Source organism: Malurus melanocephalus, unplaced genomic scaffold (assembly GCF_030028575.1).
Source record: "Malurus melanocephalus ecotype Western Australia unplaced genomic scaffold, MMel_1.1 scaffold_322, whole genome shotgun sequence".
Taxonomy (NCBI): Eukaryota; Metazoa; Chordata; class Aves; order Passeriformes; family Maluridae; genus Malurus; species Malurus melanocephalus.
Genome location: NW_026623554.1, coordinates 720553 through 791929, shown reverse-complemented (window position 1 = coordinate 791929; position 71377 = coordinate 720553). Strand labels below are relative to the sequence as shown.

General features: G+C 42.4%; 2 protein-coding genes across 2 annotated transcripts in view; both read right to left on the bottom strand.

The window, feature by feature from the left end:
* LOC130580317 (ovostatin-like) overlaps positions 1-21831 on the bottom strand; it is a 27088-nt gene extending 5257 nt beyond the window's left edge. The window contains exons 1-27 of the mRNA XM_057377734.1: positions 21687-21831; positions 19953-20136; positions 19098-19254; positions 18101-18153; positions 17589-17609; positions 16682-16850; positions 15964-16048; positions 15175-15292; positions 14431-14551; positions 14093-14202; positions 13089-13247; positions 12161-12385; positions 11889-11946; positions 10663-10808; positions 10130-10273; positions 9303-9473; positions 8694-8814; positions 7266-7356; positions 6366-6594; positions 6028-6154; positions 5075-5196; positions 4379-4430; positions 3953-4036; positions 2803-2979; positions 2282-2363; positions 1244-1400; positions 714-788 (exon numbers count right to left, since the gene is read on the bottom strand). Coding sequence (XP_057233717.1) covers positions 714-788; positions 1244-1400; positions 2282-2363; positions 2803-2979; positions 3953-4036; positions 4379-4430; positions 5075-5196; positions 6028-6154; positions 6366-6594; positions 7266-7356; positions 8694-8814; positions 9303-9473; positions 10130-10273; positions 10663-10808; positions 11889-11946; positions 12161-12385; positions 13089-13247; positions 14093-14202; positions 14431-14551; positions 15175-15292; positions 15964-16048; positions 16682-16850; positions 17589-17609; positions 18101-18153; positions 19098-19254; positions 19953-20136; positions 21687-21751 — 3303 coding nt within the window. The 5' untranslated portion in view covers positions 21752-21831. The remainder of the gene's footprint in view (positions 1-713; positions 789-1243; positions 1401-2281; positions 2364-2802; positions 2980-3952; positions 4037-4378; positions 4431-5074; positions 5197-6027; positions 6155-6365; positions 6595-7265; positions 7357-8693; positions 8815-9302; positions 9474-10129; positions 10274-10662; positions 10809-11888; positions 11947-12160; positions 12386-13088; positions 13248-14092; positions 14203-14430; positions 14552-15174; positions 15293-15963; positions 16049-16681; positions 16851-17588; positions 17610-18100; positions 18154-19097; positions 19255-19952; positions 20137-21686) is intronic.
* A 29173-nt stretch (positions 21832-51004) lies between these two features.
* On the bottom strand, positions 51005-63477 carry LRRC32 (leucine rich repeat containing 32). The gene is made up of 3 exons (XM_057377731.1): positions 63043-63477; positions 59455-59545; positions 51005-54869 (listed from the first exon to the last, which is right to left on the bottom strand). Exons 2-3 carry the CDS (start codon positions 59539-59541, stop codon positions 52932-52934), a joined length of 2025 nt encoding a protein of 674 aa, XP_057233714.1. The 5' UTR covers positions 59542-59545; positions 63043-63477; the 3' UTR covers positions 51005-52931.
* Positions 63478-71377: the final 7900 nt, after the last annotated feature.

Sequence of the window (71377 nt, the reverse complement as noted above, 5' to 3'; positions counted from 1 at the left end):
TTCGGAGCTTCTTAGGAAGATATTGGAAACTAAATTAATGTTGCTGAATTTATTGTGCATTTTGTTCAGCACAATRTTTTCATCCTGTTGGTCTCATGTACTTAAATTGTGGCCCATACTCCCATGTCTGAGGGAYGTTCAAAAAATCAACACATCTAAAACATGTTTGTCAGATTTAGGACAATTCTCCTCCTCCCCATTTTACAAAGAACAAAGTCATCATAAAAACAAGATCACGGGAATGCAGGAGATACGTTACAGAGAACTGAACTTCTTTCTCATTCACCCATGCCCAGTATTACAACCAGCAGCTCATTGTTTCTGTCCATTATTAAGATTTCCATAGAGAAATGGAAATGCAACTTGGAACTAAATGCACAAAGTGAGTTTGTAGACTGAAGGTTTGGATAACTTGAACCTTGGACTGGGCGAATTCAGAAGAAATTACAAAGTGGACTCTGGATGGAGTAGGCAAATTCAGTCTGGACTTTGCACCTACTTAGACTASCAWTGTTTGAAATAGCTGGATTCCTCCRGAGTTTTTCAAGTGAATCCATARGCACTGCAGGGTTCTGAAAACTGCTGCCTACAATCACCTACTGTCCTGCAATCAGTTTTCAGGTTCCACATTGTTAAAGAGCACAGCTGTGAGCCTTGTGACTTGTGCAGTTTGACAAATGGCTGACTGGGCTGCCAGAGCACCAAATACCTACTGCAGCAGAGTGTCCAGCCTCCAGCAATGATGCCATAACGTAGGCTGTGAGAGAGTATTCAGCTTCTTCTCCACCCTGATGAAAAATAAGCAAAGAACTTAGGATGAATGTCCTAGAAAGAAATAGCATATGAATTAATTCATAGTTCATAAACCAGTAAGATTTGAGATCAGCAGTAATTTCTGTCTTCCTWTGTGCACAGGAACAAGAAAGATCATGCATTCTCAGGATGAAGCCAAAATAATTGACTTCATCTTCTTGATTTTTGCATGTGTTTAATAAAGCACATCATATCCTGTGACTGAGCACAAAGTGCAGCGGTGGAAAATAAAACCTGAGACTTAGAAAGTTCCACTTGTTTTTACCTCATCATCAAGATCACACATAAGAATCATGTCCTGCTTTCATATGAGAGACACAAAGTAACAGTACTAGGCAGAGTAAGGGTGTAGTGATAAGCTTGTGTCTGGCAGAAATTATCCAAATCAATCTGACAGCAGGACTGGAAGTTTGGGACTGGTCTCAGTTACCTTCAAAGCATTGTTGAAATGTGACCCAGCATTTTCAAAGCAGCCATCTGACTTCTGCTTGCTTGCCAGCCAGATCAAAGTTTGAGATTGGACRCTGTCATCAATGTAGATGTAGCGTTTGGCTTGCTCCAGTGACTTGTACACAAAGGCAGTGAGCCTGCAGGGGATCCACAAACAGAAAGCAGGTATGGTGTGAACAAGACCAAAGACCTTTACCAGTGCATAGGATGTGCATAGAAAATGACATCAAATGCACTTCATAAATGTTTGATGTAAAAGAAGAAAGTGTTTCCTAAGTTTTAAATAAAAAAACATACATAAAATCCTGATACTAAAAATKTACTTGATATTTCTCCACTACTGTGCTGAAACCATTATTTTAGAGCAGTGGTAAAGTATAGAAAAAGCTTGATGATGGATGTTAGCAATTTCTATTCTTGGTTAATTGAGCTATGAAACAAACTAGGCTGGAAGCGACCTTTGGGAAACTCTTCTTCAACCCGCTGCTTAAACTAGGGCCAACTTCAGAGCTGTTGGGGCTGCTCAGTCTTTTGTCCAGTCATTGAAAAGTTCTAGCAATAGAGACATCCACATCCTCTCTGGGCATTTGTCTCAGTCCTACAGCCTTCTCCTGGGAAAGATTTTTTGTTCCTTCTACCTACTTGGAGTTGTCTCTGCAGCAACTTGAGTAAGGGTAAACTCTTGTCCTCACTCTGCACCACTCCAACAAGAGTCAGACTCTATTTCCACCTAGGCAGCAGAAAGGTTTACCCWGGTTCCCTATTAGTTTTTTCTTCCACAGGCTATACAAACCCAGATCCCTCACTCTCCCCTTGAACATTATGTACTCCAGCTCCCGACCATCATACCATCCTTCTGTTGCACTCTTTCCAGGTATTAATCTCTCCTTTACTAGTGCATTCAAATTAATTGAACTATATTCATGAGTCCATTAAAAATAAGAATCACTGWGCACTTGAATCATTTTTGAAAGCCTAAACATCCTGTGCTAGGGAAACAGAAAGTGTCACATCTTACCATACGCTCCCCTCCCCATCTCGTAACCCAAAGGAGCTGTAGGATCCATCCCGGTGTTTGTATGTCAGCTGTCTCTGGTAGCCTGAAAATGTAATAAAAAAGACACATTTCATAATCACAGTAAAAGACTAGTTCTGCTGTTTGTTCAACTAAAGCAGTAAGAATTTTGGATTTAGTATCAAGTAACGTGCATCTGGTGAATAATGCCAACCACTATGAATTCCAGCTCTCATTTCCTGCTCCTATGCAATAATGGTAGTGCTGGAATTCAGAGATCAACACTCACCATGTAGAGCTGAAGAGTTCAAGGCACACAACCATGATCTTAGATCACAGAATATTCTAAGCTGGAAGGGACCCATAAAGGTCATAGAGTCATCCTCTTAACCATGTATGGAACAACCCCAAAAATCACACCATGTGCCTTACAGCATTGTCCAAACACTTCTTAAACTCTGTCAGGATTGGTGCTGTGGCCACTTCCCTAGGGAAGAAGATGGTAGAATCTGAAAACCTCTTACCTGTGGATAAGTATCCTGTACCCCTGAGTCTAATCTCTTCAGTCAGCTGTCCAGTCTTATTCAGATAATCCAGGGCGTAGATGTTGGGGGTGAACAAGGCCATGTTCTGCTCCCCACAGCCATAAGGCATATGGAGGAGGTTATCTAAGTTCCTCAGGGCTGTACCCAAAATGTCTCCTGAAGAGTGAAAGATATAAGTAGTCAGCTCAGTTCAGACATGTTTTTATCACCTAGCATTATTCATTGCTGTAGAACATCTTATTCTGAACCTGAGGACAATGACAAGTATAGAGCAATCACAGTTACCAAAGATCATAGAAGAAAAGTGCTGAAATGCCCTCATTTTTAATTTCTTACTGGGATGATGGACACCTGGGAGAAACTGGAAATTTGAGAAAAAAATGAGCACCAATACCAGCTGGCACAGCTCCTGAGAAACAGCCATGAATCCTGGAAGGGTTAGATGTCTTTTCCCTTTACARCCTGCTTCCTGTTTTTGCATGCACTTGTGAAAATGTTGTGTGGGATATGATGCTGATGGGCTTCAGGGGCTGTAATTGCAGAGCATCAGCACATCTCTGACACTGGCATGCAAATCAATTGTGCTTGGGAAACAATCTGAGTTCAGAACCTAAAAAAAAATTTCACTGAAGAGGATCCTAAGGTCTTTAKAATGACTTTCAGATTAGTAGAGTTGATTGGGGCCTGAAACCTTTACTCCATTGGAACTTATTCACTYACAAATACTTTTCATTATGCAAAATGACCAATTTGAAATTACGCAGTCAGCAAAGTTCTGAAGATTGCTTTCCAAGAAATGAATATAATTTTTTTCAAAGAAGTCTGCCCTTATGTTACTTTTCAGCTGAATTAGYTGTTTTACTAGACATAGTTGGATATGCTAATGCAGTATAATCTGAAATGCAATATAAATGGAAATTATTGGACTATTTTGTCCTCTCTTGATGTGAGAGAATTTTGAGCAACTTTTGCCTTTCACTGCCATTTTGCAAAGTAGAAAACTTACCTTCTAAAATCAAGATTAATTACTTTTTCAATTTTACATAAAATTTTTATGTGTACATATGATGGCACTTGGTGCAGCACAAGACAAACACCATTTTTCATTTAGCCCAAGTACTAAACTTACCAATGACAGAAAAATAAGCTCTGGCTGATCCCTGAACTAGGTTTTTTGGCAAGGTGAGGGACACTTGTTCAGGAATCGTGTTGCCTGATGAGAAAATGTAAAAAAAAAAAAAAAATTGTTAAAATTATGGATTTTTTTTACAGAAGTCTTTACTTTGAAAACATAACTACAGTGACTGCTACAGTCTTCAGTCTAGGTAAAGAAAATCCACAGAGACTTGCCCAGTGAGTCAAAAGTATCTGAAAATTCTGAATTTTAGCCTAGCACCCTGACCCTGAGAACATCTTTCCTCCCCTGGAAGGGTCTCTGGTTTTGCAAGACAAGRTCTACAAGAMAGTGAAGCAGTTCCACTTTACTCCCTGGATTGAYTGAATGAATGAATGAATGAATGAATGAATGAATGAATGAATGAATGAATGAACRAACCTTTTGCACAGACGAGGGAGCTCTGAGTCAACTCCTTTTTAATACCTTCAGGCTGTTTGATTGCAGTGAAATGGTCAGGAAGAGAAAGGAAAGTAGAGAACATCACCATGAAGCCATAACAATTTGTCAGCATAACACAGTAGGTGAATGTGGCTATCCACGTTGTGCACCCCTTGTACCCACTCCTACCCTATCTCCACTAGAATCTTGGTCCATGGCTCCCTYTTTTACCCAACATCCCATCCAAAGCATCTTTCTACTTAAAAAGCAGTTAAAAAGTAGATMTTTCCAGCCTTGGAGAGGGATTCTGTCCAATTAATCCTACGTAGCTGTTTCTTTAGGATGCTCAAGATAAAACCTTTTCCTTTTATGTCTTCTCCCCACCCTCTTCCCTCGTATTTGAGTCACAGGCTAAAGACACTTTTAAGTAAGGTAAGGAATCTCCTCCCTTCTGACAATGYGGGCTGTCAGGACACGTGTGCTCATGGCCCCAGGAAGAAGACAGTGGGAAGAGGACAATCATCACTGTGATCTTCTCTCTTATTTTGGTATGGAAAAGACAACTGTGCACTGGTACTGTACTCCGTCCTCACTGAGGTACAACACTCCCTCCCTCCCTCCTAACTCTTCTAAGCCACAGCTGCAGGAATTCCAGTTTCCACGAGGCAGAAAGCACCGGCAAATTTCCCACCATACCTCAACAGGCAGGGTTTGAATCAGGGTGTCGCTGTAAATGGTCTGCTCTTCTGCAGACGCACTGTCCCCAGTACCACTGGTGTCCTCTTTGGCCTCAGCAGTAATAACGAATTTCACCTCGCCTGGCAAGACACCCACCAGCCCAAGAAAAGGAAGTTATCTTCAATGTCTACAATTATCCCTAGTTYTGACTGATGAACTGCTGAGAAATGTATTTTCTCTAAAGGCAGCGCAGTAAAACCAAATTTCATGAAGACTCCAYATCTGTTCATTAGTGGAAAGGAGTGTTTGCCTGGGGCCCTGATATAAGGAATGAAAGAGGGGTGCTGCGGCCAAAAAAATGGACATTTACTACCAATTTCCACCTCTTYTTAGCCTTGTGCTGAGTTTTTTTTCTGGCCTAGGGCAGTGTTGCARTAGTTTAGTCATAACTTTTCTGCCCTTATTTATATTTCAACTTTTGGAGCATTTACACATGCAAGTAATTACAACTGCTTTTAAATAAAAGACAATGTGGACTTGAAGGCAGCGTGGATTAGCACAACTATAAAACTGGGAAGGAGCAGTGTCCCCATTGTCCATTGAGAATCCAGTCCAAAATTATTAGCAAATTTTATTCTCACTAAACACCCGTTGGTTAAATACAAAACTGTCAGCTGAAAGATCATAGGCACATGAAATCCTGTCAGTATTTCATACATCTGGCAAGTGTGGAGTTCTTCCTAAAAAAGGCAGAAATGGTCTGACTGAAAGAGGTAAAACACCGGAACAGTTCACTGCTCTTTCAGTGCATCTAAGGAAGTTTTAGCAGATTAATTTAATTTAATGCTAAATTTGGAGCAATTAATGAGTTGTACAGACATGCCTGCTTGTGGATTATTGATGCTGCACTAAAGGGCAGAAGTAGAAAGATCAAACAGGGACATACCAAGATGGTAAAAAGACAAACTTACCAAGTTTGAGGGGTCTAACAGCCCAAATGTAGGTTTTTCTTTCATTGGCACACACCCTTGCTGTGTTTCCCCCTGGTGAAAGGATCTCTGCCTCCATGTCATCTGACTGTGCCAGTATGGCACTGATCTGAGACAAAGGAAGAAGAAGCAAGATTACAAAAGCAGGAGAATGCCCTTAAAGTCAGGCTCCAGAGCAAGGGAGGCTGCTGCATAACCCAGTATTTTTTGTGCTGTGCTGCACTGTACCCATAACCTCTGCCGAGGTTCCTTCCTCAAGAACAAAAGGATCTCTGGGAAACAAGCAAACCATAGAGGAAGTAAAAGGGACCCTGACGTACCTGGACACACTTGTTGAGGTAGTTCAAGACATTGGCTATTAAATTAAATTTTTCCCCTCGAATGACAGAGTACGGCATGGTGAAATCCACGAAGAACGGTTGGAACGCTGTCACTGAAACAGGCAAGGAGATGCCAAACCCAGCATCATCCTGCACACAGAAAGCACTGGCTTTCCATTCCGTGATGCTGTCAGGAATGGTGTAAACCATATCAGCCTCTCCGCTGGAACTGAGCACAGTAAGAAACACAGAATGAGAAATGATTTTTGGAATTTTTCAAGACAAATTATAGAATAGGCTCTCTGMTTGAGTTAGAACCTCTGTTTTCATCTCAGTTTCTACAAGACACCATATTTTAAAAATTATTATAATTCTTGAAGTAAAGGTAAAGGTGCTGATGAACTACATGTTAAGAACATTTACACACTCGACTTTTTAAATTTAGAAATACCAGTTCTTGAAAAAACAGAATGCCCATAAACACAGATTAGAATCAATAAACTTGTGTTAATGTTCTAGAACAGCATCTGAGGGCATAATTAAGATGGAGATATTCTCCATGCAGATGCTGTGATAGCCTGAAAGAAAATCAAAATAAACTGAGCTTATTGCTGTTGAATTCAAAAATTGTATGAGAAAYAATAACATCTGCTCCTTCTCTCTCCTTAAAAAATACTTTAATTTCCCTCTTTGCCCTTATTTATTTCTCCTCATCAGAAAGACAGGGTACAGAGCACAGAACATTTTTCTGCAACGGTCATTGATCAAGATGGGAAGAATAAATCCATATCCACAAAGCAAACATATGTTCCATGGTTTCCTGTTGGAATCCATTTTAGTTAAATGTGTCAACTCAAAAATCTGCACAGGAAGAAAGTGAAGATAAACAAACATACTTACTCAGTGCTAACCAGTTCCCAAATCCAGGTCTCAGGGAAGTATTTCCGAACTGTGCTGGCAACACCCCCCATACCAAGAATCCTCGACTCATCTAGAAGTGGAGATACAGTTAAAGAACAATATTAGAGACATCATGTGAGAAGAATCTGAATTTTGGTCAGACATGCTTCACACCACAAACGGACATTAAGTATCCTGTTTGAGCATTTTTTAAAAATATTTTTCTTCTCAAAGAAAATTTCCTAGAAATTTTCCTTTCCTAGATAATAGGAAAAATTCCAACAGATAGAGGGAAGAAATAATTTCTTATTTATTTTCTTTTCCCACGGGAAAATATTGGGAATATTAGCTATTTTATGAGACATTTCACTTCATTTCATACTGAAAAGTCTCATCATTCAGTTAGAAATGCGTGATCCCCATCCTCTACAATCAGCTCGCTTTGATTTGCAAATGAGCAACAGTAGCCAATATTGCCATCAAAGCTTATAATGATTTACAAGCCTTCCTGAGGACTTAATCATTTTTCTCCAGTTAAGCAACATAAAGTGGAACTGAATATCCAGTCCTTTGGAAAACTGCATTTGTTCTTATAATCATACTACAGGTCTTATTTCAGGAAAGAAGTTTTTCATTGGATCACTTGTGGTGTCTGACAACTCATTCAGCATGGAGGTACCTTGGATTTCATATTTGTATCATGGAAATAACAATACTTTCTTGTTTTGTTTGAGTTAGAATCACAGAATCACAGAACATTAAAAAAAAAAAAAAAATCTAAGTTGGGAGCAACCCCTGTAGTTCTCTAGTACAATCTTCTTGAAGTAGGCCTAACTTCAAAGTCAGATSAGGCTGTTTAAGGGTCTTGTGCAGTTCAGCTTAGGAAACCGGCAGTGTTGGAGATTCCAAAACCTCCTGGAGATCCTCTTCTGGTGTACTGCAACCCTCCTGAATAAGAACYTTTTCCTAGTGTTGAGAAACACTTTCCCTTGTGGCAACTTATGACCGTGACTTTTGCTCTTCCACTGAGCAATCTGACTTGATAGAGAGATAATCGTAACTCTTACTGATCTATAAAGGCTTTGGATACTGTGCCAGGTGTGCTAAGTGCTGTGTGAAGCCTTGACTTTTAAATATTTAACTGAATTATGATTTGATGAAAGGTTCTGAGCTGAAAACCCCTTAAAAGCCTATATCAGGTTATGAAAGAAGCAGCAGCACAGTATTCTCTGTTCTATATGCACCTGCACCTAAGCCAGAGAATATTGATTCTCCTGCAATGACTGCCAGTAAGAGATTACAGGATGCCAGCTAGGACACAGGCCTATTTCCCAAAAAAACCCCAATGCTGGCTGTTATTTTATACAGACAATAGTTTTGAAGACCAGGTAGACTGAKACTGGAGACATAGAATGAACCTTCTTTTACCTGAGGCCTTGAAATCGGCAGCAAAATGGTGAGAGGGGTAAACTTCCTCATCTGATCTGTCTTCATTGCACAGAACCGGCTTCCKCAGCGCAGAGTTGGTGAACACTTTCAGACCCATATCCTAAATGTCAAAGAATCTGTCAGATCACTCAGGGCATTCACTAGCTGCCAGTGCATATCATTGATTATCAGCTCCTCATTTCTGCCCTCCCTCATGCCATTTCATCCCATTCTTTCAGCCCTGAACGCCTCAACTCTACCCCGCCACCCYCTGTGTGTTTCTTGTGGAGCAGTGACACCTTGTGTTCTGTAAAGGACAGATCTTTGCCGGGAATGCCTCAAGCCGGGATCCGAGGTGCTGCTTAGGAAATGYCTGCTGAAGCGTGGGCAGGACCCAGCAAAGGCATCCAGCAGTGATTTTCAATTTCCCTGCGTACGTGATGAGGTTCAGAAGGCAGAAAGTGGGTGATGGGAGGCTTTAGGCAGTTTCAGGCGTCAGCGGCCTTCTCTCAGCAGTAAGAGCCACCGCCTGAGGAAGCTGAATGCTGATGTGGGTGAATCTCTCTGGAACCCCTGCCACTCAAACAGCCTTCCACACAGACCACACACCTTGAAAATCCTGTAGACATCTCCATCACGACTGAYATTCACAGGTTCAAAGTACAAGCCATCCGAAAAGATGGTTTTGGATGGGGTACACTCCAGCCGCCTGTCATCTTCTAGGCTGATCCCGTTGTAGTAATAACCATATAAATCACCTCCACCAAGCTGGTAGTACACCTGGAGGTGAGAATGACTAGTGTGAGATCAAGGAGGAGCTCAGACAGGTGCAAAATCACATATATTCAAGGTTTATGGTTGTCTATGAGCAATCCTGCAAATTGGTGGGCTTGCCTAGTGATGCCCACCTAGAGRTGGACACGCAATGTGTGATGGACACTGGCAATTTGGCTGTCGATGCACAAGAAGGACCAGACGGTACCTTCCTTTTTCTGAGCTGGGAAGGGCTTTGTGGAGTAAACTTGAGCAGAAAGCATGGAGATAAACTCTTGAGTTAAGCARAGAGGAGGCTGGAGTTTTACAAGGYACTAGATGACATTTAGAGCTTTTTTCCTGGGCCCAAGGCCTATCTGAGCAATAAAAACACAATTTTGACATTATCACTCCACAGGGAGGAAATATCCTGTCAAGGATTTACATTAGGCATATCCTTTGSATATGTGTTACAGTGCCACGTATAAGCAATGTTGTCCTATCTGACAAAGTTTCTGTCTTTGAAAAATCCAATTGCCTTAGACCTTCTTTTAATCACAGTTGTCTGTTTCCAAAGGAAAAATAAAAATACACTCAGCAGCAGAGACATCACAGGTGGGAACTGGAATGTTATTCTGGGTGTTCCTAGCTCRAAAGAACACAGGACTGTGGCTGTGACTCACATTCTCAGCAGATAAGTCTTGCCCAGGCCGAAGAAGGACACTCTGAATTGCTTTCAGGGCACAGWAGGAATTTGCAGCAGCTTCCAGGTGGAGTCCAACTTTAGAGCCCGGGAGACCCTGCTTCTCGGAGAACTTGAGCTGAACCTGGTAATTAACAAATCCAAGAGAAGCCCTCGGAAATTAGGTGAATCAGGTTGGCACAGAGGTCTAAATCTCACGTCTCACAAAGGTCTAACCTTCCACTCGCTCTATTCCCTGTGGGACAAAGCTGTGACCGCTAGATGGCTCTTCTGGATCCCTGTTTGTGTAAATTCACAAATCCCTTAGCCACCCCCATCTCCTCACTGTGTGGAGAATATTGAGTTTGACCATATATGCCAGTTCTAGGGACAGCTTTTCACGATCCCAGACACCTCTGCACCTTTGCCATTCCTAAATGCCATCCCTAGTGCAAGGCTCTTGATGAGGATATTTCCTGGCTGTTTTTCAGCAAACCCCAATATATCCCTYAGCAAGAAAGCAAAGGTTTTCACCTTGTTTTTGAAACATATCTCACTGTGTATCCTGATGCTGTCAGCCACTATCTCCCCATGAGGATGCACCGTGTAGAGCAGCAGCCTGGCACTGGGGGCAAGCTTCTCAGTGACAGTCAGAGTGATGGAGAATATACTGCTGGAAGCTGTGGGAGGAACATGGATCAGGGAAGGACAAGCCAGCAGAAGAGATTAGGCAGCTCTGGTGAAGGACCGCATATTTATTYATAACCTATTAGCAACATAAAACCCAGGGAACCGGATATTGGAAGATTTTGTGGGTGAGGAACTGTTCCTGTCAGCCAAGAGAATAGATACAAACGGAGGGATGCTGAGATCAGGGTGCTTTGCAGAGAGAGGTCTAAGCTGAAAAGAAGTTGAACATTGAAATCTGTGCCTGATTATTRAGAGAAGAGCACAACATTGCCTTTGGCTCCCAAAACTAGAACCTCCTACACCAGAGGAAATGGAGCAACATCCTGAGTTAAAGGAGACTTCTCTTAACAGTAAGAAATATGAAATTCTTCTTTGCATGGATGAAAACTATGAGTACATGAATGGAGAATTAAGCTTAAGACCAAAGATAGTAAATACAAAACAAGATCTATATGTGGAGTGAGCCTAATTTAAGCCACCTCCCAAAGGCTGAAAATAGGCCAGGTTCTGCAAGAAAAGTTATTTCTAACAACAAAAGAATGAAGGTCAGAATCACTGTGATTTGCAGTCACTGGGGCCACAAACCACTGAGATTTGGTGACTTCAGAAAGAGCAATGAATTTTAAGATCTGACTGCTAAATATCCCTGCCAAAGGGGACAGCTCTCATTCCAAACTTTAGAAAGTTTTTGCCAAAGGGGACAGCTCTCATTCCAAACTTTAGAAAGTTTTATCATTCTAATTGGTGAGGACTAGGATGTCACACAATAACTGTGAGACCGTAAATACTCCTTGGCAAGAAATAAAACAGATAAAGATTGCATTCAATATGTTTTATCACAACAAAATGTCTTTCTATCAACAAGATAAATTTGATTATGATATGGGGGATTGGCTAGATGCTGTGGCAAAAGAAAATTATTCTGTGAGAAGTAACGGTCATGGGATTTAGGGACTAGTACCTGACTTAGCCACAGTGCTCTGCTTTCACTAKTTCTTACAAAACTTACTGTGCTCTGGTGCTCAGAGTGATGCTCTGAAGTATGAGTAGTGGTATGAACTAGAACTTACCATCAGAAATGCTGACTTGCTTCTGGCCACTGAGGGTGATTTTTCCTTTTGTCACCACCTGGGCATAGAAAAATCTCATTAAAGTGTATTAAAAGCACCTTCTCTCTTCCACCATAAAATCATTGATTTTGAGGATTGTTCTGAGAAGCCTCAAAGGCCATCAGGTTGAGCCATGATCTGTGACCACTGTTTGGTCATGAGATTTCTGCCTAATAGGGTGTTGGAGAGAAGGTGAAAGAAAAGAGACATTTTAGGAGTAACATTCAACTTACTAAGTAGTAGAAGTTTGTGTGTGTGGCTTTGCCATAGCCCTCTCTGTTCAGGACATAGTGAACATTGATTTTTCGCTGCTGGCCACAGCTGAGCTCCTCTGTCACTGGCTCAATTTTCAGAAAGCTGTTGGTCCGTGAGTAGAAGCGCCGGACAAGGAATGAGGCTTTGGGCTCGTTATCAATCCCCCAGACAAAGTCTGCACATTCATCTGGTGCCTGTCTGACCTAGGAAACAGAAATTCATACATGGGGAATCAACAGTGTGGAAAAAAGAAAATGTGAGGCAGGTGAGAGATAAAGGAATCTTTCCTGTAAAATGCTCTGCTGGGGAGCTGATTTCATGAGACTGTTTAAGCCACGAGTGAGACCTGGGGTAAAAAAATTGTGCTTCACCAATGGAGAGTGAGGGCCCTTCTGGACTCTTTAAAGCATCCAGRTTTAATGGATGGCAAATTGCAATAGGGGGTGATTTCAGTTCCTTTCATGCTTGGGAGCAATTGCACAAACCGCTGACACTTACTGTGAATTTAGAATGGCATTGTTCTCAAACAATACACTTTTACTCAGCTCTTCCCATCACACCAGAACAGAGGCATGACAATACAAAAAAAGGCCATGTGATGGTAACAGGCATGAATTTGTGCCAGCAGAAACGCAGGGAAGCAGGCAGCAGCAGTGAAAGATGCTGGCATGCACCCAGGCTAGATGGGGAAGGCAGTGCAGTCTCTGAGGAAGGTCCTCTAATACACAGAGTAAGAAGAAGGAAGATGAATGCAGAAAGAGCTTCTGAGGGGAGGGAAAAGCAGTGAGGAACTGAAGATCACTACAACCCAAAAYCACGGCTGGGGTGCAGTCTGCCTCTTCTCAGGCAYTGGTGTTTTGTCATGTGAGTTTTTMATKAATTAGACTGTAGGTTGTGTTTACTTACTGTCAGCTTAAAGCTGGGATCAAAGAAGTTGGAYGTGTCAATGGAGAAAGCAGCAGCACCATTTTGGTCAGTGGTGTAGTTGGCCAGATAATCTCCGTTGAGCTCCAGCAGGACAGTGTTGTTGGACACGGGCTCACCATCCACATTTGTCACAGTGATCTGAACGCAAAAAACACCCAAGGGATTCAGAAAAAAAACAAACAAAGAACAACAACAAAAAGAAAAGCTCTGTTTGCCAGACCATGCTCACTTAAGCACTGAGGACAATTGCAGGGAGTAGAAGTCAAGACTGAAATGTATTGAAGAGGCAAATGCTCCTCAATATTTTGAGGAAGCAGAAGTTCTGTGATAGGGGACTTCCCATCAGTGGGAAATTCCCATCAGCGCAGAAYGAATTATGTGTCACAGAGGGAGGAGGAATATTCATTGGAGAGCATTGGTGAACACACCTAAACCAACCAGGTGACTTCATGGCCACAGGCAACCTCAGAAGCAATTTTCAGCTTCTACACATCTGTGCACACCCACTGCCTGCACGGCATGTCAGCATCATGCTGTACAGGTCATCTTCCTTTTTGTGCCAGGGTGTATSCTGCATCTGCAGGCTGCTAAGAAGTGGGAATGCACTCCAGCAGCTATTTTGCTTTAAGTAAACATCCCTGGGATTGTGTGATGCAACACAGAACTAATTTTGCCTTTAGTTTAGGCACATCTGCTGCTGAGTATTTTCTTGAAGACTCCTCTTTCCCACTTGCATGACCTTCCACTTACTCACTTTTTAGRCTTCCTCTGACTATAGCAGGAAAGAGACCCTGACATTCGAGATGTGATACAATTTTCTTTCTTTTCTAGGAGTATCAAGAGAACTATGCAGTCACAGTAATGCAGCATTATCATGGGAAGCTGAAGAACAGTCAGGGGACAGCCATATGGGGGGCAACACAGAGATCATCATGCTGGACCTCAGAGAGTTTTGGTCCAAATATATCCTTTCATGTACCCACCTCACCATGGTAAGGAATTCCCCTCTTGTAATGGGAATCCATATTCCTGAACAGCACTTGGTCATTTTTTTGGTTGACTGAAACATAGTCATAGGCCTTCATCTGGATACCTGTGAGACACACCCAGTGCAAAGGRAAAGAAACACAAATCAGACCCCGGCAGAAAGCTCCTCCTTTTGGGGAGTTGTAGGGAGTGGTGATGCTCTGGAGAGAGAGCTACATCAAGAAAACCATGATTGCTGCTTGTTTGCTGCACAGAGGATGATGCAGGGGATTCCTCTCAGGGAGTTCCATGCATTAGCCTTAATCAGCTACTCCCAACCTCCACTTGGTGTTACCTGTCCCATTTTCAGTGACGATGCCTTCTACGTTGAGGCTGGCATACATCCGGGCATAGCTGCGGTACAGCTGGAATTTTTTGATGGAGATGACAGCGTTGAGGCAGCCATCCTTCCCCAGCTGAAAAAGCAGCACAAAAGGGAAAGCCCTTTATTCTAAAGGTTTGGAAAATTGCTCCTAAATCCGTATTAGTGTGTGCCTGAAGAGCTCCCCACCAACCTTACATTTCTCACTCCCCAGCTCCCATCCCAGGTGCTGTTTCAATATAACTGACTCCAGCACATGGAAACTTCCCTCCTTATCCCCTCTAGTCTTCTCTGTGCTCATACTCCTTCTTAAACCCATCTTGCATGATGTCTGTGCTTTGTGACCACAGCACACTGAGTCTGAGCTAGTGGACAAATTAATGATTCATTTAATATTAGGTGCCCTCAAAGACTCCCAGTATAGGTCTGCTGGTTTGATTTGGTAAGAACACAGCCCCAGTGTTTTAAAAATTATTACAAATTTACAGTTTCATAAGCTTCCCTCCTTCCCACTGATTCTTTCTAAAGGGAAAAATGAAAGTCTTTTAGTGAGGTCATTGTTAAGAGATACATTTGTTGTTTTTCAGCCTTGCTTGTGAGATAGTGAGAAAAGCCACACCACTGAAAATGTCTCTCTGGTGTTCCCTTGCAAATTAATGAGGCCACACTTTGCTACGTGCTGGGGAGTAAAGCTGACGGGGAAGAAGGGGCTCATACCAGTCCAGTGACAGCCTCACAGGTATTTTCCCGATTTTGTTCACACAGTGGACGATAAAAGCGTTGCTTACACACATTGATTCGGGCATTCCCTTGCACTGGCTGGCCATAAGTGTACCTAGGAGAGGGAGAAACACARGAATTCAATCATGTGGATTTAACATGAAACCTGAAAAAGTTTTAGAGCAATGCAGACTCTAAATCCCTCTGGAGTGCCCAGAGCACAGACAGAAAAGCAGTTTGGAATCACAATAGGTTTGCCCTAGTAGAATCCCCTTCTACTATTTTTAGGCTGTTTCTGCCATCTTGTTAAAAACCCCCTGCTCTATAATTGTCTTGGTGTAGTCATTCTTCAAGGTCTGGAGCTGGAAAGTGGTGCTAGACTCAGGATATCATTCCCTGCTGCTTTTTCTCATTAGTACCTTACACAACACAGAATATATTGCAGAAAGACCCTATTCATCCTTTTCGTTCCAGGCACCCCAGACTTTGGCAGCATCACGGCCAGAAATTTTAATGATAAACTCTCCTTTTCTGTAATAATAAATAACAACAGCGATCAAGTATGTAGTGCTGGATTGGGACAYACCCAAACTCTCCCAATTTTAATTCTGCTGTGTAGCAGGAGAAGAATTATCCTATTTCATATCATGAAAGTCATAACTGAAGGAATTGCTCTAAGCCACACTCTGAACCAGCAGCAGGATCTCTGCTTTCCAGCACACATAACATCCAATATCCATCCCATTTGTTGTGTACAAATGTGTTTTCTTCATCTCTGATACTTACGAAGCACAAACCTTCACCCTGACTTCTTCATCAAAGAAAGAAATCGTCCTTGGCCCCGTGGTTGTCACTTCAAATTTTGGCAGCACTGAGAATGGAATGTGAATAAGACTGATCAGCAATTGCATGCCATAAGCAGGTTTGTGTGTGTGTGAGACAGTAAAAAAACAGTTGGCAAAGACAATGAGGGAGAGGAAACACATTAAAGAAGAATCCAACTAGGAACTAGCTGCAGTATTTACAATAGAAAAAACTAACCTTCTGTGGTAAGATGAGTAACTTCTTTAAAATTAAATAATAGTCATACTAATAATTATAACAGTCACAGCAAAACCCACGATAAACCACTTTAATCTCTTCTCTTAAAGAAAAATGAGCAATGCCAAAGTGTCAGACTAGTTAAGCCCCGGAGAACAAAAGTTATGCAATTCAGTTGCAATGAAGGAGAAAGGCAACAGATTAAGTGAAATAATAAAACCAAACAGATCATTGACACCGCCTCTGTTCAATTTATCTTTTATCTCAGATCACCAGCACCAATGATAGCACAGCTAGGAAAGGCCTGTTTCTCACGCACCTTCCCACCCAGCTCACTGCATGTTGTTCTTTTCCAGCCACGAAATGGAGAAATCAAAGGACTTAAACTCTGCCCTAGTAGCTCTTATCTGACTTAGGCACAGTCCCACTGCTAGCACAGGGTAGTTTGTGAGCCCTTGCTTACCATATTCTTCCACTCTGAAGGACTGGTACTCTTTTTCACCTGACTTCGTCTCCACAGTGATGTGGTAGGACCCCAGAATAGGCTCTGGGATTAGTGGAAAGGAGAGCTGGACGATTCCATGCTCGGATGTTACCTCCAGCCACTGGAAAATCTTGTTTTGCTCTGGATCCTGAGGAATGGAAGAAAGAGATATAGCAAAACCTTTATCATCTGTTTCCTGACTCCTTTCCAGGGCTGTCTCCTGACACGTTGGCTAAAGGCGTCACAGGATGAGCATGCTTTGGGGCTGGTGACGTATTCTCTGACTTTCCATCTCTGCTTGTGGATTAAGCAAACCTAAGTTTATGTTTAACTGGGAATTAGCTACACTGACAGATGGCCTCAGATCATTCAGAAACAGTTCCTGATTGGGACGCAGGTTGCATATCTGTGATTCTTGTAGCACAAACCTTTCTGACTCAAGTTCCTCTGTAGAAGAGGAATATTGTGCTGGCCTCTCTCAGAACATGCTTGGAGATGTAGTGACATGAAATGTGGTAGAAGATGATTCATTGAGAACATGGCATTTCAGAAAGTCACTATTTTTATGCCTTAAGTATGAGAAGGAGGCTATTTCATTAGGCTATTKACTGTATTCCTACCAAAGTGTGACTGGACAGAACACGCCTGTTTGAACTCTAATGAAAGACAGAGCAGTAACCCCATGCCATCTCTAACAGCTCCAGTTCTGCTGATTTTTTCTCCTCTAGTGCTTGACAGTGGATATTGCCACTCTTCAGCCTCAGATCCATTGGCTTTAAATGGTGTGGTCTGGCTGAGTCTGCCAGAGCTGTTGACTCTGTGGGGAATGATGAAGCATAGACCCACCAAAGGAATTTGTGCTTTAACGACATRTTGTGTCTCTTACCTCAATGAGGATTCTGGGATACTGGAGGGGGAAAAAAGAGAGAGAAAAAAATTATCAAAACATCAAGAAAATAAATGTGAAGGTTGATAAATACTAGAACATAAGCAAAGCTGTGAACTGCTTTTTCTGGATAGAGAAGACTGGGACAAGGAAACAATTTAAAACTCATGTTTGTAATTAAAGAGATAATTTTAAGAGGATAACTTCTTTGTGACTTTATCTTTACTACAAATACATCCAGTCTTTTTCTACGTGTCTGTTCAGGAAGAGTGACTACAAAACCTCTATGCAGTGAGAGACTTCCAGAAGTGCTTTCAGAGCTTTCGCTTTCTATAAAGGCAGGGAAAGGATGGAGTGTGCAGCTAAGGAGTTACAGCAGTTCTCAAATAATACCAAGAGGCCTCTCCTAGGCCTTTCTTATTTAATATCTCTGAGACAGACTCTGAGAGAGTCTCAGTGAAGAGGTATCTCAAGAGGGTACCTGAAAACTCTTGAGAATCACTCTCACTTACCGTCTCCTGAACAGGTCTGAACTGGGTGTCCAAAGTGACCACGCGAAACAGCACTGAAACACACACAGGACAAATAAAAGGATCACAGAATCATCAAGGCTGGAAGAGACCTCCAGGAATGTGTAGTCCAACCATCAACCTTGCACCACCATAATCACCCCCAAACCTTATCCCCAAGTGTCACGTGCTTGTGCCTCAATAATTGATTTCATTAGCAGTGATAAATCATTTTCAATRCACAACTGAAACTGAATTTGCCAAGGATTTTTGGGAAAACTAAAGAGTACCCAGAGAACTCAAAAGGAACTGAGTATCTTAGCCAGTGAATAAAGAAAACCAAAATGAATGTCAGCTGAATCTTCAATTTTATGATCCAGTGATACTGAAGAAATCTCTATAGTTAAATGCACTTTACTGCCTTCAATCCTTTTTAATGGACTCCATGCTTTGGAGTATTTCCTAAAAAATAACCTGTTTATGCAAACCAGTTCAATGAAAAAATCATAGAGAAGGAAGAATTTGTCTTCTAAGTGTAAACTGTGCAGCACTGAAGTATAATTATGCTAAAGAGATTAGTTAACTCCACCACGGTTAGTACTGTAATTTAAATATTGTGATGGAATCAACACTTTGAAATAGATCAGCAGTTAAGGAGAAAGAGGTGTTAACAGGAAATGAGGTGCTTGCTTCATTTTTATATTCATTTTAATAGCTCCAAACTTAACCTATTATTTTCTGCATTTTTAAAGTYACTTTTTATGTGACCGTCCTCAAGCAAACCTGACTGAACTTGAGATTGGTAAATGCAATTAACTCAGTACAAACACATGAATTCTACTACTTTGTTGCAATTTTGTGAATCAGTTCTATTTTTCTCTAACTTCGATGGTCCCAAACTCATGAGATCTTTATTCCACAAGAGTAGGTTTCTGCCATCCTAGACCCAYCCTTGCACTCAATTTCTCACTTCTGTAGCTGACTCAAGCTCATCACCCACCCGTTTGCCCTGCTCTGTAGAGGGGTTTGTCTGTCTGGATGAACACAGCACCGTCCACATTCTGAATCGCCACTGATCTTCTCTCAGCCAAGTCGACTGTGGCGCCTCTGGCAGAGAAGGAAATGAATGCTACGGGATCAGAAGTAGCAGGAGGAACCTGGAGAGGAACAAAACCCCAGAGGAAAAGTGGTAAATRAGATGTGTTGAGGTTCCCTGATGCACAGGGTTTTTTTAGCAAGATAGTGACTGTCARTTGAGTCATAAATGACTTACGCAAAGTCATGAGAAGCCCCACCTTTGCCAGTGAGATAATTTCTGGGAATTTCTGCTGTGGAAGTCCCATAATCTGTCACCAGGTAATAACACTCAAAGCTGTGCTCTGTCCTATGCATTTCCCTGYTTACACGCAGGTTCCCACAGCCATATACCTTAATTCTGAAGAGTTTTCTCCAGCTGCATTCTGCAAGACTGCACCTTGGGACTCTGCCTTGTCTGTGCAGGTTTGCAGGGCTACAGGAAAGGCAGTAAGCATGACTCATCTGGGTTCTCTTGTTTGATACATGCACAGTCCCATAAGGAGCATGCAACTGTTGATACTCACAGTCCCATAAGGAGCACACAACTGTGATGACAATCTAAAGCTTTTTTCTGCTCACTCTGTGAATGGAGATGGAAAGCCTTTCTSTAGCTCCCTCCTACAATCCATATGTCTTTTTTCCCCTATTTTGTCAGCCTTTGCAACAGTTTGTCTGGTTTTAAACACTTTGTCTACTTTCCCTCACTGACAAGAAGAGATGCAATCAGTAGCATTTCCAGCTACTACACCCTCTTCAGTAGTTTTAAAAGAGAAAATACCTCGAACTCGCCGCACTTGAAGAAGTCATTCTCTGTCACTGGTTCCTCAAAGAGAGTCCTCTGGACGGTGCCATACTCCAGGACAACGCTCATGGACAGAGGCTCGCTGAGGTTGTGCAGCTGCACACACGCAGTCTGTGGGGCGTCGCTCCGCACAACCGATGGCACCAGCAGCACATACTGCCTGTGAGGAGGCAAGACCAGGACAGAAAGTTCAGCTGTGCAGGACAGTCAGAGCAAACAGGACAGGAAAATWCTACAGAAGTGCCATATGGGTGGAGAAAGACTTGATCCAAAGGTTGCTCAAAGCAGTGTAGGGATTTCCATTTCTTTCAATGGATTTTAAAAGATGTGCTGAGAAAGAAGAAAAGCCAACTTTTTAATCCCTCACAGCTCTTTCGGAGCTGAGGCATCATTCTATGTGGCGTCTTACCCAGCCTGATACTGCACCTCTCCATTCCAGGTATTTACACAGCTCCAATTACTGAAGTGACTGAAGCACAATTGCTTTTGTCCTCCCATGACCTAGACTTGTGCTTAAACCTCTGCAACCTCCCATAAGGAGTGGCATTTAGTTTCTTCTTGGGATCAGTGACAAAAATACTAGTTAGTGGTTGCAACAACCTTTAAATTTCTTTCTTTGAGTATCTCTCGGATAAGAGAAGACATAAGTCAACCCACTTAATGCACAACAAATGATCCTGCTTTTCCATTTTGCAGAATATTCCAGGGAACGCTCAGTCCAATCTGCATGCTCTATTCTGTTTCCATGCCTTTGCTTCCATGCTTCTCCCTATCTTGTTTCCTTTGTTTCTTTCTTCCATTGAACTTCTTTATTTATATTTTGGTTCTCTATAATTAGGGCCTTCCTTCCCCAGATTCTTCCCCTGTAAAATATTCCTTCATATTTTCCATGTTTGTCTAAAATTATGCTGCTGTCCACCAGTTTGTTACCAAACTTGTCTTTCCAAATAATGCATGACAGAATTAATGAGTTGGCTTTGTAGCACAACATGAATCACACAATCTTTTCTTTCTAATCTAATCCTTTTCCTTTTTTTTTTTTCTCCCAGCTTTCCCAGCTCATATTGACTTTATTTTTATTTTCACTTGCCTAGTTCAGGCTGCATGAAATTCAAAGGCCAAAATTAAAATTATTAAAATTAACAGTGTATCAGAGGAAGCTAACCAGACTTTCACAGTGTTTTCCTTTAGTTTTTGAGAAGGGGATTTAAGCTCTAATGTTGGTGTACTTTTAAAAACTGTGGCTGAAATCTTCTGTTTGTATAAAGCCATGGACAGTGACAGTGCTAATATGAATATTAATTATACTRTGCTTGCCATTCAGCATGGCCCCTGGTCCCAGCCACTATCTGGCCTCCAGCAGCTCCTCATAACCCATGCTCCCTCTGAGCTGCTGATGTATATCAGTCCTAATTATTAGTATTACTTCTTATGTAGTCTTGAATCTCCTTCCCACTTTACCCAMGCATGTCAGACTTCAGCTACTCCAGTTCCAGGTTTCTGTCATTCAAACCAGATTTCATAGCAATTTTATGATGGAGAGCACCATTCCAAACCATCCTTTAATGTCATCCACTTCCAATTTGCCGTATTTAGGCATCTAGGTCTCAAATATCCTGTTTATTATATAGCAGTGTCCCAGAAGAAACCAACTGATGGTAAATATAATAAAATATGTTATCATAAAGACACAGCATGTGTGACACTTACGTTTCAGAAGACACTATGGGAAACCAGCTCAAGGACAGAACACCGAGAAGAATCCTTGACCACATGTCTGTGCATGAAGAAAGAAGAGAGGCTGATCTCCAGCTGATAGCCTGTCTCTGGTTTTTAAACTGGCCTGGAATGGTGCTCCTCCTCCCCGCCTTCAATCATCCTCTAACAAAAGACATCTACATAAGATTTGCATACCTTCAATTTCCTCTCTACTCTCCATTCTCACACTCCTTGAACTCCCAAGCAACAGCTTTGAAAAGCTCTCATATTTCACATAGCTCTGTGCAAGCCAAACCGGTTCCTGCCCATATGATTGTTTCATTGAAGCTCACCTCTTTGATTATCATGTCGTTGGCTGGAGATTCCTTAATGTTCCAACCTGTTAATGTTTGCCACTGCTGCAGTATTTCCTTATTCTGCAAAGGTGTCCTGTAGGCACGTGTCACACAGCAGAAGCAGCCATCACATGGTGCTGTTGCATGTCTGCAGCCTGGACAGGGGAAAACACAGCATCAATTCAAGTACAGCTGTAGCTGCATTCAGAATGGCAATAAGGAAACTCCTAACAGTAATCTGGGTATTTTACTCYAAACCCTAGCATTCAGCAAGGAGAGATGTTGGCTAGCTGTCTACCATTTCTGCCAGTGGTCAGGACAAGTATATCTCTAGGGAAAGGAATCTCATAACRTTTCTTCATTTGTTCACTCGTCTTTCTGTCAGCCTGTTTTYCCCCCCTCATCCCTGTTCCCCCCAYTAAATGACTTGTAAGTCTGTTGGTGAATTTTAGTAATCTGAGATGAAGTTTCAGAATAATTAAGATATGGAATCACAAAATAATTTAGATAGAAAGGGACCTCCTGGTATTATGTGGTCCAGTCTCTCTTTCTAAGCAGGGCTAACCTCAAAGGAGTCATGTTTTGAATATCTTCAGGAATGGAGAGTTCACATCATCCCTGGACATCTGCTTCCATGCTTAACCATCCATGCTGTGAGCATTTTTTCTTTAAATTCAGTGTCCATTTTTTTCTTGGACTTTCTCTCTGCACTCCTGTGAAAAAATCCGTCTCTTTCTTCTCCATAATCCCACTTTACATTGGGGAAGATTGAAATTATGTCCCCATGCAGTTTTTACTTCTCCAGGCTGAATTAAATGAGACAGTCTCTTTCTGTAGGTTTCTTCCTATCCCTGACCATCCCAGTGACCTTCCACTGGACTCCCTTCAGCCTGTCAATGCCTTTCTTGTACTGGATTCAGAAACTTCATCGTGGTCTCACAACTGCTGAGTAGAGGAGAAGAATTAGCTTCCTTGAGGTGTTGTCCAAACTCTTGGTAATGCTACCAAGGAAACAAAATCATCTGTAGCAATTGGAGACTGCATTCACAGTTTTATATAGGAAATGGAAAAAAGAGCCAACCTGAAAATAAATAAGGTGGCCAATCAGCAGCAGTCTGAAACTGCAACCTGAGGGAAGTAACAGGCAATTTCCTTTCCAATCTGTCTTCCTCASCCAAAGAGATGATGAATGGGAAGAGAAAGCTGAGTATACTCCAGGAGTAATTAGCAACATGAAAAAGAGCTGGGGGCACTGAAAAWGTGTTGAGCAATGCAGAGAGGACCTGAAGTTATTTCAGTAGTAGAGGGTATGAGGAGGAAATGAGGACTACTACAGTAATGTGGTGTAGAAATTGATGTGTGCCTGTTGAAAGACAGATTCTAACAATTTCAGCTTCCATGGCAAAATGCATTATTTCAACCCTGTAGCTAATGATTCAGCCATACTGGGGTTATTCTTTCCAGCAGCAGAGCTGACGTTCAAAACTACGTACATTTAAGCAGCTTACCTACTCATCTTCCCTACAACCTTCCTGATGACCAAGCTGGGACACAAAGAAAACTGCCCCAGGTGCTGCTGGAGCTGCTATTCCCACTGCATTACCGGTGAGAAACACCATACAGAGCTTCCCGGAATGACGTGACCTTACAGTGACAGAGCTGAGTGGCAGGTGTCTGGTGTACAATGAGGGCACTCACACTGTGAAGGAAGCTGCTTGCATTAGTTGAAATTATGTCAGACGACAGTTAAGGATATGTCATAAGTGTTATTTGCAGCTTTGCAGTGCCTCAGACCCCATATCTTACTTTAAACTGGTGCTAAGTAACAGGCAAATAGAATTAAGGAGGGAGGAGGAAATAGCAAGCAACCACAGGTCCTGGTGCAAATTGCTTCAGGAACTCACCCTTTATTTGAAAATGTCAGTAAAATCAGTGTTTTAGAGTGCCTTTAGTGGGAACTCAAGAGGGCTTTCTGGTTTACAACCCGACATGGAAAAGAGAAGATAAAGTGCTTGAAAAATGCAAACTCTAGAAGATGCTATGTTCCAAAAAAACTGAAAAGACCGTTTGTCTAGAAGGAAGCTATTGATTTCATTTTTTTAGTGAAATTACTGATCCAGAGAGCCTCTTTGTATCATAGCAATGTTGTGATAAGWAAACAGTACCAGGACAGGGATAATTCTTAAGGTTCCAGTGCAAGGAGGAAAGTATTCCAGGTGTCTTTGGTAGGAGACAAAAAGAAGAAATTTTCAGTTGAATGTTTAAGAAACTAGGATCCAGAGAGGATTAATTGGGAAGCAGGAAGGTCAGGATTTAACATGGAGAGACAATGAACCTCACACTAAGCAGCAGTTAGAAGAAAGGCACACAGCAAGTTCCCTGATATGGAAATCATAAACCAGTCTCCAGATCTGCTTTGTACTGGCATAAGGAAAGATGTAACTGGATATCACAGTTGGGTTAGAAATTCAGTGAAATGTGGAACAGTGTCAACTTCAATGCCAAAGAAATGCAAATACAGATGTATGCTTGGTTTTCAAAGTAGAATCRTGTCATGTGCCTTTTGGACAGCAGAAAATCAAGATGACTTCAACTCACTCAGACTTCAGAAAGTTATTGCATTAGCACTCTCTTATTTAGAAATTTTATATACGCATACTTCCTGCCCCACCCCCTCTAMTTCTTTCTCTATATGAGTCAAAGTGATCATTGGAATTGCATTGAAAACCTGTTTTTCACAAGTTAGTTTTCTTTCAAACAAAGTTTAATTTGTCAATCCATTTCATCCGAGTAGGTCCACCTGCGTTTTTTTTGTCTTTCCTATTGGGCCCACATAAAGGCCAGGGCATGTGAAGTTTCTCAACCAAAGCTGAACCCACTCACTTTCTGTGAGTATTTCAATGTTTAGCATGTACATTGCTCTAACAACAGAGCATTCTGTGAGGCTGTGACTGGTCACATCCAATACCCCAATTAGCTTATGTAGATCATCTCAAATGTCCCTACACTGTCCCAATATGCCCAGTATAACTGTATGTGCAGAATCTAGGCAGTAGATACRGTCACAAATTAGAAAATAAAACCATTGAAGAATATCCACGTGGCATACAGAATGCTGCATAGTCTGAATGTGGAGCTGAGACATTCAAATTCTTGGTCAATATGGATCTAAGTCACGCCTACTTTCCTTTTTGTCAGAGAGTCAGCAGGAAGATCAGCAGAAACATGAGCAGCTTTTAGCAGTGAAGCCTTGGATTTTCCAGAAGAGTGAGTAATAGATAATTATTCATTTCAGCTCTATGGCTTCACTCCATATTTGCATAACATGCATAGCAAGGACTGTAAGTACTTTCTAAATCATGACTTCACCTGAGATGACGTACAGACAATCCACCACACCCCCTACACTACAACACCTGTTTTATTGCTCGATTTCTGTACCTGAAAGAGGTGGATATGGGATCAGAGCCCCAGCTTCCATTTGACTTAGGCAAACACTCTCACAGGAGTCCCAGGCTGTTTACCAGCCTGTGTGATTTTCCCAGGAAATCATAATCTGATATATGCTTTCCCAGAAAACACTTACCAAATGCACTGTGATGAAACATTTTGTTTTAAAAAGCCAACATATCTCTGAATAGTGTAGTACATGTCTTAAAGTTTACATACTTCGGGTAAATTTGCCCACACAGCCTTCTATTTTTGCAAGGCATATTCTTTTCTGCAAASTTTTAGGTTTGCAAGTGAAAGTATTTCTCAGAATGCTTTTTGGCAAGAGACCGTAGTGTGGTTGGTAGAGTATTCTGTATCATTTCAAGTTGAATGGATGGAACATTTTTCTGATRTTGTTCATTTTCTGCAGTAATAAAGATCAGGTAATGTGAAACAATGTAAACACTGTTCTATTGAGAAGAGCAAACCACACATACTCAGTTCCTGAAAGGTCTTTGTTGCAGATAGACTGTGAGTAAATTAACTGTCAAACTTTCAGCACCATCTTTATTGAACATGTCTTAGTCCTGCATGTGAAAAATTAAGTATTACAGCCTCATTTGTCATGAAACACTTGAAATACCAACCATTTTTCTTTATCTATAAAGTAATGTAATGTACACAGACATCCTTGAAAAATGCCTGCTTGTGTCTAAACGWTGAAAATAGGAGGGTGTAAACATAGCAAGACAGGCTAAGAAAACAAAAGTTGAAAAAAGGCCRGCAAAGACAATCCAAACCAGTTATCAATCTTTCTTCAGAAACAACAGAAATAGAAGCCTGCCAAAGAATCCACAGGACCACGTAATGAGAACAATAGATGAGGTCAAGAAGAGTGCAAACAATCAGTATTGTTACATATTGGATTAGTTAATCTAATCGGTATTAAATATTACTGTATTTAAACAAGCATGATCTAAAAAAAATTTCATAAACAAAATACCCAACCATCTATGAAGAAGGCAGTTTTTAGGTAGTAATTATGCTGCTGACATTCTGAATTAGCTCAAAGTGTTGAAAAAAAGACATTGATTCATCTCTAATATTTGTTTGTTAAAGACGTTTGCCATTCGAAACCATGAGCATGTATTTCACTTGATCACAAAGGATAAAAATGTGTGACAGTGAATCTTTTAAAGGGTAAAAATAATTTTTACTTCAGTAGAAAAGCTTTCCTGTCTTCACTGTTTTCTTTGTTCCTTGATTCATATTTTTCTGCTCTTTGGGTTGGCATGGGCAGACTGACTCACTGGGCYTTAAAACACTCAGACAGTAATGGAGTTAAAATAAAGAAACCTGTTTGAGAGCTTCCTTTTTCAAAATGTCATTGTCTCAAATTTTAGATTCTGATAAAAAAAAAAAAAGAAAAAAAGAAAGAACCCGTTCATTCGAGATGCAAGTTCTGAATAAGCTCCCACTCCTTGTGGTTAAAGGAGCTCATTTGAGTTTTATATCATTTTGTTTTTCAAAAAGAGCCATACAAGAGCCCATGTACTAGTTCACTCAAAAGCATCCTGTTTCTTATAAGCTTCTGGTTTTACCCTTCTGGTAACATCTAAACTCTACCACTCAAAGAAACAGTTTGCAATCATAGGAAAGTGAGATGGACACCCCAGAAATATTGCTGCTTTTACTTTTCTGAGACGATGCAGTTTTGGGCCACTGACTTCTACAAAGATATTGAGGTGCTGAAGTGCATCCAGAGAAGTGAAGGTGAAGGGTCTATAGAGTAAGTCCTACGAGGAATGGCTGAGGAAGCTGGGAGTGTTCAGCCTGGAGAAAAGGAGACTCAGGGGAGACCTTATCACTCTCTACAGCTGCCTGAAAGGAGKTTGTAGCCCGGTGYGGTCTGGTCTCTTTTCCCAGCAGCCAGCAAYGGGATGAGAGGAAAAGRCCTCCAGTTGTGCCAGGGGAGATTCAGGCTGGAYATYAAGAGGAATTCCTTTGTGGAAAGGGTTGTTAAACATTGGAATGAACTRTCCAGGGAAGTGGTGAGTCATCATCCCTGGAGGYRTCCCAGAAATGCYTTGAYGTAGCACTTAATGCCATGATCWMRTGGAMAAGGYGGTGGCCACTCAGAGGYTGGATTTGATGATGATCTCAGAGGTGTTTTCCAGCCTTAATGTTCCGATGATCCTTGCAAACAGACGTTTCACAAAATCTGTGCAGGCTGAAGCTGTAGTTGGTCCACGAGCCARGAAAGAYTTGCTCACTCYRRAGCATCAGCTAGAATGGAGTCRGGACAAGAACCTGTGGGCAACTTCYTGAGCTGCARGGTCCAAAGAAACAAAAAGACAAAGGGACTGCCCCATGCAGGTAACCAGACATCTTGATCATGGAACTTTAAACTGTAAACACCACAAAGACCAGATCATTTCACGCATAACCTGAGAACTAGTTAACATGGYTAACTTGGGTGCTGCCAGTTGTTCAGGAGAATCAGCAGTTCCAAGAGAGAGGAGATCTTGAATGAAGTGTTGTGACCCTCTTTGTATGTTAAGACCTCATTTTTTCAGTCTTTTGAACAGTATATAAATAATGGCTCCAAGACTGGCCTCACAAATTCAAGCTTTCCATTTAGTACAGAACATTTTTTAGGACTTTCACCTAGCCTTTCTTTCTGGCGACACAAAACAACTACCACATGCAATTTCAAGCCAAATGCACCTGCTCTGCTGCCCACTGTAATTCTGCAAGGGRCAGAACTCAATTGAGCTAATCTGTAAGCAACAGAATGCTGGAAAAAGCTTTAAGAGTGACTCTTCAGGCAGCACAAATAAGTCYTCTGTATCCCTCCTYATTTAATCTGAAGAGCCAGTCGTTTTTCGAGTGACCAGGGACCAAAAACTTTACAGATCAGATCACTTTGTGTGCCCATCTCACTTTTTTCAACTGGTAAGATCACACTGCAGCTCATCCCCTTAGGCACCTTGCATTTTCTGGGAGATCCCTTTTGATGATAAGAAGCCCTGGTAGCTGTTGATGCCATTTGGGATCATGTGTAGACATGTGTGCTGGCYCTGCATGTGTACCTGTGGTGAGTGTGTGCATGTGCCTAGCAGGAATRACAAACTCAGCCTCACTGCTACTGCGCCAGGGAGAGAGAGGAGCTGCAGGAATTTCACCTCTGTTGCTTGACAAATTCTGCCCTCCACAGCAGCCCTGTGTCCTTTGTTAGACACATTTAAGCACAAGAAGATGGCTCTGTCTGCTATCTGATTAGAGAAGACATTTCAGTGGAAGGGATGTTGAAGACATGAACAGAGCTTAAAGGCAATTAACATTATTTACAGACTACTTCTGTGTAAATTCATTATTCCAATCTTTTACTAGGAGGAAAAGAAAATGAGCACAAGCACCAGTGTCCCTGTCTCTCTCTATTTGTTGGTATAAACTTTAGCAATTTACAAGTACTCCTAGCTGCTGAGCTCGTAATAATAAGGCCACATGGAAAAAACAAAAAAGTTCTGTAAATTAACAAAGAAATCCTTTGATGTATAATTTGTATTCAGTGTTTCTAGAGATCTTCACATGTAACTGCATGACTGAATATGGGGAGCCCTTACACTGAAGGCCATGACTCTGGAGGCAGCAGATTTCTAAACAGGGGCCAAGAAACATGTCCAACGTTTGCAGCCAACAGGTGGAATAAGAGAATAAATTTAGGTGTGGCCCAAATCTGCATTTTATTGTATACATCTTTACTWTTAGTAAAARTGCCTTTAATTGTATAAACAAGACSAATTCCCTTCACTTAGATTAGTAATTTCTCTAATTTTTTGTGTGTCTGAATCTGAAAGAAACAAAAGATCTCTCTCTCAAAGCAGTGAATACAGTTCAATCAATGCTAAAAGCAAATGCTTTGAGCCACTGGCACTTCAGAAAAATTTGAATATCCCAAGAAGTGGACTATGTCACCTTCCAGTCTGCAACCAATCTTCCAGGTACTGGTGCTGCAATACAAGTAGTGTATTTCTACAGGCTCCTGTCAGTGCCAGATTATAATCCTGGATTACATTGCTGCATTGCAGCCTTCTGACCCTTGTTCAGGCTCTACAAGAGCTAATAAAAATAGCAGCTCCTGAGTGAATACAAGAATGAGTCCAACTATGTAGCTCAGGACTCTCCTGCACAGATGGGAATGCAGTCCTCCAACCACAGACCAAAGCAGAGCTGGTTTGGAGATGATTCTGCAGTAAAATCTTCACCTGGCCTTGCCAACCACAATAACAAGGGTGTGCAGGAACAGGAGCAGCATGGGATTATTGTGTCGGGATGACTACCCAGTAATTAATGAGCAATCATGCACAGCTCACGAAATGTCCCCAGCCATTCTGGGGCTGTCAGGAATCGGGAGTGGTGGCCATGGGTGTGGTGCAAAATGCACAGGCAAGCAAAGAGAAACTAAAGGCACACTGCCAAGGCAAAAAGCTGCTGTTAGCCCTYCAGTTCCCATGGCATCCCAAACCAAAGCCAGAAAATTTGAGTTCTGTCTMTGCTCTAACACCTAACCATGGCAGTGGTCACAGCCAGCAAGAAAAAGGCCTGCTGCCAGCTAAGGCATACACAAAAGTGGTGAGCGCTGAGAGCCTCTGCTTTGGACAACTATTTCCCAGTCCCACCCAAACCAAAGCTCTGTCTTTGACACCTAAACACCCCTATCAACTGAGCCTGCTGTAAGGCTACAAAGTAAAAATAAAGAACCTAAATGCACCGTGACACTCAAACTCCCCCCAAGTACAGATCCAAAATTGGAAATATCYGGCAAGTGCTCGACAGAAAGATGCCAGAAAGGTGCCAGAAAGGCTTTTGCCTTTCCCACTGTGTCTTTTCAGCAGCAGCACCAACACTGCAGGCTCTATGCTTGCCTAGTCAACTGAGAGTTCAATCACACCCTCTGACTTTAATACAGAGCTTCAAAAGTGAAAATACCTGGTGAGAGCTTCAACTCAAAAGGTGGCAGAACAAAAAGCTGTTCCTGGCCTTATCCTYCCCCACGTAGCCTTTCAACAGCACATCCAGATGGGGATATGAACTTGCCTAGCCAGCTAAATGCACCACCACACCAGATAAGCTCAGATATTGAAAATATCTGGTCACACCTCCAAAATAATAAGTAACAGATCAGAAAGGTGTTGCTGGGCTTTACCATCCTGTTGTAGCTTTCTCTTTCCCTGTGCAAAACCGCAAAACTACACAAACAAGAGATCCTGCAAACTGCAGCACCGACACTGGGACTAGGCACTTGCCTTCCCAATTTCAATAAGCAATCACATTTTTTTCTCTGTTTCAAGCGACTCCTCGTACTGGGTGAGTTCACCTGGGATCTCAGCCTGTGCTGGTAGTGCAGTTTACCAACAATTGTAGCACTTTACAGGCTGCAATAGGAGAGTRAAGGCCAGCAACAGTTTTCTGTCCYGGCACCTTTYGTGTTGGAGCAATTAATGAATGTTTACAATTTTCAAGCTTAGCTGCTGGCTATTAAAAAAATAAGATTGCATATTTAAGTGAGAAGCAAAGCACATGGCCCCACTGTTTCTGGTGTAATTTATAGCTTGCGCGAGGAAAGAAAAAGCATGCACCRGCTTTCTGGCCTGGCACCCTTTTTGGGGAGCAGTCTCTGGACATTGTCAATTTTGTGGCTGGAATCTGACACGAGAAAACAATGGGATGGTACATTTAGGGGGAAGGAAAAGCACGCAGCCCAGCGCTGGTGGAGCAGTTTATGGGCAGCAATGGGAAAACGAAGGTCAGCAGTGCTTTCTGCCTGGAGCTTTTCTGCGGGAGCAATGCGCGATGTGCKCAGGGTCGGAGCTGCCCTTGGGGTCCCTTAAGGGAACATCTCGGCGCTCGAGGTTGTCAGGCGAGTGCCTTGCCCCATCTAGTGGCTCTGTGGAGCGGCGCCGAGGGGAAGGGAAAAGCCAGACACAGCTTTCCATCCTGCGCTGCAGGTCCTGGGCATGAGAGCGGCAGAGGCACCAGCGGCACCAAGAACGCCTGACAGAGSCAGGGTTTCCGTCCCCACTCAAACAGATACCATGCCTGCTAGGACAGCTCGGGTAGAGCACAKGGCCTTGGATGGTCTTCCAGTACCTAAAAGGGACTTGCAAGAAGGCTGGAAAAGGACTTTTCACACGGACAAATGGTCATGGGACAAGAGGTGAAGCAGGGTAGGTTTAGACTACATTACATTCCTCACCTGCCCTAAACCTTCCCACTGAAGCTATTTGGCAAATTCTGCCAAAATCTGGGATAAGTTCAGAGATAAATTTATTTTGTCTGGTGCTTAAAATTATTGATAGTATTAGTTTCCCCATTTCAGTTCCTGCAGTACATAATGAAAGAATCAGAATCACAGAATGGTTTGGGTTGGAAGGGATCTCAAAGAGGATCTGGTCCCAAGCCTTTGGCAGGCATGCCACACACYAGACCAGGTTGCTCATCCCTTATCCTACCTGGCCTTAAACATTTCCAGGGGTGGACCAGACACAGCACCTCTGAGAGACACATGCCAGTGTCTCACCATCCTCATGGGAAAGAATTTCTTCCTAATACCTGATCTAAACTTTCCCTCTGTCAGTCTGAAGCCGATGTCCCTTGTCCTGTCTCTCCATGTCCTTGTCAAAAACCCTACTCCAGCTCTCTTGTAGACTCTTTAGGTACTCCAAGGGTCTCTAAGGTCTTCCCGAAGCCCTCTCTTTTCCAGGTGGAACAACTCCAGCTTTCTTAGCCTGTCTTTGTAGCAGAGGTGCTCCAGCCCTCTGATCATCTTCATTCCATCTTCTGGAGTCATCCCAGCAGGTCCACATCCTTCTCTTGATGGAGGCACCAGGACTGARCAGTTATAAATGATTCTTAGAGCATCACATCCTCTTGTGCAGTTCAGACCAAGGTCTTTCCCAGGATCTGTTATAAGTGTTTTGGAGCAATCTCTCTTTTAAAATATGTCCTTTGCAAAGATTTTTTATTTTACAGATATGAGTTTGATCCTGTCATAGACTGGYGTGAGCTCCCTGGCAGTGCCAAGAACTATTTTCTTTGTTTCCTCTTTCCAAGTGCATCTCAGTGTTTCTAACAAATGAGCTATTGTAATTCACACAACTCAGGTTTATTTAGCACACTGTCTGACCTGGAATGCTGTCAGGCCTATTTACTGTTTTATGTCCTTTCAGGCCYTTTGTAGGAAGTCACAAAGAGCCTCTCTTTCATCACATACACCTCTTGTATCAACAAAGTGCTAACTAACACTGTCATCTTTCCTCTGCATGATGGCTTGTTAAATAAAACTCACATCTTGCTCTTGTTCCTGAAGAATTGGTTTTACCTTGATGAGGAAGACCCTGACACAAAAGCTGGCACATTTTTATAATATGTTCAGCACTAGAATATGTTAGTTTGCAAGGCATTCCTCAAATCTTCAGCAAAGACTCAACAAAAAGTCATTTGTAAAGAAAAAGTTTTTAATAAAGTCTTTTCCAACTTTTCYTGCTAGTCAAGAGTCACTCTGAGCAATTTCAGTAATCACTTCAGCTGTGCAAGTCTTTGGAGTGGTGCTCCTTCTTGAAAGAGACAGTGTTGAGATAAAATAAAGATTTATTTTTCAAAGGGTCTACAGGGCCTTTCCTGAAGCTTACAGCAAGATTTGTGCAGCTCGTTGAGCTAAAATGGAAACACACTCCTCATCCCCTGCACAAGTCCTGCCACCACTTGCAGAGGTGACCTTTGGAAAGTGGGTTTGAAGAAGGATGGTTCAGAGGTTTGGCAGCACTCTCTGCTGACCTTTACTGAAATGCTGCTTGCTGTTGAGCTGTCATCACCGTGCATGATCCTGCTCTCAGTGTACCTCAACTGCACCGCGAGATGCTCATGCTTAATCTCTCCTCTGCCGCTGGTGTCAAAGTGGAGTTGTGCTCTTGCACATCGAGAACGTGCACAAGCCAAACACCAGAGCTAAGCTGACAAACTGTGTCTCCTTAACCACCCACTTGAATATATAGAACTGTTTGCCTAAGGGCTTTCATTTAGTTTTTGACCCCCTGTGTTAGCGATAGTATTCATGCACGTATTTAACTTTATGTACACAAGTGTCTGATGTCAATTAGCYCGCTCTGATAAATGAAGTGTGGAACGTGAGTCAATGTTTGCAGGAAGAAAGTTTAGATCCTGTTTATGTCTTTCATATCTCCAAAGGAAAATAGTCTGTTGCCTCGTAAATCAGTCCTTTGAAAGCTCKTCACATCATTTTGCTATTGTGCAACATCATCATTGCTGCTGTGGCACCCGAGCACTGCAAGAGGACACAGTCTGAGGGTTTGAGCTCACCAGTCCTATGTAGAATTCATTCCACAACCTTTAAAGTGGGTCAAAAATGTCCAGGGTGAGGAAAAAGTATCCAGAATTCAGATGCTGGGGAGAACTTTTGTGACATTCAAATCAAAACTCTCGCACTTACCAATGTTGGAATTTTACCCCTGGCATTTGTCTTTGAGCTTGTTAGAAAAATATATTTCAAGTTGCCAATATAAAGTTTATATGTCATTAGAATTAGAAATGAGGTGGAATAGGGGTTGTATTTCTTCTTGAACTGTGTCAAAGTGCTCTTCCTAAAAATGGCTGGCATTTCTAGTCCAAGAGGCACCTGAAATTGTGGCCACCCGTTTTCTGATGACAATGATCTATTTCATCCCTGCTCCTCTTGGAGAGGCCCATTTAATATAATGTCGTGAAGGACAGAGAGATAAGTAATTTTCATGTATTAATTCCTGATTTGGCATTTTGGCAAATGGGTCAAGGTTATAGTTCCTTTTCCATACACACAGGAAGAAATCTTTGCCTTTTCCAAAGACTAATTCTATGAATTGCTTTGACTTTTATGTGCTGCACTCATTTATCCATTCAACTTCATTGTAACAATATGGTAGAAGGTGATCTTCAACTGATTTTTAAGTTCATGCTACCTTGAAATTCAAACAAAATTCCTTCCATTCCACTAGTTTATWAACTACTATCTGTCAAAGCCAGATCATAACTATTCTCACTGTTGTGAATTTTCATTTTGATGCAGGGTGTACATGGAATTTCTCTCCTGGTGCAGCTTGAAGAAGCTCACTGATTTATAGTACCATAGGATTCTGGAGAATGTGTGATCTTCAGCTCTGTGTTATCATCCTGTCCTCAAACCTTCCACCCACTCAGTTATAATCATCTTCTTGCTTAAACATCTGGTCTCTAGACAGCCAGAAAGTGTACAGAAATATAAACTGTGAGGCTGCTCTTCAACCTCTCACATTATCACTCAATAACAGATATCAGAGCGACTTTACTTTGAATAAACATCACAGGCATAGCAATGGCTTTGGAAATCTTTGTCCTTTGCTAGGAGATTGGAGACACCCAGCTGCAATATCAAAACTGTAAATATTTGAGACTGAATTGCACAAGATGTGCTTTCTGTTWGAACCATAATGCTGGGATTTGCCAAATTAAATAGATACATTTTAATGGTGATGTTTGGAGCTCACTTTTTTGCTGTTGGAGAAAAAGAGGCACTTTTAGAGACTGATTGTAGGGGACTCTACAGTATTATAGAGATACAGACTGGGAAGATCTGGAAGAGGTTACCTGAGCCTCCATGGAGTCTCCTAGGATGGATCAAGCTCTCCTGGACTTKCTTTTGAAAAAGTTTGTCTGAGCTGTTCCAAATAAAAGGGAAAGCCCAGGTGCTGTGTTGACTTCAGTAGAAAAGACATTCACAGATGTTGTAACCCCACCCCAACTGATGATTGTTTGTATCYGACACTTTATTTCAGCTTCTGAAAAGTTATGTACCTGCTTTAAGTTGTTCTGCTATTGGACATGGAAAGAGAAAAGAATCTCTGAAGAAGATCCTTTCTGCCCTAAAATATGTAAAATAATTTCTTAGTGATGTGAYTCCTCTGGAGGTGCCTCTGTCTCTCTGTTGGTTATAGACCAACACCTCAAATTATCTGCCCAGTTTCAGCCATGATGGAGTGAGATGGGATTATTCTGACCATTATCAGGCCAGAACTCAGGACCCATATCTGGAAAAAATTTCATAGAATGACCTTGAAGGTGGTTAGATTCCAGCCTTATTTGGTGATAGGTTAAAAAAAAATAGGGAAATAAAGTAGCCTCTACCGCTATAAAAACTTAAAACATATTTCTGAAAATTGTGACCCAATGTACCTTAGGTGAAATACATTATCTATATATAGGAAAAATACCTGCCAGTGGCAAGCTAAGATCAGATGGCCATAAATGGTTGATTCGATTCAAAAGTGACATAAAAATTTTTGCAAGGTAGAGACCMAATAGGAAGAGCTAAATGACCAGAATATCATCAGTCTTCTCTCCCACYTGCTATCATTATTTTTCCATCAGACCCTGATGGATAAAGTGCATCTTAAAAATTCAACACTCTACTCTGATGTCAATAGGAAGAGTTTTTCTGTCATTTGCAGTGTACACCAGGATATTACCTTGACTCTCAGGACTGTAAGTGCTGCTGCTGTCATATCACACCTTTAATGGGCRCTTAAAGGCACTATGTGGGTAAGCTGAATTCTCTGTTTGAAAAGCCTTTCTGAGTCCTGGTTATGTCACTAACTATGTAAAGTGCATAACAAAGTAAATATTGTGGAAAGGAATAGGAGGACAACCATTGTGTAAATCAGGGAATTATTTATGTGTCTAAAACAGGATTTCAGATGACTGATTGTTAAGCATTGCATTRTTATGCAATTTCTATATATTGTTAACTGTATCCCTTTGCAATCTGTGTATTGTTCTAATACAAGATCCCTTTGATGATGGCCCATTTTATTATGCTGGGTGATTTTTTTAATTACCAGAGTGAGTGCATCATAATTTTTGCTGTTATTACACTCATTAATAATCTGTGAGGGTTTTTTTTTTCCTTTTGGATGTTTTTCTCAGTGCAACACATGGATGTAACGGAAAGTATCATTTTGAGAATAAAACTAATTTTCCCAATAAATGTTTCCTGATAATTTCCCATTTTCTGGTGAATCCCAAATGCAAGTTTGTAATTTCTCTTGGTGTCAGAATGCTGTCTACATGTTCTGGAAACACCGAGACTGAACACATTCCTCAAGAGTAGTGGTGCAATGATTTATACTGGATACTTTTAAGACTGACTCTTGGTGCTTTTCMTGTGCTCAACCAGCTGTACTTGAACTTGGGTGGGTCCCCTTCTTCAAAACTCAAGCAATGCTTTACAAGTAAACAAGATACTTCAAGTGTAAAATGGCTCCAAAGTTTTAAGAGGTTTGTAGGTTAAGAGCTTCTGGAATGCAAGTACAGCTCCAAAGTTTAAATATTATTTGGGTCAGGAAAACCTGTTTTTCCTTCAGAGAGCTCTTCTTCCGCATCTTCCTCCTTCTCCTCATACGCAGAGCAGTCTGGATTCATGCTTGGTGATGAGAGATGGGCATCAAGATGCTGTGTCTGCCTTCCTGTGCCATTTTTGGATGAGATATGGATCCCTGGAGCAGGCTGCCCCATGACAGTCCTCCACCAGCAGCAACCAAAGCTGTCACATGAGTTGCCATCAGTCATCAGTGATATCAGCAGCTTCAGGCTGGTTTCCTACAGTTATTCACACAAATTTTCATGTTCAAATTTGGCAGGACATACAGGCCAGGTGCAGCAATGATTTCAAGGCAGCCTGATGCATTTTTTTAGAAAAAAAAAAATAAATAAGGTCTCTTCAGCCCTGTTGGATCCATGTATCTGCGCAGTGGGGCTTCTCAAGTCCCCAAGCCGAGTGATCAAAGCTCCMTTCTGCTTCCTCTATCCCAGCGGAGTGGGATAATGCACAGTGACTTCTCCCTTGATTTTGTGAATGACACACATGTGAAGSCACGTAAGTGGTTCTGGGATCACATTGGACATTGAGTTAAGGCAGTAGARCTGATGACTGAGGCTGTTGCTTCTCCTCATCTCCATGGCAACCTCTCACAAACTGATATTTTACCCATATGCAAATGCTTAACAAAGAACATATGCAATTCAGTTGTATAGGATGTGATGTTAAAAAACCTTCTGTACAATAATCGTGATTGTTCCACTGAAAACTGCATTCTGCAGCTGGAGTTCAGGCTCATAAGCTTTTGAAATGTTCTGAAAGCATAATTTTCCATCTCAGGTGCAATGGGATAAGGGTATCTGTCTATTTTCCCTCATTCCTATTACAGGTTGTCAACACCCTGGAGGAAAGGGATGCCATCAAAAGGGACCTGGTCAGACTGGAGAGGAGGCCCTTTGTGAGCCTCATGGAGTTCAMCAAGGCCAAGTGCAAGGTCCCCAAGCTGGGTTTGGGGCAATCCCAACCACAAACACACTCTGGGTGGAGAATGGCTTGAGAGCAGCTTGAGGAGAAGGGCTTGGTGGCACTGGTGAAGAAGAAGCATGACAGGAGACAGCTAGAGGTGTTCACAGCCTAGAAAGCCAAGCACATCCTGGGCTACAGCCAGAGCAGYGTGGCCAGCAGGGCAAGGGAGGGGATTCTGCCCCTCTGCTCTGCCCTCGTGAGACCCCACCTGCTGTGCTGCATCCAGATCTGGAGTTCCCAACACAAGGATGTGGGCAGGCACAAGCAAATCCAGAAGAGGGCTGGATGTTCAAGGGGCTGGAGCMCAACGACAGGCTGAGAGAGTTGAGTTTGTTGAGCCTGGAGAAGGGAAGGGTCTAGGGAGACCGTAGAGCTCCTTCCGGTGCCTAAAGGGGCTGCAAGAGAGCTGGAGAGGGACTTTTGACAATGACAATGGAGTGACAAGGCATTGACTTCATATTGAAAGAGGGAAGGCTTAGATTAGGTACAAGGAATAAATTCTTTCCTGTGACAGTGAGGATGGCATGTGTCTCTCAGAGTCTGGTTCATCCTTGGAAGTGTTTAAGGCCAGGTTGGATGGGGCTTTGAATACCTGGTCTTGTGGAACGTGTTGAAACTAGTTTGTCTTTAARGYCCATTTCAACCCAAACCAYTCTATGATGTATTTTTKTGTCTTATCAACATGATTGCCTTCAGAGATCTTAAGCAAATACCGTGTATGTACAAGCACTGTTCCTGCCCCTTCTGCATCAATAGTGTTCTATTGTCTGTTTTTAATTTGTAGTTCTGTTTGTGCTCCTTTAGTTGCTTCAATGGGTTCTCAAATTTCCTGTCTGACTTGGCGGTGGTGCCCTGGCTGGACTCTTGCCACCCTCTGCCAAGCAAAACCCCACATGGCCCTTTTTTGGTGATGCCATCAATTAACCTTCCCATGAATAAAAACCTCTCCAAGAAGTAGAATCCTTCAAAWTCAGTATGTCAGGTAAATGCTAGTTATATGCACTGGTTAGTCTTTAGGGTATTTATTTACCTAATGTTAATTCTAGAATGCTGTTTATTTCTCCTGACCTGCCTAAAGCTGCCACTTTTCAGAAACTGAAGCTCTGAAAACAGTACAAGCAATACAAACAATACAGGGAAATGAGAAATTGACTGTGACTCACAGCTTCTACATCCAGTCTCCACCTACGCTGCCACACTCAATTAACTCCTCCAAGGCTCAGTTTCAATGCTCTGCAAGAGCCCAGAAGTGACATAGGAAAATGATGGTTTGGGCAGCCTTAAAAGAAAGGGGCTTAGATATTCAGACACTGACAATTAATTTAGATACTGCAAATAAATTAAAATTGTTGATTAATTGTTGATTTTTTTTCTTCTTTAGTGACGAGAGCTACTTGCTCTCCTCCAGACCTCTGCCTTCCTAGAAATGCAATGCATGTGAACTGTGATTCAAGCCAGAATTTATGGGGAAAATTAACAACAGAGATCCTGTTATCACTGCAGTGAGAGCCACCTGAACAGGGAGTGTGGATGCAGGAGAAGGGAAGCCATGCCAAAAGGAAGGATGTTTCGTTTGCCTTGCAATCACTGCCAATAAATGGATAGGGAAAAAATAGGGACAACAGAAAACAGAATAAACATAATGTCCTGCACCCTATGCCCCCATGCACCCCAGTCTGCACTACCTGGAACTTTTCAATTAGAGGCTGAAGACCCAAAACTACTCCAGGAAAATAGAGTGTCCTACCTTGCATGACCTGCACTCCAACCAATTTCTCATTCCCATTTGAGCATTTTCCAAGCCACYCCAATAGGGACAATCCTCCCACTGTGAGAAAAATGTAATATTTGGCTTGTTAAATTGACTGTCACTTCTGCAGCTGAAAATCAGGGAACTGCTTATCTGTTAATCATCCCAGTCAGGAGCAGGCAGCCAGAGCTTCTACGTGACTGACATTGCTGAATCAGCCAAAAACTCCTCCTCTGGGCTGCTCTATGGCCCTTTTCAGCCCTCCCAGCCCATCTTCCCTTCTCCAGGACAGAGAGCAAAGGGCCGTGGTCTGCCCCCAGGGAYTGCTTCAGCCTGTCCTGTCTACCTMTGTGCTTTGCTGSAGTGTAACCACAACATTTCAGAGACAACAAAAAGCCTGGTGAGGCCTGGGTCACTCTTCCTCACGGGGAAGGAATGGAATGCACCTAACAGAGTTCCCAGGCTGCAAAACTAGCTCTATCCTTGCTTCTTCACCCCCAGGCACTAAAGAGAGTTCTTCTCCAGAGCATTGCTATCCKGAAAGTGCCACAGCTTTCTCCAGARCCCTAAAGGGAAATGAGGGTGACAAATGCTTGTGATGACTAATCATGGGTGATATATAGCAAGTACTTATCCCTCCCATCCCAGCTGCCCACCAGTCCAGCTCTCCTGGGTTTGTGATGTTGGCAGCAATCCTTGGACCATTTTGCAAAGCATGTTTTGTGAGACACATCAGCACACTGTGCTGCCCTTCCTGGGACAGCTTCCTTGCACGGGATAAAAGCAGCGCTGGACATCAGAGCAACCTGCATGGCTACTGAGCCATCGCTGCCAGCCCMAGAGGACCAAGGGATTAGGTGGCTAATTCCTAATCTGATGGAGTGCTGTAGGACAGCTTTTTCTCCTCCTGGCTCTTCAGGCTTTGGCTTCACTTTGGGCTTCTCAAGGTAGAGAGATGGCACAAACCAACCCTGTCTGGGGCCGTGCCCATGGAAGCTCTGTGGTGGCAGCTGTGAGCTCAGGCACCTGGAGCTGTGCAGATCCCAAACAACCAGGCCAAGCAGCTCAGCACCAGGGTGGRGCAAATACACAGCTGTCTGCACCCACCCACACAGACAGACCTTCAGGGAGGTCAAAGAGGGAGCTGCTGGGCAGGGTTGCCCAATGCCTTTTCCCCAGAAGCATCTTCCCTGGCACAAGATTCATCTGGAGTGACTCTCCCCAAAGGGCTGTTTCCTCAAAGGAGGAATAGCCTGATACAATGTTAAGTTATAAAGATGTGATTTATGACAGGAAAACAGCAGCACCAAGTAAGCTGGGTCTGGGGAGAGCATGATTTATTCCCTACCCCTGTGTCCAAAAGCATCCTTGGGAGACAGGAAGTCTGCTGATAACCCCTCCCCCCCCCCCCGGGTATTTTCACTGCTCAACCCCTCTCTTTTTCCTCCGTGGCAATGAGGAGCTGCTCTTCAGTGTTACTTAGGTATTGCTAAACAACTGAAAGGCACTTTCTCTCACAGGATCCTATGGTCCAGCTCAGTTTTGGGAGCCACATGTGTGCTTTGCCAACCTAAAGGAGGGAGGAAGGCAAGAATCTGGACAGCAGAAGAATACAGAGAAGCCTCATTCCACTGAGCTTTGACCATAGAAGATTGTTGGTCTGGTTCCTAAACTAGAAGCCTCAAGTTTATCTTACTCCAGGAGATCTGGAGAGATGGGCAATAGTTGTTACGAGGAAACTMAGTAAAAGTGCCTTGAGATCAATGCAGAGCCCCTGCCTTGTKCACATTTTCATTCTTGGCCAATGCAAAATGCATTTTGTTGTAAATACACTGATTTTATGTGTGAGCTATCGATGCAGCTGTACTCTGTGGGGTGAGAACTGTGCAAGCTGATATTTACTGTATGYGGATGCTCCAAATGCCGTCACCTTGTGCAGTTTCTCTGTGTGCTTGGAGGCACTTATTCAGGTCCTCCCCATCTATGAGAGGAGCCAGGCTGTGCTTCTCTCCAACCACTTTTGTTAGAGTTTGGCTGGAAACTTTTCAGCCATGTTTTGTTACACCCCTATCACAGGTGATTCTTGATCCTTGCAGGTCAGTGGGAATCTGATGTGGACAAATTCTCACTTCAAGAATGCAAAAAAATAGTYCTTCTTTCTCTACCTAGGCTCAAAGAGTTCTGATTTATAAGTGAATTTTATGTAGGTTCTGATGAAAAATCTTTCTTAAAAGGAACTTTACAGGTCTGTAAGTCATCATCACTGCTTTGAAGTCCTTTGCATGTGCTGCAGATAGCACACTCAATGACAAGTTGGATAAAAAAATGCTTTCAGCCATGCTTGGTGATCCAGACCATGACACTGCAGAAATCAACAGATTCAGGAGAATATACTACAAAAGGAAAAAAAAATCCCATGAAGATTTGACTCTCTACCTTTTCAATAGGACTGTGATGGGTTTTTTTGCAACTGTACTATGGACAGTCAAGACTAGACACCATTTTCTCTTGGTTCAGAAGTTTTTGAGAAAAGCTGCATTTTTGACACAGTGCCAGYCCACAGTTTATGTTTGCCTGCACTCTTTGCAACACAGACCTGATGGTACTATAATATTTTGACACATTAAAAAGACTGTTCCAATTAGAGTAAATTTGTTTCTAATCAATAATATTATTTCTAAAAATTTAAATGTTCTAGAAATAATAAACAAGGAAGAGAGGCCTCACTTCTCGATGAAATATGGGCGCATGAATTCTCCTGATCTAATCTCCAGTACACTCAAATAWGATACAGTTCAAAAGTTCATCTTGGGTTTAAACTTTGTTGAGTTTATGTCCTGTTTGAGACAGACTGCCTGAAACAGATGGGAGTATTCCAGTGAAGAGTAGAGGGAGAGGAAGTCAGTGATCTGGATAGAGTAAACAGAACAGCTGGGGAACAAAAAGCAAGAAATGCTCTGAGAGAATTCATATTCTATGCAAAGCCTCACTTTTGATGAGGCTTTCACCTTGGCGTCACTGGCTTTTAGCTCAGTTGTCCTCTGAGCACAGCTCAAAAGCTGCTGGACACATGGGACCTGATGAGCATCACCTACTGCCATCAGATGTCCTGTACCTGTGCTKGTAAAACAAAAAGTGAGCACCAATGGCAGCAGTGCCTTCACTGGGATGAATGAAACCATCTCACCAAAGGTCTGCCCCTAGTCAGGAACCTGGGTACGCTGGCTTGGTTGTTCTGGGACAATTCTCATTCATGGAATCAGAAGGATTCAGGCACTCAGGCTGACATGGAAACCATCCAGGATAATTAGAATTGTCTTAGAAGTCCTGAATAATATACATTTCAACATCTCAAAGTCCAAACTGAGGAGGAAGCATTCACTCCTTTCTCCATACAGAAAGCCTTCTCCAGGAGGCAGACTCTGCTGGGTTCCCCTGGCTCAGGATTGATCCCAACATACATTCACATCCACACCACCAGTGAGGCTGTAAAAATCCACCCAACGTTTGACTTAGATTTTCTATGTGTTTCTTCCTTCTKCCCCTCTAAACCAGAATTTCCCCTTCTGTTTATATGCTTTGATTCTCTCCCTTCCTCTGTGAACCAGCTCTCACAGCTTTTTTATAAAGGTGCCATTTCTCACACCTTTCCCAATTGCTCCTGGATCCTCTCTGAACTCTCTCACAGTGTTTAGCTGGAAAATTGGCAAGGTTTTGTAACCTTATCCTTGAGACCAGGGCTCTTGAAGAGCACACCTGGGAGCTCTGCAAAACAAGGCAGCACAAGACAGGAGCAGCTGCCACAGAGTTGTGTCCTAATAAATTATCCCTGGTCAGGATGTAAATGATACTGTAGACAGCCTTAGCCTGTCCCATTTCTCAAGTAAAACATGAAGAAGGTTTAAAGTACTTCACATTTCTCAAGTAAAACATGAAGAAGGTTTAAACTACTTCACAAGCAACGAGAAGTGTAAAGAGCTGTGAGGTCTTGGCTGTGAACAGATTGTAACTTGACCTCATTCAATTACAGCTGAGACATCTTTAAAATCTGCACTTGTTTAACCAGAAAAATATTTCTCATGACTTCCCAACGCAGATAACATGTTGTGGGCTTATTTCTAACTTGTGGGATGTCTGAAACAGTGCAGTGAAAAAGCAAGAGAGGTTTGGAGTTTGYAGAGAAAACTTAGCTATGTGCTGGGCAAGTCTTTTGGGTTTTATTAATCAAATTAAGCCTATTTTATTATTATTGGAAGAGGAAAGATCGGAAGATCTGCTCATTTGATTTAATCCAAATAAAGCAAGATCTTTCTTTGAGATAAAGCTTTGAGATAAAGCTTTGAGATAAAGCCATAACAACTCTTGCACAAGATGAATATTGCAACAAGCAAGTTGTGAAATAAGAACTGGTAAGAAAGAGCCTTTTGGTGGATGAGATGCTGAAAGCATTGCTCCACAGACAGCAGTAAGTGATTTGTTTAACTCCATCAGTTGGGTGCTCTGCTAAGAAATACCCAAGAATGGACATGTGGGTGAATCCAGAGGTCTGCTGAAAAGTGGTTGGAGCCACATGATGCAAACCAAATGAAGTGACACATCCCCTGGTGCACAAACATGTGATGTCACTGCACTTTTATTGCATCTGCTGGAGACCCTCGTGGTGAGCAGTCTAAGGAAGGAGGAGGCTGGAAAAGTAAACAAAGAAGAMAACATGACATTTTGTGTACACAGGCAGAGAGCCGTGCAAAACCTTCCTCAATGAAAGCTTGTCTGGATTTCTAGTTTTGGTTACTGTTTTAAGAGGGTGAGCTGACATTAGGCTTCAGAGATCAGGTCTAACATATCAACCAGTTAAGGAAAAGCACTTGGACCCCCTGTTTCTCAAACTTATTCTGCCTTCTTATCCAACAGTGAGTTTTAGTGGATACCCACAAACTGGTGTTCRGCCACCTTTCAGATACCCTGGGCTGTGCTGATGTCACAATCCTTTATGGGGAACCTTCATTTAAACCTGCCTCAGTAACTTCAACGGCTCAACATCTGGGCTGTAGAGGGGGACAGAACTGACCACTGGTGGTTCACATCCATAGACCTTCCTCATGAAACACGGTGACTGAGAGTTGTGGTGACTTTTCTTTCCCTTCTATCACACAGCACAGTGTTCAGAGCACCATGTAGAGCACGGCATACCATGGGTCAGCGTTCCCTGAAGGAAGAGTAGTTCTTTAAGCTCTTTCTTTTTAAGTTAAGTCCTTTCTTTCATCAAGAAATATGGGAAAATGGTACATCCCAACAGTCYTGTTCAGGCTCTCTCCCTCTGCTTCTGCAGTCCCCAGTAGCCAATTTGTTGTGTTCAGTTCTCTAAAGATTACCTAAATGCCTTTTAARGAGCATAACATTCTATAAATGGAGACAAATGAGAATTCTTTGACAGGATCCAGACAGCATTCCCCAAGGACTGCCAGGGAAAGTACCACTTGGGGAACAGAAAATACCCATCAGGGTAGGAAAGACAATTGCTTTGGTCACGAGGCAAGGAGTCATAATGGCAGCTCTATTTCCAGCTACGCTTTCCACAGAGGTTTTCCCAGCAGTGATGCTTTACAGGGTTCACCCACTTAGGAGGTGCTCATCCCTTGGCACAGTGGCACTCAGCGTGACAGACCTGTTGGGACTTGCACAGATATAAATGGGTTTGTGCTCCTTGTGGCATTCTGGATGTGCCAATGAACAGACTGTGAAACTGGTCGGTAATTTCAACATCAAACACAGTCCTCGGCAGAMTTTAGGCACCAGATGGAAGAATCAGCAACTGTAGAAGAATTGCAAAGATTCATATTTTGGTATTAAATACCTAGAGAGGCAATTAAAGCACCTGGACCTTCACCTAACTGGGCATTCATTCTCTCCAAACAGGAAAGGAGCTCAATTTAGGTGCGATTGGTCCCGTTCAGCGTTGCAATAACTTGCCTGAKGTCTGTGGTGAAACACAAGGGGCAGATTAGAGGAAACATATGGTTTGGAATCACATATGTAAGGCAAGAAAAGTATGCTAAAGTCTGTTACAAGGAGCTTTTTCCAAGAGTAAACAACAATTAATGAAGCTGGAGGTTTGAAATTCCTCAATGTACAACTCTCACCAGAATTTTTGTAACAACATTTTAAAGCGAAAGGCAGTGGTGTAATAAAACTTGTAAATATTATAAAAAAGCACAAATTACAATGTAAGTATTAGTGATGGAAGGAAGTTTTACAATAAAAAAAAATTAAAATCTTGGTAGATAGATTTCTTCTGGAATTTCATTTGTTTGCTACCATTATTTTATTTTATGTTCTTCCTGTGTCCCAGCAATAAAGGAAATGTAAAAATATGAAAACATTTGCATAGTTTCAACAGCCTAATATTTTTTTTTCACTTTGTTTTGTTTTATTTTGCTTTATTTTGTTTTAGTGATAGCTGGGAGGGATGTTATTTAGGATTAACTGATTGAAACATTTCCTCCTCTTCTCTTGARCAAAGATACTAAAAGCAAACAATGTCGCAATGATTACTTAATTTTATTATATGAGAATGTGCTTGCTGCACTAGGAATATCTGAATTCAAACTAAAGCTCTGGCCTTACAAAGGACACATTTCTCCTCCTCACATTTTTCAGAATTTCCATGGAAAATTTTGAAAATATTTATTTTAATTTTGAGCCACAAAAAAAAAAAAAGAAAAAGGAAAGATGATGTGAACTCAGACTTCAATAATAAACTGACCAGCTCTGCCCATATGTGACATCATGAATCACTTTTGCCAACTCTGGACATTTCTACTGTCAAATCTCTTCCACAGCATCAGAACAGGGAGTAGTTACTGCTTGCAGGCTCTGCTGCTCAAAAGTTTCTCYGCTGCTCCCTTCCTCTCCAAAGTGCATGACCTCTATCTGTTTTGCAAAGATTTGGGGAATAATTCAAATTGGAAARTGCCTCTGGAAAACCCAGTCCAACTGCTTGATAAAAACAGGGCCAACTTCAATATCAGAATTAGTTAYTGGGGGCTTGGCCCTTACTAGTTTTGTAAGTCTGCAAGGATTTTCCAGTGTTCAGCCTCTCCCATTATGAAGGAATTTTTCTTTATATTTAATGTTTTCTTCTGCAGTTGCAACTCACAGTGGTTACATGTTGTATTTCAACTGAATCATTCCATGAGGAATTCCTTGGAACTGCTCATCCAGTCCCCTTTTCTGGAAATATTCTAGGTGACCCTGCTGTGGTTGGATTAGATGATCTGCAGAGGTCCTTTTCAACCCAAACCATTCTGTGATTCTGTGATTTGTATTCCAAAATCCTGGTTTAGCTATTCTTACTCTTCTTCTGCTTGCCTCATGCCACACCTCCAACCCACTTGTCTGTCCCAAACTGTCTTCCCTTTTTTGGGTTTCCCATCTGAAAATGGAGTCCTCCCCTTCTCTGGTTCTTGTGTTCAGCACCCTGGATTCCCTTCTCCCCTCAATTTTCTGGGAAAGTCGGGAACAGTAGGGAAGAATCTCCTCCATGGTCACTTTTCAGAAAGTTTCTTCACAAAGTATATTACTTATGAACTTGAAAATCATASAATTGCAGAATGTTTTGGGCTGGAAGAGATCTTAAAGATCAMMTAGTTGCAATCCCCCTTCCACAGGCTGGGATGCCACCCACTGGGTCAGATTGCTCAAAGTCCCATCCAACCTGGTTTTCATGGATGGAGCATCCACAGCTTCTTGGCAACCTGTGCCAGTGCCTCACCCCCCTCAYGGTGAAGAATTTCTTCCTCATGTCTAACCCAAATCTCCTCTCTTTTAGTGCAAAACTGTTCCTCCTTATCCTGTTTAAAAAGCCAGTTAAAAAACTGCTCTTTTTTAATAAGCGCCCTTTAAGCATTGGAAGGCTGCAATAAACTCTCTCATGTGTCTCCCAAATGTGTCTTTAATGCAATGACTGCTAGGCATAGACAGGAGGAGGAAATCTGTGGAACTGCTTTGGCTGTGCAATGCAGCACAACTGCCATAAACAATAGCTTGGGAGAAAAGTGACTCTCCCCGTGCTGCAGGACTGTTTCCTCATATTTGCCAAAATTTTCTTTAATATAGTGTTGCCTCAGCCTCCAAATGCCTTTCCTTGTGGAAGAGTGCTGCATAGTCTGACAGACCCTCCTCTTCTGAGAATTCTTCTGTCTGTTTTTCCTCCCATTTCAGCTCCATCCCATTTCCCTGTTTACCCTTCTGTTTGCCACCCTGCATGAGCGGAGTCCTCTATTTTCATGCATCACGTGCTTGGAAGCAGCCAGTGTGTTGTCTGACCAAGGTTCCTGTGTCTCCTCCTGCTCTTCATAGCTCAGCTCTGACTGCCTCTTTGCAAAGCTTTTCCTATCCCTCTCTCCTGGATGCTCTTTGGTTTCCAGTTACACTTCTCCATTACCCGTCATGAAGACCTGAATTGTACTAAAACTCCCTACACAGTTTCCCTTCCATCTTTCACTTTTACCATCTTTCATTTCTGCTCCATGATTATCTGTGTCTCTTCTCACCTTTCCTTTACAAGGGATTGGGTAAATCTTCACTGTTTTTCTCTAATCCCCTGGGGAGAGGAAGTTAAGCTCCTACTACTGCCTGTTCCTCTGGGGTATCTTCAGCTCTTCATTTCTCAGAGGGAATTACACCAACACCTCGTTTTCCCCTTTTCCCATTGCTCACTCTGAGCACTTTGATGGCTCCCAACCTCTCTCATCACTCATTCCTCTTTTTTCTTGGCAAAATCTGTTTGGACCCTCACCAATCCAGGACCCATGGGACCAAAATCTGCTCTGGCTGCATAGTTACAGGAAGCTCCAGARCCTACTYTTATTTTTCATTGTTTTCTTATGGCTGTTTTTCCTTTTTCATTCAAATYAAGCCACAGCAATAATTGTGGGTTGGAATGAGAGTGGGGAGAGAGTTCACTTGGGTTAATATAGTCCTTCTGAGGGCAARCTACAGGGCAGAGGAGGTGTTGATGGTAGCTTTGCTGTTTTTCAGCTCCTTAGATGCTCCAAACAATTCTGGCAGAGCAGAAACTATCATTAGAAAGCTCTACATGAAATAATTTATATATACATCTGGAAAACCTATTGTTTTTTCTGGGACTCGTATAAGACATACCACAGAGCCTTGGTTTTGAGAGGAAATGGATCCAGTTTTCTGGGAAATGAGACTTGTTTCAGTGTTGGCAAGATGCAGGCTGCAAATTTAGGCCTCTGAAATAAATCAATGATCTCTTTCAAAAATCTTGATCAAAATGTTTCACATGGACAGGCATGAAATAGAACTCCACAAGTAGGAGTACCACAGGCTGTTTGTTATTACAGATGATCAGTTAGCACAGGCTGCTCCAATTCAGTTAAACAAAGCTAATCCTGCAGTGATGTATTTCTTAAAGTAGACTGTGTGTTTCTGTGCCTTTGCACATGTGTGCACAAACARAATAGATAACTGTTTATGGAAAATAACATGACCAGATGATGCCTTGCTTAGTTTTCTTTCTTGTGAAGATACATGGGATCCAAGTTATTGCTTCGGTTTTTTTTCTCCCCAGAAAAGTAAGAGGGTATTGAATGACCTGGGGATTAGATAGGAATAGGAAAGCAAATGCTTTAAGCTCCCAAAATATTAGGAGGCACTTGCTGTGTTGTATACGAACCTACTGTGGCTAGTTTAGGGCTGAGTAGAGCCCCTGCAGAAGTATCTGGTACTCTGTTAGGGTACTATCTTGGCTTTGCAGGAAAAAAAAGCCAGTGCTTCTGGAAACTGAGATTTGATTTTCCATGGATGGYTAACATGAGTCATGATTTGCTGAACTTTTAGAGCCTCTCTCTGTTTCCAGTCTTTCTAGTGTTTCTTATGTTTCCTTTACTTATATCTACCTGATTCCAGGCATGTTTAGATTAGGTGTTATGAAAAAATTCTTTACTCAGGGGTTGGTGAAACACTGGAACAGGTTGCCCCATCCCTGTAATGTTAGAGAGGTTGATGGGGCTCTGATCAATCAGGTTGGATGAGGCTCTGAGGAATCTGGTCTAGTGGAAGGAGTCCCTGTCCAYAGCAAGAGGGCTGAAAGTAGATGATCTTTAAGGTCCCTTACCATTCTGTGATTCCATGTTTCTACGGTGCTGCACCATGAAAACACCTGCAGAGAGGAAGGCTCTTGTTGCATGAAGCAGTAAAAAAAACCTCCAAAACATTGCATTGGCTCCATAAATCCCAAACACTTTATTACATTTCACAGAATCCCAGGACAATATTGCTTGGCTTAGCAATATGAGCTTTCTTTGCATCAACAAAGTCTGTTGCAAGGAGTTTATAAAAAAGGAGTGAATGAGGGCATAAATTCTTGTTTGCAAGATTCCAGTCAGAGCAGCCTATGTCATGCCTACTATCCTGGCATCAGCTGGGATAGGATTAATTTTCTTCTTCATTAAACCATGTCACCAACCTATTAGGAAAATGGGGCTGACTGGTGGGAAGATGTGTAATGTGTGAGCAACAGCTGCATTTGATGCAGGATCAGATGCTTTGATGTTTGTGCTTCTTGCAGGCACAGTAACAGACATGAGAGACAAGAGCTGGGGCTGTCAACTACATACCCCTGTTTTGATGAATAATATCATACTCACATTTCTCCCTGGTTTTCTCCTCTGCTGTTTTATTCATGTTTTCTTTTCCTCTTGCTCCTCACCCCATCCAGAATATGAGAATTGGCTGAAGCAGGGTCATGTCACTTTGAGGCTGCTTATACTGCTAACAGAAGAATCCAAACGAGCCATGCTGCATTTTATTCCTGAGGCTTATTCCTGAGAAAACTATTTCTGCTCAAGGGGAAGTCAATGGAAATCTAATTAGTCCCAGAGGTCTGGTAACTTCCTTTTGGGAGAGCCAAACAAAAGCGGTGTGAAAACTATTAATTAAATGGGTTTGACTCTTGTCATCAGGTTATTAACTAATTCCAGTCATGCTAGTCAAGCTAATACTGGCTCTGGGAAGGAGATTGACATGCTTGACACAAAAACCATGACCTCAYTGTGTGGAAAATCAGCCCACATTTGGGCTCATCTTGCCTTCACACCAAGGGGAAAGCTCATCAGCTTCAACATCGAGCTTCCAACTAATCCCTGGGATTTCTGCTTGTGCAGACTTTCCCTACTACACTAAAGGCTTGAGSTGATGASCTCAAGCTTGGGCTTTTGTATATGTTAGATCMGGCCCCATTGCTGCTGATGGTTTGTGCAAATTTRTRGAATCACAGAATCACAGGGTGGTTTSYGTTGGAAAGGAMCTTSCAAGACCATCTGGTTCTACCCCCTTYATCATGGGCAGGGACACCTTCCACCAGACAAGGTTGYTCAAAGACCCATCCAGCCTGGCCTTGGACACTTCCAGGGRTGGGTCATCCACAAGTTCTCTGAAGGCCTGATACAAATTTTGCCTGCCTCTTCAGYAGACCTCCTTATTCTCCACTAGTTATTGTCTAAGATATGGATCAGCTGTCCCTGCTTCAGGACCCAAAGRTAAAGGTCTAAGGTGGAGTCTGAACACCATGGGAGAACAGGAAAGCATTTCTTTTCTTCTGTGGAACATTTAAAACTGGTGCTTTAATGTATTCACAACCCTATGCTATTTACAAAATTCAAAGATGTTTTTATTGTATGAAATTCCACAGTGAAATCCACCAGCCAGTCTTACACAGCTGCTTTAAAATAAAATTGCACATCTTTCTGTARTGTGTTAATTTTCACATTCACTAGCTTGAAGAAAGGAAGCAGAAATTTGACTCTGAGTTATTTACCTGAACAGGTTTTGTTTTGACCTCTATTTCTTATGCCTTAATGTGCAGTGCCTGGCAATAACAGAAGACCTTACATAGTTTATTTTGAAGCCATTGCACCCCGCTAGCAGGTCAGGCTTCCACTCTTGGAGAGCTTTTCCTAMCTTCAAAAGGGTGAATTTTCTGTCAGGGTACAGAACATAATATATGYCAGTGTCAATTTTTAGTAACGTAGCATGATAGCCATGTTAAACCCATCATAGAACGAGGATCCACAGAACTTTTCTTACAGATGATAATATCTTTTTAGGGAGACACAATGAACATCTGATCTGAGTAATGGCACAGAACTAGGCACCCTATGTATCATTTCACAACAGTATCTTCTTTGCAGTCTAACCTTCCATGACCTTTAAAAATAAATATATTATTCTTTTGCACCGAAATGCAGCTGTACGCTGTGAATTTCCCACAGTTTTCCTTAGAAATGCAAGCACTTCATTCCAATACTAGCTGGTTGAAATTCATTCTCCAAGATTTTTCTTTTAAAAAGTATTCACCCCAGAGATTAATTTCTTCACATTATACCCAGTTAAATATGTATTGCACTTGAGAAGCAAATTTCTCCTCTTTCACTGGAACTGTGGACCTGTGACCTGAGCAGATCTGGGTAAMATATCAGCAGTTGTTTCATGCCTGAGATTTCTTTTGCATCCCACTTGGGTACTAAATGTCTGGACTAATTGACCTCCTCTACCTCTCACGTCTTGCCCCAGTGACTGGAACAACACCCTAAAAAATAAAAGGAGGCATCCAAAGAGGCTCTTACCGCCGTAGTATTTGGTTGCCATGGTCAGCTGTGCATTTTCTAAATGATAGCCAGGAGAACAATAGACACAAACTGTAATTTCTAGGAGTTTTTTTTTGTTTGTTTTTAAACTCAAAAGCGTAGCCCAGTGAAGACTGTGGTTTGACCCACTCTGGTAGATCTTTGTATGATTTCAGTTTAAGAAGGGTTAGGAGCTGACCAGCTAGGGAAAAGCAAATCCCAGACCAAATCGAAACATCTTGTGGAGGGACATAATTTTGAGAAGGGATTTCCTAATTGGCTGATGTCATCATATGGGCTTAGAGGAGTCTCAGGTCTCAAGACTTTGGAGGCCTTTTTCCTTTGAGCTGATTTAAATTACATATCACTCAAAACAACAGCAGYTCTTTACAGTGGCCTCTTCTAACACTGTAAAACCTTTTAAGCAGATCTTCACATGAATGAAGCAAGTGCAAAACACAGCAAACTCTCCTTCCAGCCCCTGCAGCCTAGACCACCACAGTGGTGCAGTTAGGGGCACTTCAAAACCATCTTAAAATCCACAGTAAAAAATAAAAGATGARAATTTTATCCTTCATTTCTACACAGTGCCAGTGTAGCACCTGATTTCTTCAGTTTTCAAGGCATTTTGTGYTYCTATGCTTTAAATTGATGGCTAAAGTTTTGCYTGCGGAAGCAAAAAAATGAACCTACGCCAATGATGATCACAGATAAAACTAATACAAATGTTAATATAATGAGGACATTGATTTTCTTCAGATCCTCTTTTTCACAGTCTTCTGGTCTAATGTTCTCAACGTGCATTTCTTTCCGATACCCRAAGTTCTGAATGTACTGGCACGTTAAGTGCTCCACGTTGGGGATCTGAACATTTTTGTTCTGGATCATTGATGAAAGCCAGATGTTTCCACAGCAGTTCAGTGGGTTCCCAGAGAGATATAAGTTTTTAAGTGAATTTTCTAAAGCTAAAATATTGCTGTTCTGTAAKGTACTGAACCTATTGTTCCGCAGGTCTAGAACTTCCAGCGGAGTGTCACTACCCCACTTAGGCAGCCAGTTCAGCTGATTTGCAGAGAGGTTTAAATGTTTCAGGTGTCTAAAACAAGGCAAGTCAATATTTAAATCTATCAGGCTATTGCCATGTAAATGCAAGTATTCCAGAGACTTTTCCAGTCCTGAGAGTGCTTTGAGTTCTATTTTCAGTCCAGGGTTCATGGAGAGATCCAAGACCACCAGAGGAGTCTTGTAGAAGGTGTGTGCTGGTAGGATGTTCAGCATGTTGTCAGCCAGGTACAAATACTGGAGAGCAGAAGAATTGACAAATGACACACAGCCACTCTCCTGTCCAGCAAGTCTTTGCTTAGACCCTGAGTACATGGGGCAAAGGCTGATATTATTGCTCTGCAGATTAAGCAGTCTGAGGCTAGAAAGGCTTGAGAAGGTGTCACATTGCAGGGTCTGAAGATGGTTGTTTTGGATATGAAACTCCTTCAAATTTGGCAAAGCACCAGCATCGAGGAGAAGGCTCTGCAAAGCATTGTAGCTCAAGTCGAGGACAGTTAGGGACATCAGTGTGCTCTCATAACTTACTGCAAATGCCTGAAGACAGTTCTTGCTTAGATTAAGGGTGTGAAGGGACAACATTGACTCAAAGAACTCATCTGGAATGGATTTGATTTCGTTATAACTTAAATCTAAATATACAAGCTGGGATAAATAAAGAGAACTTCTGTTTTTACTTTGCTTCTGATCAACAAGATAAAAAGGAGCACCTAGCCATTCACTACCCATGTAGTCCATTTTATTATAAGGGAATTCATCAGTGAGCTGGATTAAATTGTTTGATAAATTCAGAGTTACCAGCTTATTTACCTGAGGGAAGACTGGGAAGTGAAGCAATTTGTTTCCACTAAGATCCAAACATCTTAAGCTGTATTCATCATCTGACTTTGTGATGCGRAAGGTCTCAATGCTATTCCTGCTAAGGTCAAGAATCTCCAGCTGCCTGAGGTTGAAATCAGAGATGCAAGTAATTGAATTTGTGGAGAGATTGAGTTTGGAAAGATTCACCAGAGTCTCAAAAGCACCTTCTTCTATTTCCATGATGATATTTCTCTGAAGATCTATCTCCACCAGACTGGGAGATCCCTGGAACATCTTGTGTGATATCATCACAATGCTGTTGTCTGCCAAGGAGAGGTACCGCAGGGTTGGAGCTTGATTAATGAAATACTCAGCCATCCCGTTGTAGAGATTGTTGTGGGACAAGTCCATCATTTCCACCTTGGGCAAAAGTCCAATCCCCTCTGTCCCATTCTGAGCAAGCTCATATAGGTTATTGTTGGCTAAATTTATCTCCAGCAAATTTGTCATGTGTGCAAACACCCCTGACGTGATGAAGCTTATCTGGTTGGAGCTTAAATCCAGATATTGGAGAGAACTGTAAAATGATAATGGCATTTCTGGGATGCTTTGAATCAGATTCCCAGACAGATCTATTTTGTTTACATTCGGATGGAGCTCATGAGGGATTTGGTGGAGGTCTTTGTTGTGGCAAAAYGCCTGTGAGTTTGCCTGCCAGAGAAAGAGAGAAAAGGAGTTATCACATGACAAATGAAAAACATTTTTGTATTATCTATRTATATATATATGGAAAGTAACATTCAACATCGAGACAGAACCTCCTTCTGAAACACTGATCACACCGCTTTCTCTGAGCACTCAGACAGCAAGAGCAACCATCCTAACACTTCTTTGCAGCAAACAGCATTCTTTTCATTTTAGAGACATCTCTCTGACTTACAACAGTAGAGTTTTATCTGTATGTGATACCTACTAAATGTTCTCCTTTTCATACCTTTCTCCTGGACTTTTTTTAATAATCCTAAGTGAAGGAGTTTTGGCCTTTTTCCATTGCAGTAAAGCACCATTTCTTYATTTTTCTTCTGGTGTTTAATTTTCTCGCTTTGATCTCTCTATTARATTTTTCAAACTGTGCTTGCAGCAGTAAGTGGTACTTGAAAAAGCTTCACTCTGTTGGCAGTGTGAGTCCCAGAGCAAGGAGGTAGAAAAACATATAAGGATCCTATATCACAAAATCTATCTCTCCTTCCTAGTCACACCCTSGGATATTTGATCATGTCTTCCTTTAGCCATGGCTTAGTTTAATAATGCACCTTTATCCAAAATGGGTCATTCAACTGAAACATTTCTGATGCAAATCTCCAAACTCTTCCTGCTTTTACCATCCATGTTTCCTTTTCCTAAGGTAACAATTCCCTTCTTCTTGCGTGGGGAGAGCSCCTTGTGAAACTGCTCCAACAAAACACACGTGACACAACATGGAAAAGACAARTTCTGTAAAGCCAGCTCTTGAGAGAGAAAAAAGCTGTGAGGTGCAGTGAGGGTCATACTTTTTGAGAACAATTCTCAGCAGCAGATAGAGAAAAAAACCCAACAAATGTCGAAATCAAATCCACCTTCCAGATGCAAGTCTGTTTAATTGCAGCTAGGATTGAGTCTGTGTCCAGACCAAAATTTGGAGTGTGGGCTCATAAGGAAGATTGGAAACAGGAACATGAGCATCTTTGCACAAATATCAAACTTTATTTTGTTAAGAAGAAGAACATACAGCAGTGTGAGGAAGTGGAATGTGAAAGGCTTAGGCTGCCTTAAATTTACTGGAGGAAAACTCTTGTCATAAATGTATTTGGGTGTCTGGGCCATATGGTATTAGCAGAAAGATCAGAAAAGAAAGAAAAAAAGAAAAAATCTGTTGAATCTTATTTTTTGTGGAGATGAAGAATCCAGATTCCATGGCACAAAGCTTTTCAGCTATTAAAGAAACATTAAAAATAAAAAATATTAAAACCCATCTATTTCATGTGATCTTTGAGGTGAATAAAGTGACAGTGCTTTGGAGAAGTGTGACACTAGGCAGTGCTTTGTGAATCTCTTTTGCATCATCTAAATTTTGGAGAACACACAAAAATGTGTCAGAGAAGAATAAATTCTCATCCAAACTCTTGATATGGTGAGACTGCTCCACAGTCCTTCCTCTAATACATTTTTCTCAATGATCCCAAGTAAATTGACTACTAAAACCTGAACCCCTTCCCCACTCCCTTCCCCGAATTTACTTAAAACTCCCCCAGCTAAAAATATTAGAGAGGAGGAAGGACATTTTCTGGCTTCTTCCTGACATTATTTCTTTTTTGCAAAGCCATCATAGAATTGCTCATTTTGAGCTAAAATATGTCTAAAGTTGGGCTTAGCTCCAAGGCATGAGAAGGAAGCCTTTTCTTGTTTGGTTTGTAAAAGAGGGACAAGCCAGAAGGATAAAAAATCCAGAGTGAAAAAGCAGCAGGTGCTTTTCAGCCTAAGGCAGATGCCAGGTTTCTTCACACACTTTGAGCCAGACCTCAACAAGTGTTGAGCCCTCTCTACTCCTTCTGGGAGAAAGCATTTTAGCAAAGTCCTGATCCAACACCTGTCAATGCCAGCCAGCCAGTTTTCCCTGAAAACAGTGGGTGAGAGGTGAGTCCCAGATTCCCATATATCTTCCAGGACTTGGCCTTTAATTTGTCTCCAGGGACAAAAGGGACAGATAAAATTGCTCTCTCTCACTGTCTGCCATTTATTCCTGTGACATTTCCCTCCCATTTTTCTTTTTAAACTTTCATTCCTTTTCACCGACTATTTTGATCCTCACCATATTTCTTAACTTCTGTACCATCTTTTCTCCCCTGAGGCTCAAACTGCATGAATTTCATCTTCATCAGCAGTAGGAAGAATAGATGAAGCACATCTCAATGGGATGAAGCCAGCATTTGGTGTAACTCCTCTCCTCCCACATCTTAGCCCAGTGGGTTGGCAGCCTGAGTCTGGAAAAGAGGTTTTTCCCAGTCTCATGTTCTGACTTCATATTTTTTGCCAGTACTGCCATCATTGTGTTTCAAGTCCATTGTCAAGAAGTATTGCAGGATGAGGAGCACTTGGTCCCTTCAATGTCTGGTCCCACTCATGTGCTGGCAAATAAAAAAAAAATGATCCCACAGCTCAATAGCTGAGCATCATTTGGATTCTGATTTCAGTTCTTCACCGCTCAGCACTGGGAGGAAGTTGTCATCCAYTTTTGTAAGAGCCCTACAAAAAAAGCAGCTGGATTCAAGCCTCCACTCGTGTTGTCCTTTGTCCACTCATGAACATCTGAGATGATGAATTTGGGCTGGAGGTGCTTGGCACTGACTGCACTGGTGTGGTGTCCATGGCCACTCTTAGAAGAGCTGCTCAGGTGGAGCCTCAGCTCCACAACCAAATCCCAGGAGTTTGCACAGTACCCCACATCAGCTGATTGTTCATATCTGCTTATGCACATGTCCTTGCATGACCTCAATGCAAGGTAAGACAGAATTTCCTTTAAATCCCTTCCCCTTCTGTAAATTATTTCAAAGCTTATCTTTTGCCAGGTAACATGGATTAGCAGAAACATCTTTCTTTGGGAGGTAGAACATGATCCACTTGAAGCCTTGCCTGTCCTCAGAAGGCGAGATGAGTTAGGAAGAATCCTCTGACATTTAAGCTGTGCCCTGCTGTCTTGAAAATAGGTAGATGTGCCATAACTTGTAAAATCAAATCAGTGTAGCTCATAAGTGTGTCCAGAGTCTGGTAGGGACTGCTCACTTCCTAAAACCTCTTTTAGGACTCTAGTGCAATGACAGGACCAGTGGTGAGTCAGAGACAGGCACAAGTTTCTGACTCACACCTCTTCCAGGAGACTTGAGATGAAAGTATTCATTTCTGAGCCTTCTCTGTTCTAAAGGGGTCACCACAGGGAACTGTGTGAAAGAGTGAGGATGTGATGAAAAATGGTAATAAAGGACTTCAGTGGACACAGCAGCTAATCCAGTGTCTCCTTTCTTTAAACGGTGTTTGGATTTCCACGCACCTTCCATCAGAGCAAACATTCAGTGAAGGAAGATGAACAGCGTTGACATCAGCAATGCTGAGCTGTTCATTTATCTGAGATGAGCATCCCAGCCCTTGACTGCAGTTTTCTGTCAGAGCTAAATTTATCTCAGTTAACTGCTTAGAGCCTTGGATCGTTGGCCTGATGAAAGCAGTTTACAGTGCAGTGGTGGACACAAGCACACGTTTACCTCTCCGCAGTCAGCCTGGTTTGTGGCCCAGCAAAAAAAAATGGGATAGGACAAATCTACTTGGATTGYTGTGTCCCTTGCCCAGCCTTCATGTGACTGATATACATGGGATCCAAGCTTCATCCATCTTCCCTCTCCAGACTATGAACTGAGCTACTCAATCACCTTCCCAAGACCCTTCTATATAAACTAGTTTTAATTTGTTTGGAATTCAGGAAGTGCAGCAACACAGCAGGGTGGGCAGGAATGGAATGAGTCCCATAAGGGAGTTGTGTACAGCTAGCAAATAATTTTTGTCCTATTTTGGAAATTCTTGAGGATTTGCATTGTACAGCTTCAATGCTCAGGGAAAAAAAAACCAGTATTTGAAAAAGCCTGTTACAGTCAGAAACACTTTGATAGGGAAGGGAGAAAGTYCAGCCGTGAATAATATTTATAATATTGTATCAGGTGCTTGCAAAAATTCAAGGAGCAGATTTTTTACMAGAGCAAGAGGCTTTGTCACTTCTTTTCACTGCAGCAGAAGTCAGGTACAGCTTCCCTGGCAGCAGTGCTGTGTCAGGGCACAGGGGGTCAGKCTCCCTGCTATTACAAAAGGGCTGGCATAGATGTATTTCACTGAAGGTGYTTTATTTAAAGCACAAAGAACTTAGGCCTGATATAAAGGAGTTGCTTTTAGGTCTGAGTCTTTTCTCTGTCTCAGCCCCAGAACCCCTCTATGGTCTTATGGAAACCAGGTCAAATTTCTTTTGACCAGCTCCCYCTTAGCAAAAAAACTGAGATAATGACCCTTCTTCCCACCTCACCCCTCCTCCACCCCTTTTATGTGCTGTCACTACAAAAAGAACATAGCCTGAGAACTGCCTGCCGCCCATTCCCTAACCCTGCAAATCCCACGTCTGTCACCACAGAGTCTGGTCCTGGGGGATTTCCCTTTTCAGAGATTGCAGCTGTTTGCAAGAAGGGGATCCTAACGGGGCTGAGCAGGGATTCCACCTTACCATTTCACAGGATGTCCCATCTGTGGGATGATAGTCAGAGGTTCCTGTGTTCACCACTGCCAGCAAGAAGATGATGTTCAGTTTCATGGTTCTGTAGGGAAAAGCAATTATGGTTAGATTTCAAATGGAGCACACAAGAAAGCCAGCACCAGATCATCATCTGATATGAAGACACAAGCAGTGCAATAAATTAACCCTGACACTACTACACTTATGAGTTACCTGTGTMGCTTTGCATTCCTTTGAGCCTGGTGGGAAAAGGAAGATTCAAGGCATTTCATGGGTTTGTGTGGCTTCAGCTGCTGCCTAGACGATAGCCAGGCCACTCACTGAAGACCAGATGCTTGTGCTGGCATCACATAGAAACAGCCCTCAAATGGAAATGKTTTTTGTTGAGATCCAATGAATTAAGCTGAGGATATTAGTCACAACAGCACACCAGCCTGATGGACATGCTTCTGTCATGCAGAGGATGATTTCAGATTGTTAGCGAGTTCAGTTTTGGTTTGTTTCATGCAGAGGATGATTTCAGATTGTTAGCGAGTTCAGTTTTGGTTTGGTTTTTTTTTTTTGTTTTTTTTTTTTTTTTTTTTTGTGCTGCCCTCTAGGGCTGCAGCAGCTGTCTAATTACACAGAATCACAGTTTGCTGGTTTCCTCGCTTCCTTTTGCCATTTAAGCACTGCTGCTGGAAAACCCACCTTTACACAGATTTCCCCATTGCTTTCTCCCAGAACCACAAACCTGAGGTGTTGCAATGCTCTTTTCCCATGGTTGAAATTTTATGCCAAAGAGCTGGGCTCTTAGCACCCCACTTGTTTTGCAATGCACCCTGAAATGAGCAGCATRAATCACAGAATCATAGAATGGTTTGAKCTGGAGGGACCATAAAGATCATCTGGCTCCAACCTCTCTGCCATGACTGGGACACCTTCCTCTGGAGCACGTTGATGGTCTGGCCATGAACATGCTGTGAAAGGACAACAGGGGAGGGCATGATGAGGTGCAATGGATGAATAATCCGTGTTAAATTCTCAAGAGGGCAGTCTGTCATTGGGATTATCACAACCCTGGACAAGTTCCCTCTGGCTGGGCTCTCATCAGACTGTTTCGATCACCTTCCCTCAACACGCTGTGTCTTGTGCTTGCCTTGGTCAGAGCAGGCTGCAGTGCTGATTTTGGCACMATTCCTGGGGTCAGGCTCTCTATCTGCAACCCCCTTGGGGTGACCAGGGAACTCATGGTGAAGCTGGGGACTGCTGTGGYGTCCAGAAGTTTGAATTCCTTTTGAATGTTCTGTGTTTAGAGTTTGCCTAGTCAGCAGTGTGCAATAGCACTTGCARTGCACACACCCTTTCGCAAGGAAAACCTCAAACATTTAAGACCTCCAAGAGAAAAAAAAAATAAAACAGGATATTTTGTTTTAATTTAGAGATAGAGTTCTAATACCTAATAATTATAAAATAATATCTAATTTTTCTTTAATTTAGAGATAGAGTTCTATTCTGTAATAAAAAAAACAGCCAGTGACCAAGATGACTGCAGCTTCACATTTTCTACCCATGGATGAGCACTTTGGGAAGTTTGGGTCTGCAGGGATAAAAATAGAAGAGATTTTGTTGGTTGCGCTTTTAAAAAAAGCCAGCTCAGTTCCTCAAGCTGTTTTATCAAGTGACCRAACAGTTGTGCCAGGTGAACTGTGAAGAAGAGCCTGGACAGGAACAAATGCCAAAGCAGGAGGGAAGGGCATGCACTGATTCTGCTGCTCAGGACTTTGCTGCAGTAAAATCTGAGCCAAATCAAATCTGCATACCAAAATAAGAAATTCTACATCTCCTGTAACCCCAACAGGGCTTTCCTCCTGCCTTTTGAAGCTGTTGTCATTTTCCTCTCTATCCACTCTTTACTTGCAMYTGTATCAGGTGTTTAGCCAAYAGCATTTCCCCACCAAAAATTAAMGTTTTCAATTRATTGGATACATGGGGTTTAGCCAGATTCCCTATTTTATTCACTTCTCCCCCCCTACTCCTCTCTCCAGGAAAGAAAAAGAAAATAAATGACAATTACATGAAACCCACCAGCCTGGAGACTTGGTGAGCGAGGGGCTGGGAGAAGGGACGTAGGAGACGGGAAAATGAAAACTCTTCTGTATCAGCAGAAAGTGACAGTTGCAGATTAAACTATCTGACCATGAAAACAAACTATCTCCCTGGAAAACAAAGTTCCCGGAGAAACTCAAATTCAGGAGCAAAAATGCTCTAATTTCTCATATGATCTTAGTGCAGCAAAAAGAGAGGAAAAATAGGCTTTTAATTCAGCARTTTGTTTTAGTTGATGGTGGAGTCAGTATCTGAGAAGAGATATATTCAATTTATGTGATCCAACAGGAGWCAAAACGAGGTGAGGATAATTATTTCTGATAGATCTGATTGCATGATATTGATAACTCCCCTTGAATCCATCCATCATYACATTAGTAAAAGGTTAATAGCCACTGATACATTCACTGAAATTTAAGCAGCTGCTTTAAAAAGAGACTTGTTGTGAATTTCTATTGTTGAAAAATAAAGAATTTTCGCATTTTAGAGTAAAAAGTTGATTTTAAAGTTGAAATTATTACATCTTAGTAAAAAAAAAAAAAAAACCAAACATAAAATCTAGTAAAAAAAAAAAAAAAACCAAACATAAAATCTGCGAACAAATTCCTACTGTCGTGGGAAACTTAATTTTTGGTTCTATTTAAGGGAAACATCTGCACTTTCATCAAAAATACTTTTATCAAAATACAACAGGGCTTGGCTTTACAAATTTATCTGTGACTTTTATATAAATTAGGATCTCCTAAAACTTCATAGGTTCCAAATACCATCTAAATGTTAATTCCCGTGGTGACAGCCCAGATGCAGCAGAAGCCTCTCAGTAAGTCATTGTTCACCCAAGGTGACATTCAAGCTGTCGGGATCTTAGGAGTAGCAAAACAACGCTGCCATCTCACACCTCGTGCTCCAACAGGGAGAGCTCAATGACAGCCCGGRTAGGAAGGGGAGCAGAGGAGCCAAACCTCCTTCTGCCCATTTTACCCCGGGGCTGTGTGATTTGCCCAAGGCTCTGCTGAGATTCAGCGTCGGGGAGCTGGGACAGTGGCATTTAATCCTTGTACARGGCTGATCTCTGCAGCACTCCCCGTTCAGAGCACTACAATGCAGCAATTCCACAAAGTCCTGTGAAGAAAGAAAAAACACCCAGACGTGTCCGCACCTTTCACTGCTGCAAACACAGAGAATGATAACAAACGCGGCGAGTGACGACTGTATTGTTATAAACGAATCGGTGCCTCCTTAACACAAGGGATCCGACTGCAGTGCAAGTCCCTGGTGGATTAAATGCACAGCTGTGTGGATAGAGCCATCTACACCCTGTGTTTAGCCACTTCCTCAGCCTGTCCATAAACACTGTCCATTTTATTTATACAGTACCCCATCTGTGTTACTTTTAAGGGTGCAGCTCTAAGTCAGCAGAGCCCCCATCTCTCTGCAGTCAAAAGCTCAACTTTCCAGCATGCTCCCAGGTTCGCATCAATCTCCACGTACCTGCTCTGTGGCTGGAGGAGGAGGAGGAGCAGGTTTCACCTCTGCTTGCAGCTTCTGTCTCACAGACTCTCCCGGCAGCTTTTCCAGGGCAAGTCGAGGAAGAGTTTCCTTGGGGAAGTCGTACCTCTATTGCATGCCAGCTGACTAAAACTCTGCGAGCTCCGAGAGAAGTTTGAAGTCACAGGGAAAAAAAATACTCCCCATAGACTGGTCCTTGAATTCATTCCTTTGCAGTCACGATCTCTTATATATTCCCAGGCTCTCACAAGCATGTGAATACATACCTCCGTAATTGTTTTAAAATGTGTGTGTCCTCTGCACTCCTCTTTATTTTCCATTTCATTCATTCAGTCTTGGCTTATTTCCTGCAGTTTCTCAGCTGGTAATTACACTCCTCTCGTATTGACACATGAAAYAGGCTGTAAATTCCACAAAAAGATCCCCTCTGCAGGCTTTGCGGACACGTGCTTGTCTCTGAAGTCATCCGTGCCTGTCCCACAGCTGTCAGCTTGCAGATTCCCAGGGGATGGAGTAAACTGGGGGTACTGAGCTAGCTGCAAACCCTAAACTCTGAGTGCATGGAGGGTGGGATGTGTAGGAAAAGRGTATAGGGGAGGGAAGCTTTGCAGTAGGGAGAGCACATCCCGTTCAGTTTCCCAACAGTTCAGGTGTGACTCTGTGGCACAGCAGTGGGGGAAGCAAACTCACCCTTGGGGGAAAGGATAAATTCAATTTAATGCTTGAATGGGAAATAATGTAAATGCCTTCCAGAAAGGACARTGGGATGGATTTTTCTTTCTTTTCCTTTTCCTTGGATGTGAAGCTCTCTTTTATTGGGAAGCAATGTCCTTGTGTAAACTTGCGGGGTACCTGTCTGTGTTGCCCTTTTTCTCCTTGGGTGTCCCCTGGTGCCTGGGCAGGGGTGCCTTGGCCTCTGTGTGTGTCTGCAGCACTGCAAACCTCTGAGAGAGCAGGGCCAGCTCCTCAGTGGGTGTCTCCTGARCAGAGTGTTGGCTTCTCCTGCCTGGGCCACCCCTCTGGGGAGCTCCTGCAGGCATCAGAGACCAGARCAAAGCTCCCAGGGAGCACTGCAAACCTTCTTCCCTGCGTGCATTAAGAGAATGTCCACTGAGTGACCTCCTGCCTGGAGGGGAGGTTTGCCTTCATTTTTGTGTTTTCCCCACTTCATAGTGACATCTGCCATGGTGCACAAGGATTTTGGACAGACCAAACCACAACTCCCYTCTCCTGGACAGCATCAATTCTTTCCTGGATCTGTTGATTAAAATCAGATACAAACCATGTCCTTTAACACCAGGTGCCAAACAGCTTTGCAGATTCTGCTAAACACATGTTGGCCTCAGCCTTTGCTCCTCAGCCATGGGTTACTGTTCGTTCCCTTCAGCAACACCAGCTCCTGACAGGGYTCCTTCACATCTGCACCACATTGGGAAATTCAAGACGAAAATGCCTACAGATGTGAAAGATGTGGTTTGTTAAATGTTGCAATAAGTACATTTTGCACGTGTTACTACAATAAGAGTGCAACAAGGATAATCAGTTTAAAAGTAATGTATACATTATCGCAAAGAAGTAAACAATGATGATATATGTTCATAGTTATATCATGCATGATAATGAACATATTTAGCTGTGTGTGCATATTTTTTTAAAGGCCAAATGGTTTAACAATTAGCAAGTGAACTATTTCTCATTGACTTGTCTTGGTAACAGAAGCACATCTGGAGGAGTCTGTTTGTACAGCAGCATCAAAACCTTATTGAGGACCTCAGGGAAGCACTTACATGGTCCAAAAAATCCAGCACAGTATCAGTGAGTGAGCATGGGGTCTGAAAGCCCCACCAACCATGTGCTTGCCATACTAGGAGTCCACTATGGCTCTGACTGGTGGCACCATGTCTTGTGACCATGACTGTGTCTTTGGTTTGGCAYCAGCTTGACACTGATGTGCTGATGTGCATCTCCCACCTGAGCTGCAGATGCAGCTTCCCTCACAGTCAGTGCTGCCTTATTTGGCTGGGACTGACGGAGGCAGGTCACCAAGGTAAAGGGAGATATCCTCTCCCTTCCTGTAATCACGCCAGGCCAACCTGAAGGCCAGCTCCATGTCACAGTGGTGACATCCATGCTGCTCAGAGGTGGGGGCCGGTTGTATTTTCCGGGTAGTGCATGGACAGCTAAAGGAAAATGGCCTGTCWCAGAAAGGAGATGAATTCTCCCAACAACAAGCAGAAAGAAATGACAGAAGAAATGACAGAGATACTGCTGTTGTTAGAGCTCTATCTCTGGTATTTGGGCTGCAGAAACTTGGGTCAACCAATGGTTGATACCCAGTGACGCCTGAGTGCTGATGATTCCCCAGTTATATCTCTCCCAATAAATGGATCACTCCCAGGGAGCAGACCCTGGCTGGATCCATACAGACCTGCTCCTTCTCTAGAACAAATTGATTATTTCCAGGGGTGTTGCACTCAGATATCTGACTCTGGATCATGCCCCCACAGCCCTGAATGTGTTGTTCAGCTGTTAGCTTTCTTTCAGAATGCCTCGAATATTGTGGGGACATCTTCAAATCTGCTGTGGAATAGTGTGGGAGGGCTGTGGGGAGCAGAAGCAACCAAACCCGATGCAAACCCCGAACTACACCCTCTTAGAGGGGACAATCTGGTTTGGTGGGAAAGGGTGCCCTTAGGAGGGCTAATCCTCAGTGTGATTGATCTGGGGAGCTGAGTTATCTGAGAGCACACCCCATGAAAGAACCTGAGCACATGAGGAGGGACAGCACACCCTGAAGACTTGTAGGATCTTGTCACCAATATGCATTACAGGCACCAGTCCTGCCATAATCTCTGCTGGTACCTGCTGTGCACAAATCCTACACACCTCCATACTGAGGCAGCAGGATGTGGCAACCAGCAAATCCCACTTAAAAAAAAAAAGCCACAGGTCAGTTGATCACACAAAGTCAACCCTGAGCCCTCTCCTTCCCTTCTAAGTGTCACACRACTCCCACTCTTCCGTGGGAGAAGGGAACAAGCATGGAGACAAGCAGCAATGCATAAACAGAAAACRAAATTCCCAATTATTGAGATGTTCCAAGATATCTCTGCCAGTATAAGCAYCATTATCTTGAGCTGACRTTAGCCCAGTCACTTTTTTRGAAATTACACTAAAAATGAAATAAAATAACATGAAAGAAACCAGCCAGAAAGAGAAGAAATGGCTGGTTTTAATAACTGGCAAAAAATTAAAAGTTGACCATATTCTCACCTCACAGTTAAAATAAGGCTTATCTTGTCAACATGATGAGCATCTTTAATTATAAATGTTATTTTCCCAAACTAAACAAAGTTTGATATTTATGYTCCATTTCCTGTGGCTCTGACTATAGCCTCCTCTTTTTTTAAAAAAAAAAGAACAAGAGTTCCAAGAGCTTTGATCTGACCACTCTTTTTGTGTTCCTGCTGCCCTTGGGGGTTTGTTGCTGGGATGATGCCTCACACGCTGGTGCTGATGCTGGTGGTGAGCAGAACAGTGAAGTTTTCCTGGTCACCAGGTCAGCTGTGATTCCTGACTCATCTCAGCCCTCATCATGTGATGCCTGCAGGTCTCAGGAACTGTGACTTATTTGGATGTTGCTTTTGGTCTTTCTCCAGACCAGATTCATCTCAGTCCCCTTGGGTACCAAACACAACCTTCCTCAGGTCCACATGGCAGGGTAAAAATTGCATGTCCAGCTCTCCTGGGACACTCCACACTTACCCAGGCAGATATGACCAGCGGTGAAGGAATTAGCTGCCACCATGTTATCATGAAGTGATTTGAAGGATGGACAAAGCCMTGGCTCATCCTGTTACTCTTGGGTGCCAGGCTCTTCAAGCATTGCTTGATGCCTGGGCAGATAGTGTCAGAATATTGAGGGAGAAAGCAAAACGCACATAATGATGCAAAAACATATTMATGGAACCCTTGAAGGATGTTGTACATCACTTGGAGTGGCAGATGTTGTGGAAAATCCCAGCATAAGCAGGTATTGCCACAGGATATAGACGGGATGACTCTGGTCATAAGGATTTTCTGCAGACTCTTCTGAGAGAACACAACAGATAACACAAAAATTTGGGGAGAAAACAATGCCTAATGGGGGAGCTGCTGGGGCTACTGGCACTGAGGCAATAAGAGAAAAAATAGAGGGAAAGCATGTGGGAAAAACTCCCAGACAAGTAAACTYATATCACAGGAGCCACAGAGAGTCTTGTAATTTTGGGGGGAGGGGGTTTGAAATGGTGCAAATGGAATCTGTGTTTTTATTATGGGGCCCAGAACAATCTCCAGGCTCCTCTGGTTTTACTTTCCAAATCCTGTGGTCCTCASACATGCACCACTGTTCAGTGATACTTTGAGGGATGCCTTGCAAGCAAATTTRATGGGTGAACACCTCAAGGAGACAGAAATAAAGGCAGGGAGTTTCTGTCTTGCACTCGCCCCGCCAGCTCCAATGGTTGAAGGAAACCTTCATCCTACCCTGATTTTTCAAGTATCTCTGGGTTTTTCCTGCCCTCTGCTACCATTTCCAGGGACTTCTTCTAGCCTGTGCTTGAAACATCTTAAAGCTGTATTAGCAGGTCCAGGAAACTGTGCTGCATGTGACAAATCTGATTTATCTTGAAATGCAAACCAAATGAGTTTGATGTGGTTTCTTTTGTAAATATTTTCTATATCTCTGCTCCACYACTGCAATGGCAAGAGGATCTATGAATCAGGTAGTGAGAACAAGCTGCAGAACAGTTTGCTCTGTCTTCTGTGCTAATGGGGTTAAAGATCATGTTTCTCTCTAAATCTGCTGCTTAATTTAAATTGTGTAATARCATCCATTCTTCCTCCTTCTTGTTTTCATTTGGTTGGAGGAATGAAGAGGAAAGTTGGTCTTTCTCCCCAGCATTTTCAGTCCCCACTATTGAATCAAACCTTACAGAAATGACTCTTATCTATCAATCACCATTTAAATAATCAATTTTCCCTTTTTCTTGTCTCTGCTTTTCACCTCTTTACCRTGTTTACTTTGGATATGCAATGTCTTACTGCAGGAAGGTATATTGAATGGATTACCTGCATTATATCTGCAAGGACTTGGAAGCTGATCATGACACAGGAAGTTTTCAGCTCTTGCAGAAAAGGATTTAACAACAGTTGATGGAGAGTATGATCTACGCCGGGTTTTGCTCCTTCTATACTGTTTTTTAGGCAAATGCTGAAAAAAAARGAAGGCTGGAATCATAATCATCAGGAGAGAAGAAATGAGCTAGAAATGCTCTATTTTTGTCATGTTTCTTAAACCCTTTGATCCTTCCCACAGCCCCTTGATCCATCACTACGTCATCACTTACTGAAATCATGGAGGTTTTTTATAGCCCACAGTGGGATTCTGGGTTATTTCCAAAATGTCCTTGCTTACTGCTCAATGTGTTGGCTCTTCTTGAATACTTTAACTCCCACCCCCAATGATGTATTTTGGATTTTTTTTTTTTTTTTTTTTYCACAAACAAAGAATGTTGAAACCCTTACTTAATTCCTTCATGGTTCTTGCTGAGCTAGAGCCTTAYTTCATGACAGGTGCTGTGTGCAGTGTTTTAGGTGGAACATCCTGCTGGAGGAGAAAGGTACCTGTAGCACCTAACARCCCCTCTGAACCAAATGATGAAGCAAGGGACGTGTTGGGAGACACAGGGGAATACTGGAGTTATTTCAGTGGGGACAGAAAGCAGACATAAGGCAACAAACTGAAGGAAAAARTCCTGCTTGTCTATGCCTTTGATTTTTCAAAACACTGTAAGTGTAATTTGCTCCTGAGCATTTCCTTCTAGGTTTCAGAAGTGGGGTGCACCTCAGATAAAACTTTGAATCCGGTGCATGGGCTRCATTTCCAGAAAGTTTAGTGCATTGAATGGTGAAATATGGGGRRCACAGAAGCATGGACAATTATGCTCAAGTATGTATCAACTGCCCCCTGCCAAGCTCAGGTAGAATTAGAGATGGCACTGAAGTGCTGAGGAAACTCCTGGTCTCCTTTTCTCATAACAATTTATGGGAAAATCCAGAATGATGTCATAGGTGAAAGAGATGAGCTACATTCAGTCAAACATAGACAGCTGCAAGGTTGGGACCRATGAAATGAGCCACTGATYTTGATATCCTYCACAGCTCATGGAGAGAAATGAAAGGCTGTCTTGCTCATGATTCATCTAATTGTCCAGCAGATGAGTCACCTCCACAAGCTGTGACTTTCTCTTGTGAACACGAAGGGGCTGGTGTGTCACTGCTGCAGATGTAGATACAGAATTAAGGCAAATTAATCCCTCTGTCATCAGGAAACAGAGAATTGGATTATTCTGATGGCTCTGAGCTGGTGGAAATCCCAGCTTGCAGCAATCCCTTAAAATACTTCCCAGGTTCTTTGAGTAAAACCAGTTGGGGATGGTATCACGGAATGTGTTACAAATATTGTGATTCTGCCATTCTGTTGTCACTTTGAGGGTCTGACACCCATCATCCCATTGAGCAAAGCCCTGAACAGGATTCCTTCCCTGAGGAGCCTCTGTCACCCCATAGACCTTCATGTCCTTGCACACAATTGTAAAGATCTTTGTTAAGAAATTGGGATGAAGCTTCTGGGGTAAGATTGTGCACCCCTTTTCCTCCTCAGATCAAAGGCACTGGGTTTTAGACCATGATCCTTATGGATCTCATGACCCATCATATCGAGAAGGTCTGTCTCATAAGAATCTTCTGGTTGGAAGTATGTGCTTCTAAAGATTTGCTTCCTGGCATCAAGACTTATGTGTATTTATCCTCTCCAGAGCACGAGTGAAAAGAAGARAAGCTCTTCCTTGCACATTGCACCTTTCTGAAAGGTCCTACAACTCAGGACTGTAAGAGGGGTCACTTTGGTTCATATCAGCATTGTTACATTTAGATCTCAGACAAATAAACAAAACGAAATACTAGCTATCACACTGCARTAAGAGGTACTTTTAAGGGTTGAGATTCAGGACAAAAGCATGTTAGAGGGGCCTGTTGTGATAGAACAAGGGGTAATGGTTTCAAACTAAAAGGTTGTTGGTTTAGATATAAGGAAGAAGTTTTTATAATGACGGTGGTGAAACACAGGCACAGGTTGCCCAGGGAGGTGGTGTGTGCCCATCCCTGGACACATTCAAGGCCAGCCTGGGCAGATCTGAGCCACCAGATCCAGTTGAACTTGTCCCTGYTCTTTAGAGGAGGGATGGACTAGATGTCTTGGAATGGTCTTTTCCAACCTAAACTATTCTATGACTCTGTGATAAGAGAGTCATTGGAGATGGTCAAAGAATACGTTGGTGATATCTTCCTGGCCCCTGAGCAATTTGTTCATCGACACGTGTTGGGACACGCAGGACAATTGATTTTCATATTCTTTGCCTGCCCTCTGGTGGTGAATGGTTTCTGCTTAATTGTGTGCATACAATTTACATATAGACGTACATAYATGCATATATACCTATAGGCACATATGCATTGGCATATAGGCCACAAAATGCTTACATCTGAATTCAACCTTGAGTTTGAATGTTACAGATGTGAGCAGTAGTTAATGATTGCCATTGRCTGTGGCTGGTCTTCTTAATGCTGAAGCTTTTCCTGTGATTATGTTAAAATTCAGCTCATTTAAAGTATTTCAGAATGAAAATTATAGGAGTATACTGAAATATTTGCTCCAGCTCCAGAGAGCAGCAGGGTCTTCATGTGTCCTTTTCCTCTGTGTAAATAAACTCTCATGAAACTGGGTGAGCTGTGCAAAATCAAGAGCAAAAGGCTTTTCCASGACCAGCTCTTACAGCAAACAAGGGACAGCAAAAATGATAACTCCTGCAGCACGGGTGCTCCTTTCCCTACACAATGGAAACCTGGGATAGCAGGAGGCCACAGAGAGAAGGGTGAAAACTTGGAAGACATTTACTCACAAAATCACAAAATATTCTGAGTTGGAGGGGATCCACAAGGTAATTGAGTCCGACTCAAGGATCAAATCCACAGCCTTGGCATTATTAGCACTATGCACTAACAGCTGAGCTAATCTCAGTACTCCTTCACCCRAGGTGAGGGTTTTTATAGGTTCAGCAAGGATTCAGTGTTGTATTTCCACTCATTTTCCCTTGTAGCTGCAAAGAGCAGATGGATTTGCCACGCAGCCCTTCACAACTCCCAGAAATGTGTCCAGCACCTGGGCACAAGATAKTGAGGATAAATGCATCCAGCACTGCAGCTTTCAGGACTT